This window comes from Periophthalmus magnuspinnatus, chromosome 20 (assembly GCF_009829125.3).
Source record: "Periophthalmus magnuspinnatus isolate fPerMag1 chromosome 20, fPerMag1.2.pri, whole genome shotgun sequence".
Classification (NCBI taxonomy): Eukaryota; Metazoa; Chordata; class Actinopteri; order Gobiiformes; family Gobiidae; genus Periophthalmus; species Periophthalmus magnuspinnatus.
In genome coordinates, this window is record NC_047145.1 from 13,834,712 (window position 1) to 13,885,820 (window position 51,109).

A 51,109-nucleotide genomic window follows, 5' to 3' on the forward strand; every position below is an offset into this window, starting at 1 on the left:
TGGTTGTTTGCCTTTACCTGTTCAAATTTATAATAAAAGTATGTTAGTGTTGTAAGAAGTCTATTGGCAACCTCATTAGCTCCTAACAAGCTCCCGGGTAAATTTCAAAGTAACGACCTCATTGAACTATAATTGACAATTTATCTTATGCAACCGGGGCATTTTTTTTCTTGATAGCATTTTTTTTTTTTTTTTTTGAGATATTGTTTACAACTTTGAAATGCGAATAGTCAAGACCTAAGTAGAGTTGAATGTGTTTTAGTCCATACATCACCGCTACAACTCCTTTAATGTTGTAGAATAAAGACTTATAAGAAGAGGCTTGAGGCAGGAGTTGTAACGTAGGAGAAGTTTATTTACCATCAGTACAAGACCCGGGACTTAGAGATATGAACTCTCAAGACATTGTGATAATATTCTCATTCTATGCCCATTCCAGTCTGGTGCAGTCTGACTATGCTTCCATTGTAGGGAATATTATACCTCTGATGATGTGGTACTGAGGTGTCAGTGTGGAGCTTTATTCATCAATTATATTTACCCCAAAAATCTACATGGGAATTATGAGTTCACCATTAGACAGCCTTTTATTTATACTCCAAAAACAGCATAATTTAAAATTTTAATTTGGGGTCGTTTTAGCCAGTCATTTATAAGAAAACAGCTCTGGTATATTGGTATATGGTAATATTCTTAATTATATGAGCACCCAGTTATTTTTTTCTATACATTGGTCCAAAACTAGTGATGTTTCTTCACTGCATATAGCATACACAATCAATATGATAATTTGAACATCAAGGCTTGTAGCATCGAGGAGAGAAGATTTCACCATGCATACAGCCTTCCCTTTCTTAGTAGCTTATTTTCCTCCATGAGCACTCTAGGTCATTTAGCGCTTTCAGCACAGTTTCACATGGTGCCAAAAACTCTCGCCGTCACAGTGGAAACAGCTGATAGTGGCACTGCAGCATGTTTAGATCTAATTATATGCAGCTGGCCCTAACATTTTCAGCAATAGTATCAAAAAGTCAAGCATCTCGAAAGATTTGGAAGTTTTGAGTAAAAAAAATGACTTTACTGTTTTTCATTCCTTACAGTTACACCTTCATTAACCCTCTCGCGGGGGCCAAAATTAGCTTAAAAACCTGGAGGCAGGAGTTATAATAAAAACAGCCTTTCTGAGATGTGGAAGATGTGAGCTACATAAATGTGAAAGGACAGTGCAGGAGGGTCCCAGAGGGCTTCAAACTTCAAAAACATTTCACTGGGGATTGATAACAAGGCTGTTTGGGTGGATCACTACTCTATTCCGCAGCTGTGCATTACTTTTATGAGCTGCTGTATTGATCCGGACAGCTATTCTTTCAGTTTATTACACAAAAAGGCATTGGCTGTCAGAAATACACAATAAGCATGGTGTAATCAAATGTAGGAAGCTGATTACTTGTTATTTGATTTTTAATTAAACAGATTCATCCAATTCTCCACTATAACTGACCAAAACATCAGTGTTCGTCAGCCAGTCACAAATCAGAAAGCTTAAGTTTCGGCATCTGGCATACAACCAAAATTTTATGTAAATCACTGCTCAATAGGAGTTAGGCAGTTAATACGCAAATCCCAAAGAGAAAAGCCAGAAGGAAAGAATAATTGCAAATCTTTCTACCTGCAACATTAATTATTAATGTTATTTGAAATTTCTTCAGCCCAACATAGACATTAAATATTCTGTTTCACCAGTCTGCCCTCGAACTATTCAGCACATATGAAAAGTGCATTAGATAAATAATGAAGAATATCTCCTGTAAGCTGCACCTCCTGCTGTTTTTTTTCATCCCTGTCACTCCATCATTCCTCACACATGATGTTGTATGCTAATAACTCTATTTTAAAATGCACAGAAAGTTTTGATAAGAATTTGCTGAGAAGCACATAGAATATGTAGTTTTCCTCCAGAGGCCTTGGCACTGGTCATAAAGAGGTGAAGGAGATATTTTGATGCTGCGATGAAGTTGGGCTGTTATTTTCAGAATCATACATGGTAAAACAATTCAGGGCTAAACACGGTTGACAGTTCCATCATACACAGTGAATTAAAGGTGCTGCACCTGACTTTTACTGTCTTAAAAGCGCAAGTTGTTCCCATAGACTGTATAAAGAAGTGGACTAAGGGAATGCCATGTCAACCATAGTGTTGGCTCCAGTCAAATGAAGCTCATCAAAGTTAGCAGTGATAAGGGCGGATTTGGAGTTTCATATTTGGAATTCCGACCACGAGTGTCATAGTAACCAAAGAGCCAATCCAGAGCGAGGCTCTTCCTGCTCACACCGCTGGTTTAGCAGGGAGTGGGTGCTTAACAACTCTGTCAATCAAATCGGTTACTAATGCTAGTGGGAGGAACACCGGGGAAAAAAGGCACCTGATTTGTCTGTTATTGTTCATATCTTGATTTACAGACATAATCGTCAGGTAGTGTAGAGCAGGTTAATATGGACATTTTAAGACCAAAATGACGAGCCTGACTGCAGTTATGGATAGAGGGGCATCAAATTCTCAAAACAAAGTGAATTGGAGTTAGTGGAGTCGGAAGCACGTCCATGCTCACTTCCTATTTCGAACCCGGCAGTTAACAGGTTAGCTATGTCCAAATACATATACAGTCTATGGTTATACCTTACTTTCTTTGTGAATTCAGAGATCATTCACTGCGATGAGTGAAGTTTTGCCATCACAGCTAGCATACTAAGAGTGCACTTCCTGATTATTGGACAATAAAACACTTTATAATTAGATACAGAGACAGTATGCAGCAGACTTGTTTTGACCTCAAAAGCTGCTTACACAATATTTGTACTGGGGCAACACATGTTTTGCTCAAATAAAAAAATGGCACAGGCTCTTTAAGTCTACTTTATTAGACTGTAGCTGGCGATATGTATTTAATTAAGCCAACTGCGCTATGTAATATTTTCATGAACCCCGTTACTAGGAAGTGTTCCCCGTCTTCCATTTAAACTCAATGTTCTACACACTTCGATATGGTAATCAAATGGCCTTACATCTGGACTGATTTTCAAGCTTGTAGCTGAAAATGAATATATAGCTGTTGCATGTCAGACACCTCCCTCCATTGCCCTGCTTGCCTATCTTTATGTTCTGATAATTTAATGTGACTGTCAGGACGTAATAGAAATGCACTTCCTAGCTCATTTAGCATAGCTTTCTGCAGAGAACAGTTATTAATGTCTACCTATTACAATCCAGGGAGCAGTGTGGTAGTGAACGTAAAGGAATGACTTACAGTAGGTTATAAAAACTAGTAAAACTTGTTTTAATATTGCTGAATCTTAATTCTGCATGTAATATTAATTCCAAAATGATGCACTGTGTTCTCAGTATTACTGTTTTATTTTTTTGCTTTGCAAAGTTTCATTAAAGGTGCACTAAGTAGAGAGTAGACCCCTAGCTCCAGGGTGATGTTATTACTTTGCCCAGAATGTTCAATGGTATAGAATTGATCTTATATATCTTGCATTTGTTCAGTTGTTATAACAAATAAAGAGGGGGTATTTTACGTCTATGGGCTAACTGCCAACACATAACATATTTAGTTCACCATGTTACCTTTTATTGTTTTGAAAATGCTACATTCAACAACATATTAACATGTTTAATAAGTTTCACCTTTGTTTTTGATACTCTGAGTCCCCTCTGCTTTTGTTCTCCATGTTTAGTCACACCTCTCCAGAGCGCGATCACAACACAATCAGTGTGCATCCCAAAACTACTGCACATCGCATCAGGTTTGTCAAGTTCTTGTGTACAGTTCTGTATCCTGCTTTTGTATATTTATGGAACATTGAGGTGTGGGAGCATGGAGGATGTAGGCTTGTGGGCTGAGCATTGAACAGAATGTTACAGCTAATAATAAGGGAGGTTTGAATAGGGCCATAGAGAGATCGCTAAATTACTGAAACATACATGAATGACATTTACAACTACCTCAGGCACCTTTTTGATGATAGAACAATGTTAGAACAAGATAGAAAGATAAAAAATGTATTGTGCTTAATCTCCCCTCTTTGAAACATGTATTCTTGTGAGTGAGATCTGCTGTGTGACTTGGTCTGATGATGTCACCTGATTGTCTGCATAGATATAAATATCGTGTTAAATGCCATACTGTGGAACATTCCAGACAAAGCCACAACATCTCAAGGAGACAAACAGGTTTCTGACCCTCCACCAGAAAAAATATGCAGAGCATCTTTAAATATTGCATACATTTTTAATGTCCTTTGTCCTCCATCTATTAAACCAGGCTTGGGGTAAGCAAAAACAGGTACAACAGGTACACTGGTGAAGCTCTATGGCTGGACTCCAATAATGGATTTATTTGCCCATTAGCATCACCCACAAAAAGATACAACAAGCTAATAACAGCCTTGAATCTCTCTGTCAGATCTCTTCATTTTAAATGTATAAACTGATACGGCCATGTTAATAAGTTTTCCGAACAACCCATTTTCATTCATTTAGCTTAATGCGTTTCCACATTAGCCTCCCTACTTCAATTATAAATGTATACTTGAACGAGATGCTTGATATAAGGTGCCCATAAGGAAAACACTGCATTAAGACACCTTTTGATTAATTCCCAAGGCGAGGTGCTTCATCTTGGAACAAACAGAAGCTGACTCCTCACGTGAGCTGGATGTTAATACTTTCTTACAGATAGCAGTTCTCTATACAAGCTCCCAGAGATGCCATTATATTCTCATCAAGTGTTGCACAAATCTTTTTTTAAAGGTCAATGCGCAGTCTGCTTTGGCGGCTACACCTATCGCATATGTGGGATATGTGGGCGCCACTAAACAGCGAGTGATTCACTTGAGTGCATCATTGTCTCCTTCTGTGGCTATGTGTACCCATCTGAAGGCGAGCGAGGTCCATGCACTCCGACACCACTCATAAAATGTACACAACCAATTGCGGTCTGTTATCTGGAGAAAACAAGTGACTATCTGTGGTTTTTCGATTTAAATTAAGTCAATATCAAAACTGCTTTGTTTAGTCACACATCAAAGTTTGGTTACTGAAAGATATCTGGGAGTATGGAGGAATTAACTAGCCCATACAAAATGTACATCTAAACATTCTTTCATGGTTTACAATCAAAAAGCACCTATGACATACTTACACATATATTAAAGGAAACCTACCATTGTTCCTGATTTACAGATATAAAACAAAATGCATTCATGGGTTCCAGCTTCCTTTTGTATGTGACATTTTAAGGGCTTTCACCATGCAAAAAATATAATATTTAGTTTTAAATTGTTAATTGCTATGTCAACAGTCTTAATTTATCATTCTGAAAGCCACATATAGTTAATCTGCAATAATGCGTATTTATTTAACAGATAAATGAGTCTAGTAAAGGTTTGAACTTCATGGTTTGTACAAAATCACTGACAATTTGACAATATGGGATGCTACAGTGATACATATTGACATCTTGGTTGATTGCAAAAAAGCCTTATTGCCCTGTGCTGATAGGACAGGTAGAAGAGCTGGACCCATGGCTCATAAGTTCAACACACTGACAGTGAGTGTAACCACCTTTTCTATTACAGTTTGATAAATGACATAAACAAAATGCTAAATACACTTGTAAAGCCTCTGTGAGTTAATCACTTTTACTGTGGCCTCTGATCATTACACTGTTATAGTCCGTCTACTCTAGGTAACAACTGGTACTTAGTTGCAAATCATAACGATACTTGAGAAAATATAAAATGATTATTATTTTTTTCATGGTAGGTGGTAAACATGGTAAAATATCAGAATCAAACAACTACTTCCCCATTTTAAACTGGCATGCCTTGATAAAAATCTAGAACCAAAATGTGATGTCACATTCAGATCCCCTCTTTTACCAGTCACAAAAGGAGTTATGCAAGGTTCAAAACTAGGACCAGTTTTGTTTTCCATTTACATAAATGACATTACATCTTCCACCCATCTGTATGCTGAGGGTACAATTTTAGCCATGGAAAATCTTCTGTCTTTTTCTTTCTCTTTCTTTTGATCTCAAATCAACTCTCAGCCCAAATTATATCGTTTTTTGGATTTTAGAATTTGACAAATAATTATTTCAAGAATTCAACACTCTCTGGACACAACTTGGAATAACCCACAGCATTCCTTTAGACTGCGTGAAATGCTGAGTGACAATTACAAATATTTTAACTATTATTTCATTGTGTTAATCAATTCATGCTGCGGCTTCCCACTTTACCTATGAATATGCTACTAAATGTGAATGTAAGGAGTCATTCTTACTGTTGGTGAGCCCAACAGGTTATTTGTCATTTAAATCCATACATTATGATTCTTAGCTTGAGCCCGACATGTGAAAGGTTTGGGTCTATGTTGCAAGGCCACTGTGCGCAGGTGTTTCCCTGCACTGAAACAGGACTCTATCTGGATAAGTCCCTTTTTACCTCCCTGTCTTGAGTGGACTTTGGCTCTACAGACTTGAATCGATGCATCTACAGCGCGCTTGTCTATGGGAGTAGACCTCTCTTCAGGGGATGCTCTGAGACAACCATCCATTTGCTTTCCTGTCAATTGTTGGTCAATTTGCTTGACTTTTATTAACTGAAGGCTGTTTCATTGTTTGATTTCTCTTGGTCAAATCCAAAATTTTGTGAAACTCTTTGTGATGACTACTGTTGGGATTTGGGGCTATAGAAAAATAAATTAATTTCAAAGGCCATAGGTGCACATTGGCAACTGCCTAACTGTCATTCATCATCACACAATATGATCAATGTTCTTTGTATCTAACTGCGCATATAGTACCTTGAGCGAAAAGATCAACACATAAGGTTATATAAACGTGCATAGGATTTTCATTCTTTTCAGTAAAGAGCGATGCATACAAATGTCATAGAGCAACTTTGCGTCAAGATGTATGTGATGTGTACAGAAATGTCACAAGAGTGTTCACTGATCAAACCATGTGTATGTGGAATAATTATAGACTGAAATAAATTACCATTAAACTATATATTATAAAGAAGAGAAATTGTATATAAACATCTGTGCATTTAATAATTCAGAACATGCTTTGATGGTGCTGTGTGCCATGACCAGCCCAGTGTTTTTCTTGGTAGTTGATGCTCATATTTTTGCCCTTTGTGATAAGTATAGTGACATTCCCATTGGCACAAATATAAATGATCGTCTAGAAAACATTTAATGAGAATACCATGGCATGTTGTATGCTGTGAATATAAAATTATTTGGATAATGTTTGTTGCTTGGGTAAATCAGTTTTACTTGGGGCTTCTATGGGGTATTTATTGCTAACACATAACATATTTAGATCGGCATGTTTTTAAAAAAGCTACATTCTCCAGAAACAACTTATTAAAATGTTTAACAAGTTTCATTTTAGGTTTTGATGTGCTGACACCCTTTCATGTGCATTCCACTAATTAAACTACTGCACACCGAATCAGGTTTGTGAAGTTGTAGTGTATTGTAATGTATCCTGCTGCTCTTATAAATTATGAAAATGGCCACACGTATCTCTTTTGCAAGTTGCCAATGAGAGAAATTGCCATCTATATGCATTCCAGCTCTACAGCTGAGCCACAAGTCAACCCACAATACAGGCTTATTTGTAAGACTGTGGATAAACATCCCATCTGAGGTGCTGTGATGTTGCTCTTTATCAAACTCCTGGAAATGTGTGGGCGCAGAGTTATCATCAACATGTCTTTTGTCATTACAGCATGACCAAGGTAAGAGGTCACCCGAGATGCTCCAATGCTTTGTGGTGTTCCGAACAGAAAGGTTAGGTGGCCTTAAACCACTTTGTGTACCAGTATAGATTGTGTGTTGAACAGTGTTAGATTGCGTGAGACTGAAGCTGATCATGCAGTGAGCTGGTGGTGCTGTGGAATATGGTTCATCACATATACATAACTTTAATTTGAGGTGCAAGACTAAGACATGATCAATCTACTGGGCAAAAAGTGATGGAGAGAGTCATAGTCAAGTCATTTTTGAAGTCTTTTTAAAGCACACATTTTACACTTGTTACACTAGGAGAATCTGTTTTTGCCAGTATTGATTTTTTCTTTTCACAATCTACTTCCTCCAACTGCTTTTCGTTTGCTGTATTTTTGGGTTGTTGCTCAAATAAATAAAACAAACAATGGTGCCAAAAAATAAAATAAAAATGTTGACTTTGATTAAGTATTTTAGTGTGGATTTGGAAAATAATTAGCATTTTTAAGATATACCTATAATTACCATATATATATATATATATATATATATATATATATATATATATATATATATATATATATATATATATATATATATATATATATATATATATATATATATATATATATATATATATATCTTGGGTTTTTTTTAAATTTTATTTTAATGAATAAGAGAAAATTTATTTTATCAAACAGCATATAACTGCAAGAAAAAAAAAAAAATTTACATAATTCCATGGTGGAGGTCTACAGTTGCTTGAGAGTGCACAACACGCATTGGGCAATAGATTGAGTGCCAAATCCATGGAGTCAATATATGGTCTGTATATAAAAATCTATAGTGCAGATATCTACATACATATAGAGTGTCTTCAATCATTAAAAGTGCCCCACAACTCTCCATCTCATTTCTGCACAAAGTTCTCCCTCCCTCCCCTCCATATATTCCATTCTAACTTTTTCACCTCTTCACCCCTAAATCTTGAGCCTTGCCTTCTGCAGGTTGATGTAGTGAGTGGCTGCTCTCCATACGATCCATTGGGCATTGATTGTACCCGGCCTGTGTTCCCCCACATTGCACATTCAGCATATTTGAAGATGATCAGCTGTCCCGCTGGGTGATAGATCAAAATCGCACCACCTATGCTGCACAATGGTATATCCCATGGTAGCTCCAACTTTAAGCAACTTTCCCAACATGTGCAATGCAACAAACATACTGAATTTTTAAACGCAGACTTTTTCAAATTCAATAAGGATACACATAATACACATAAATATTGTATACAGTATGTGGGTTGTGATTTCAAATGGGAAGAAGAGAGATAAGTTAGAACTGCTTTTATAACATGCTTTGCTACATCCACCAGGGAAAACCACTGTCCATGAATAGCTACTGTCCATTGAGAACCTACACATTTTCTATCTCAGAAAATCCTCTCCTTGTTGTGTTACAAAGTGAAAAGAGGTGCACGCTACAATGCACACTGAAGGTCTGAGCTCATTTATCCCCAGACACCAGGTCCTGATAAACTCTGGCTCGTCTAAGAAAGCCCGTTTGAGAAAAGGAAAAATACAACACCCTAACAGAATAGATATTTAAACCAAGAGACACGAGCTGTAACTGTTGAGTTGATAGTGTACAATTTATCAAAATATTGCACTTGTGAGTAGTTATTGTGTTTAAAAGTGCATATTAATAATTGTGTCCATGGTACTGTACACAATTTTACTATAAATCTATTGCCTGGGATCCAAAATACACACTTATTCAATACCTTACAAAAGGAAACACATGGTCTGTCCATATCAAAACCTATATGGCTGCTGATGAGGAAAAATTACTGGAAAAATATCACAGGGGCCTGAAAAACATTGTGGATTTCTGCCGCAGAATTCAGAATCAATGGGGGAAGTGCTAAACTGTTAAAAAAAAAAAAAAACAGTGGCTACCAGACTGATATCCCTCTGTATAAAAAATAAAGAGATATATTTCTGGACTTGCCAGGCAAATGAATATATCTAATTTCTAAAAACGTTTATCTGAAGATTAGTTTTATGCAGCCCTAATTTTAAGACCCCAAAGACATTTACACAGATAGGGAGGGGAGAATATACTTCACACAAAAGGTATACAATGTTTAGGATCAAACTCATGACCTTATTGCTGGGAGGTGAGTGTCTAAACCACTGTGCCACTATGCTGCTATAGTTGCAATGTATAGCAGACACAAAGTAAACTGGCTCGACAGAGACAAATGGGTGTCCCTGACTGGATTTTCAACCAAGTCACTTTTTAAATTAGGTGTATATGGCAATAATAAAAAGGTTATTTTTATGTGTTGCAGTTTGGATAAAGAAATGCATTGCAACTTACGCTTACAATAAATGTGATAACACAAGGACAAGTTTTTCACTCTGCCCATCCTCAGCAAGATGTATCAAGTAAGTGTCCTTTTCTGCAGAAAGAAGCTTTATATTTTGCTAACCTGGATCAAGAAACAAGCCCTGCCACTGTTAAAGTCATATGTTCACTCAATTATCACATCTAAAATAAGAAAAGAAGACACCTCACAGATTGATTTAGTAAACAACTGCAGATAGGAAAACAGGCCAAAATATTCTTATCTTTAATTGGACCTGAGAGATTGAGATTCCTCTTTCTGCTTAGATAACTCTGAAGTTCAAAATTACAAGGAGCTAAAATGAGACACGATATGTCACGGGGTCCATCTGTGTGGCTGTGCTTTTGAGTCGTCCTGCCTCCCACACGTTAACAGATGATGACCAAACTGCCATCCTCACAAGCAGGAGCTGCCAGGGAGCATTTTGGGCTGGCGCATTATAAATACCCACAGAACGTCACACTGGCTAATTTCCTCATGCGTTATTAGGGGGTAATTACTCTGCCCACAGGGTTTCTCACCAACATAATGTGTGAACGTATTGTCAAGCTCAGAGGAGTGACCTAAAGGAGGAACACACTTCTTTTAGCTTTTTTTTGTTTGTTGTTTTAATACTGAAGTCTTTTGTTGCCAACTGAACAGGCAACATTTAACTCTAATTGATATATTTAACCCTTTAACCTCCAGGTGTGTTCAGAGTCAGTGGTATTACATTCTAAATTACATAGTCACTACTAAAAATATATTTTTATTTCATGACTATTATGTTAAATTGACGTTGTAGATTTCATTGTACAATGTTGTTTTCCATCAAGAAATGCTTGATTTGCCACAGTGACTTTACCTTATGGTAATCCATGAAGTGCTTTTCCTAGTTTTTAAAGTGTATACACCTTCATCACCAGACTTTTCACCCATTATTCTTCAGTATGCATTGTGCCCCCTGTTGGTGTTTTGGTATATACGGTCTTCCATACACATTCATTATTTTCAGTTCAACAGCATGACCAGCTTATAGGGGCTGTGGAAAGTAAAATTTGCTTAGTCCCAGTACAGATGCTGCAATTGAATTCAAAATGAGACCGTGGATGCTGTTTGAATAACACAGGTGTGGACTTGCAAGTCGTGACTTAGTCTCGAATCACACTTCAAAACATCACAATAAATAGTGTACCGTGAGATTTGAATATTGTTACATCCCTATTTGTTACCATGACTTTTTTATGTAGTACAATTTTGTTTAAAAAGCATATAAATTGCAAAAATAGAGCACTTGGACTCGACTTGGCCTTGCCTTTGGAGACTTGACTCTGACTTGAGGCCTCTGGATGTTGTGAAACACATTTTAAGACTGTTTTAAGATTGATCAATCAAGTTGCTATGGTGCCTTAAAGTGGGTTTAGCAGTAGCTTGATCCCTGCCTAGAGCCTGTGCAGAATGCTCTGCTTTAGGCAGTTCAGCCTAAACATCTACCATGCACAGTAGCTGGCTTTTTTTTAATCAGTTTTATGCAGCTAAAACTTGGAACAGTCTTCCTGAAGATGTGAGACAGGCCTCTACTTTGACAATATTTAAATGCAGGCTCAAAACGGTTCTGTTTAGCTGTGCATACGACTGAAAGGTTTTTATTCTGCACTCTTCTTTTTTAATGGTAAATTTATGATGACAAAAGAAACATGGACTGATGGACTTTATTAGACATAGTAAAGTGACAGGAAAGTATTTGAGAAGTGACAGGAAAGTTTTTTGTAAAGTAATGGGAAAGTTCTTAAACTGAGCAAGACAGTGTTTAAAGAGTGCGAGAGAGAGTTTTAAAGGGTGCAAACGAGTGGGTGAGAGAGTTGCAGATTGGGTTATTATTTATGTTTTGATTTGTGTGATTTTAATGTCTTTCTTATTCTGTAAAGCACTTTGAATTACCTTGTGTATGAATTGTGCTATACAAATAAACTTGCCTTGCCTTGATTTTAGTAGTGTGATTTTTTATATTGATTTCTTTAGGGTGGAGAGAGAGGGCTTGGACTCAAAGGTCAGTGCAGCAGGGCCACATTGTGAAACCATGACCCCAAAGTGTGAAGTGTTCTGCTTCACTAGCATGTCAGCTCATCTTTTTTGCGCTTCCAGCTCAATGTGTCTGAATACATTTTTCATATATGTGCATGGCTGCTCTGCAATAAAAAGATTATGTTAAAGCGCATATGACAGGTTAGACTATTCATTTCATAAAAACTTAGTTAACATAATTATTTGTTAGACTTAGACTGATAGAAATAAATGGCAACACCTTTATGTTATTAAATTGAGCTTTAGATCACTAGAAAGATGCCTTGCTTGTATATAAGTATTCCCTGTATTTTGGATGTAATTTTTGGTGTTGAAGAAATTCTGTATTCTGTCATAGAACTATTTGTCTCATTTGTCTCGTTTCTGTTTTTTTTTTCCACAAATTGCCACTGAACTGAGGTAAAACTATGATACATATTTATCACAGGCACTATCCCACCAAAGCAAGTAATAATGAAAACATGAAAAGCCGTCATATACATTTTAACCAGTTGCTACATTATAAAGCAAGATATGCATTGCTGTATATTTTTACTCTGCACCTTTTACATTCCTCTTGAAGCTTGTGTGTGCTGGGAGAAATTTAAAAACAGCCTTCTCTCAGACAAATCTTATCCATGCTCTTAGCCTCAGGGCAGGCTCTACATTTTCTCAAGCTGAGCCGGGAACCTGCGTAAGTGACCAATGCTCTAATTACATTGTGGAGTGCAAGGATTGTACATTTCAGCTGTGAAGGAAGGAGAAATAGTTGTTTAAAAAACTATAATCAGTCATTTTTTTATTTCTTTTTTTAATCTTTTGCTTTTGTTAAATATCACTTTTATCAGGAGTGCAATATAAACCCATATTCCAAAATCCTGTTAAGGAGTTTTTCCACATTCCAAATAAGCACAGTTTTATTGTACTCCTGCAATGAAGCTATTTAAAATCCTTTTTTCTTCTTCTTGTCCTTCTTTTTTTGTAATGAGTTTTGAATATCAATGGTTTCCTTTACACAAAACATTCAAATATAAAACTTCTGGTGAGCCCGGGGTATAATAAACATTTCTCCAGATATTACCTGAGCACTGGCTGGTCTGGTCTAATGCAGATGCTACTATGCTGTGTCCACTGCTTCCACCAGCCTCCACAACAGCTAAACATTTAGTAGCAATGTTTTTGTTTGTGGCTGATGAGAATTTAAAGACCAAAAATGCAGCAAGAAAACGACCGTAAACAAAAGCCAGACAGCTGCAGTTAACACTTTCATGCAAATGTGCCATCCAGCATGGTTCATAATTCTCCCACTGTGTGAGAGAGAAAAGTGATTCATCTCCAACATTGTCAATCTAAGCTGTATAGAGGATATAGTAACACTGATTACAAATGAAACATTGTGCTACAATCTGATATTTTTGATACACAACAATTTGCAATTACACTCTTCAACTAATAGTGACCTAATTTGATTCATTAACATAGTAAATGCAATTTGAGGAGAGTGAATGGTGCTGCTTTGAACAATGGCTACAATGGCCATGGTTTTGATGCTATGCTAATTAACAGTATATATAAGAGTATATAAATTATGTACATTCATAATATTCCCTTTCATAAGACAAACTGAGTCAAGGCTGAAAAATATTGAACACTTCCTCCTGTATACATAATCAATGAATCTCCTTTGTGTTTTTAAAGTCCATCCGCCTAAACAACAGATTTGTTATGATTGTGTAGTGTTCAATTTGCCTCTGCTGCACTTTATATCATTTGAGGCACTTCTGTGGCATTTAGATATAGTCAGATATAGGTGCATTTAACCAAATACTGTTGTCTCCAATATGCTGCTTTTGTCTCCAGTGAAACTACAGTTCCTGAGAGACTGTGGCTGAATGACACTAAAAGGATGTGCAAAGCTTTCAAGACGTCTGACTCCTTTTACACAGACTATGTCCAGCTCTGGGCTCTGAACTCTGCGCTGCTCCGTGCGCCACATCCATCAAACCTCAGTGGCCTTACACAGTGTGCTTCACTTAGACTCCTGAGCTCTGACTGTAATGATGATGGCCCCACAACATGATCAGGCTGAACAAGTTAAGATTGACCTGTGCTGATTGGGTTTGTTGTGTCCTTTTGTTTTGTCTCCTGTTTTGGTTGTGCAATTTCAGAGCACATAAGCAGAGCCCCCACCCCCACCCCTCCCCCCCAGGACAAGTGCACGTTGTCCATGTCATTACAAAGAAGATGCATATTTATATGTATTTAATGTACGACGGTTAAGTTAAAATAGGACTGTGCATTCAAAGCCTAATTTTAAAAGCGTAAATTGATATTAAAAACATTTCCATGGAGACAGCACTCTTTGGACCCTCCACCAAAAAGTTACATAGCACACCTTTAAGGAAAATACCTCTTAACATCAACTATGTTACACATAGACGACTGAGGGATTACACAGACATACACATGTCAACAACATCTGTTTTCAGTAAAATTTCGCCTGCACGTGGCTGTGATTTTGCCCGTAGGTTGTTGTCATCGCCCTGTCATCTCATATTCTGATTTGTGTGTTCGTGTGTTGGTGTTGAGTCCGTAGCTTCTCTGCGCGCCATCGCTGCGCGTGCACGTCAGTCCGCAAAGCCGCTGTCACCGCGCACCGGGCGCACAGAACCGTCTCCAAACTTTGCTGAGCTGGTAGCTGGGAGACAAGCAAAACGGCTCCAGTTCCAGATAAAAAGGACCCCCTGTACTCCACTCCACTTTAATCTTTAATTGAAGCGGGCTTTAGTTTGGCTTATTCAGGTGAGTGACCCGACAGATGTGTGCATGTGCTTACTGTGCGCGTTTTGCTTTGAAGAATACAGGTGAGACTTTCTGTACAAGAGCTAAAAGTAATAGCCTAGATTTCTCTTTTGAAATCTGTGTTGATTTATTTCATATCTTGTCTTTGAGGCGCACGGTTTTGTCTTTATTTGCGTTTATTTGTGTGCGTAAACAGCCTATATCTCCCCGCAGCCATTTCAAACCTAGGTGTTTTGCATTGGCACGGTGAGGTATCAGGGATGGAAGTTGAAATCTACAAAGAGGACAGTAAGTGCGTCTTCGGACTTCTGGAGAACTGTCCGGTGAACGCGTCGTCATCCTGGACATCTGGATACACGGACAGCCGGAACGTGACGCCGAATGAGAGCATGTCCCCCATCATCCCTATCATCACCGCTGTGTACTCCGTGGTTTTTGTGGTTGGGCTCTTTGGCAACTGTCTCGTCATGTACGTCATCGTTAGGTGAGGATAAGCGTAATATCCACATGGTCAATTACCTTTAGGTTAAAGCACAATAAAGTATTGATGATTCCATGAAAGCTTTTTGTTTATAGTTTTCATATTGACCTTGTATGTGCCATCTGCTCTAACTGGATTTTGTTCCTGGATACAGTCAACAGTCACAAATGCATTCACGTTGCTTGGTCAGCGCCTCACTTCATTTGGATGATAAAATATGACAAGCACATTGTTTCATATATGTTTAAATTTAATGTTAAAATATTGTAACACCTATGAGCTCTGATGACTGCATTTGGTTCTAAAAGGTTTGATTTCTGTAGTTTTAACAATGCAATAGCCCTACATGTTTGTTAGATGTTCGATAAATCCTTACTGATCTGACTGGGCATGTTATCAGTTACTCCTAAACTGGAGAGGCTGCCTGCAGCTCATTGGCTGTTATTTATGAAGTTTAGAGGAGCCATCTTGTTGATATATAGTGAGGAGCAGCAGTGGCATCCTGAATGCTCTGGTCCACAGACAGCCATTACTCCAGATCAATCGCATTGACTGTGGCCAGACACACTTTTATCACTTTACAAGTGAAAAGGACTGCATTATGTGGTTTAGTGCTCCACAGAGGGTCATTCAGCTGACTACTCAAATGGGTTTGGAGGATTAAGTGTAAACAAGATCACAGAGATGCGCTCTCAGTGGCAGATTGTGCATTTCATACTTTTCTTAAAATCTTAATTAACTTAATGTGGTTTGTCAAACTTTCAATGATAAACACATCTGGAATAGACTAATATACAGCTTGCCAACTGAGATCCTCGGAATGTTGGCTCAAAATAACTTTATTAATCATTAATCATCATGGATGGCCTTATCTGTCATCAACTTTACCTGTCATCAACTTTTGTAAGGTCAATTAATACAAACAATATGTTAAGTGAAGACATTTCTTGCATGTACCATAACATTTTATATTATGCAGAACCCCCCCCCCCCCCCACGCACCCCCCCATATATATATATATATATATATATATATATATATATATATATACACACACAACAGTGAACCCAAGTCAGAAGAATTACATTACAAATTCTAAGACATAGCCCAGCCGTAGCCCTAGAGCTAGTGTAATTCATAATAGGATTAGATGTGAAGTCATACAAAGCTGTGCACAACACTCACAAAATGAATTAATGTTGGTAATCTGTTTATCTAGGTATACCAAAATGAAGACTGCTACAAACATTTACATCTTTAACTTAGCCCTGGCTGACGCTCTGGTGACCACCGCAATGCCTTTCCAGAGCACAGACTACATGCTAAACTCGTGGCCATTTGGAGAGGTGGTGTGCAAAGTGTTTATTGCCATTGACTACTACAACATGTTCACCAGTATTTTCACCCTCACCATGATGAGTGTGGATCGCTACGTTGCAGTGTGCCATCCGGTCAAAGCCTTGGACTTCCGCACCCCAGTTAAGGCCAAAATGATAAATGTTTGCATCTGGATCTTGTCCTCAGCTGCCGGGATACCTGCATTTGTTCTGGGAGGAACGCAAACAAATAGTGGTGAGATTGCAGTCAACATTATTTTTGTATTTAAGTGAACTTGGCAATGAAAAGGCTAATATTTTAAAAGCAAAAATATATTTAATCAAATCCACCTCAGACCCTTCCATTAGCCCTGCTTCTTCATCCTTATGAATTATGAATAAAATCTTCATTTGAAGGCAAAATGTTCACTTTGGAGTGCATATTAGCCCAACTCTAGGAGCTAGCAGAGTGCCATTTAATTGCCTTTTGCTAAAAGTTCTTTGTAATTTGACTTGTCTTGCAGGCATTACGGAGTGTGCCTTACAGTTTCCTGAGCCGTATGTGTACTGGGACACACTGATGAAAGTGTGTGTGTTTGTTTTTGCCTTTGTGGTGCCAGTCCTCATCATCACCGTGTGTTACTCCCTCATGGTGCTGCGGCTGAAGAGTGTGCGTATGCTGTCTGGTTCTCGAGAGAAGGACCGCAACCTTCGCCGCATCACCAGACTCGTGGTGGTTGTGGTGGCTGTGTTTGTGGTGTGCTGGACTCCCATTCACATCTTTATCCTGGTGAAGGCGCTAGTGAGCATCCCAGAGTCCATTGCCATCACAGCTGCTTACTTCTTCTGTGTGGCACTGGGCTACACCAACAGCAGCCTGAACCCCATACTCTACGCCTTTTTGGACGAGAACTTTAAGCGCTGCTTCAAAGACTTCTGCCTCTCTGCACGGCTGAAGGGAGACAAAGTGTCTGGAAGTAAGAAGGCCCTGAGTGCTGTGCGAGAGATGGCCGTGCCCCTGGAGAACCCTGATGGGACTAAGCCCACATGACTAGCAGTGGAACTGTCGTCCATTTCCCACATAGGAAAAGAAGACTCCAATGATCTAGGCCTGACCCATGTCACATCAGCAATGTGACGATTAAGGATTTACTGGAAATAGGACACGCACAACCAACATGGCCATCTTCTCAATCATCAAATCTTCATCAAATAAGTATTGCTTTCATCATTCAACTATCTTGATCAGATGGCAGTGACAATAATCTTGATCAGACGGCAGTGACAATTGAAAAATAAACACATAGTTTTTAATAAATACATAGTTTCCTCAGCCTAAAGTCATTTTACATTTTAAAAATAATAATCATCAATTTTAAAGCTTGTGCCAAATAATCCTTAAGTACTACTAAATTAAGCATTTAGTGTTTAAGTCTGCTTCATAGCTCCCATCCATGAAACTGTACTGAATACTTGCCAAACAAATGTGCCTTTTACAGTCCAGGATGTCAAGATAGAGGATTTTAAGAGGCTGTGGTCAAGCAGCACCTTCAGCCTGTTATATTTACATCTCAGGGGAGATATTTTATATGTTTAAATTATGATCTGAGATGAGATGTGTTGGGATTGTGCTGCTGGACCACAATGCCGTACAACTGACTGACTCACCCTGAGTTTTACTGTAATTAATTTGAAGATCCTGGACTCAGATGTGCATTTAAATTTGTCAGAGGGCTCTATCAGCTTTGAATCTGGAGTTCTGTCCAGTTTGAAAAGTTGTGTAACAATGACATACATAATATATCATTGTATATTGTAACTACATTTAAAATTAAATATGTGTGCTTTGTTGTAGAGGAAAAGTGCAACCTTAAACCACAACTACATGTCTGAACACAGAGTGTGCTGTAAATATGATGTAAGTACAAAATTGTATGTAAAAAATAAAGTTTCATACATGCATAGCACAGAATGCATTAAGCATGTCAGTAGACCTAAATGCAACAGTAAAGAAACATACGCAACCTATGGTTCATGGTTTGTGTTGTTGCAAACAATGTTGAATGTATAATGCATATCTATTTGATCAGTTTGAATAAATCTGTTTGTCTCTTCTATCCCTTCAATAATAATACAATAAGAGAGAAAATGTGTTCTGTGGTTATTCATTAGGGATACTTGTGTATTTGCTGTGTTTATCTGTGGTCAGATAATTGCCTGTCAAATAAGAGACGGTCAGGTGAAGAAAGCTGACGAGATTAAACAATGAGCGAAACCAAAATATATTAACTCTATTTATTGTAAAACAGCTTCCTCTTGTGGTCAATTATTTACACACAGTTTCAGGTACATTTGATGTTTCAGTGTTTTTTTTTGTTTTTATATCATCCACCACTGGATCATATTAATTAGATATCATGAAATTATAAATACAAAACAAAAATAAAATAGCACAATCCCGATAAAGCATTTAAAAGTGTGTGTTTGTGTGTGTTTTTTGTTTTTTTTAGCTGAGTCACGTGTCTCCTGTGACGTCAATAAAACACTTTTTCCGGGTGCTGGATTTTAGCTCGGGACGGATTGTGTTCAGCAAGATTTAGGTTTTGTCCTGTCTTTTTCGTTTTAAATCTCATAATGAATCGTATTTTCGGCAGTGGGAAGCCTAAGGCCCCCCCACCAAACCTCAGCGACTGTATCGGAAACGTAAGTAGTGATTTGAAACAACTTTTGAGGGCTATTTAAGGGAGTAAACAACTATGGAAGTTAGACACCCAGCACTCACTTTGTCAAACTTTATGAAACAAAACTCAAATACTGCCAAAGCTAAACTACGAATGGTATTACATTATGTCAAATCTAATCTATGTCACTGATGTCTGTTACGATTTCATGTAAGATGACTTGATTAACAAAACAATGGGTTTGGTTGGCATGTCAGAAATCTGCATTATGTCATATTGAGCTGAGTTTTTACTCCTGAGTCCACACTTAGTTAAACGACTGTCATCAACCGGTTTAACTAGTTGTTTTCATCGTATTGGCCCCATCTATTGTTAACTCAAATGACGGACAGAAGCACATACATTAACTTTAGTTGTGTATTGTATAGTTCGTCCTGAAAATGTCTTATTGTTTTTCTTTTAGGTCGACTCTAGAGCAGAATCAGTTGACAAGAAAATAGCCAGACTAGATGTTGAACTTGCGAAGTATAAGGACCAGATGAAGAAAATGAGAGATGGACCTTCAAAGGTAATTGAAAGCATTTTGGAAAGAAATATTAAAGCATCTGTAGAATAACTGAGACTGATAACTTGTTATTTTATAGAATATGGTGAAACAGAAGGCTATGAGAGTTCTAAAGCAGAAAAGAATGTAAGTAGTAAATCTGAGTTGCTATATCACAAATATTGACTTCTTAATTTTAAATTCAATGTTTTTTTTTCCTTTAGGTATGAAAACCAACGGGACAATTTAATGCAGCAATCGTTTAACATGGAACAAACAAACTACACAATTCAGTCACTAAAAGACACTAAAACTACTGTAAGATATGGAAATACTGTAATCTCACCATTATCAATCATATGTTTTATACTAATGTGTGTTTCTGGCAGGTTGACGCTATGAAAGTTGGCCTCAAAGACATGAAGAAAGCATATAAGAATGTGAAAATTGATAAAATTGAGGTAAGTTATATCTTGTAACAGTCAGTTTGTTGCAGAAATTTTTTTTATGCCTGTCTGTTTTAAGGATCTTCAAGACCAACTAGAGGACATGATGGAAGATGCCAGTGAGATTCAGGATGCTCTGGGCAGAAGCTATGGCACCCCTGACATTGATGAAGATGATCTGGAAGCAGGTCAGTTAATAACACACTGGTCTAGTGCTTTACTGTTAGGTCTTTGCTCAGTGCAGTTCTTTGCACACAGAACTGGATGCTTTAGGAGATGAGCTCTTGCTGGACGATGACAGCTCCTACCTTGATGAGGCCTCAACAGCACCCACAATCCCAGAAGGTCTTCCTGGTGACAGGGCCAACAACAGGGTAATGCTTGCTTGTATTACTGTATGGTGAAGGCTTGTTTTAAAGCAACTCTAAATCGATTGCTTTCCATTTTCCAGGATGGTGTTCTTGTGGATGAGTTCGGCCTGCCCCAGATCCCAGCTTAGTTCAGCAAATGTATGATAGCCTCTTATTTGTATTTATCTAACCGCACTCCAAGCCTTAAATCATAAGACTGATATCAGTTGCTTTGCAGGTTAGAGATAGTGGTAACTTTTTAAAATTAATCATGCTTTGGGGGTTTACCATTTTATAAATATTTTATATATACACACTATAGTTGGAGTTGGGCTCTTTGCTTTGTACATTTTGTCCATCATGAAAGTTGCCAACAACAAATAAAATATATTTTTCAAATGGAATCTGTGTCATATATGATTATGCACATGAAAACAATTTTCCAGTGCAGCTTTGTACATTCATTCTTATTTTTTGGCAGTTGAGCACAAATGGATGTCTGGATCTAAATAGTTAAATCACCAGCTGAGTCTGTAGCTGTGGGGGAAGATCTTCTGGTGCAGATACTCCACAACACTGGTCTTGTTTCGGAGTTTATCAAATTCATAAAATGGAATCTGAACAAAACATGCATCAGTCATTATCAGGACTTGATTAAAAATGAGTGTAATTTTAAACTGTCCTACCTGGATAATATCATATCCCAGAAGCCTTAGGTGCCGTTGTTTTGTAGCTTCTTTACCCAATAGCTGCCTTTTATTAGAAGTATACCTCTTTTGTCCGTCAATGCAAAGTGCTATTCTGCAAACAAAAGGAATCAGGAAGAACTCAAACTAATTCACAAGTCACACTATGACGTCCGGGAAAAACCCCTTGAAAATACCTCTTAAAAACTTCATCATTATGAGAGGCAGGCAAGACAAAACCTTCTTCATCAAGTTTGATCTCCACATCTGTGGGTTACAACAGACTTATTGTGTTTTGAAAAAACGATTGACAAATGTTTTACTCATAATCTTACCTAGTGTGTAGCAGTATGGTGTCAGAACTTTAGAGCCAAAATATGAACGAGCACCAAGCAAATCCACCAATCCAGTTTTGACAGAATTGTACAAATGAACGTCAACTGGAGTCTCCAACGAATGACCAGGCATGAGGAAAGACTTGACACGGTATTGTGGAAGAAGCTGTGGTCCCTAAAAAAACAATGTAGAATATTGTTGATAATGCCATTGAAAAGAATATTATAGGTTGCAATGTTTTAAATAAATACAAAAATGTTTAATGCAGTACCTCATAGAAAGGACACTCCAGTTTCATAGTCATGTAAAGCTGAGTTAGCTGAGCAAGAACATATCGATCTATTCCTGTACCTTGCTCTGAATAAAACAATAACACAAATATTTAATGCATGCCATTCAGACATGACAATGCTAAAGATCTATATGACATAATATTTACCTTGCAGTTGTTGGAGAAAGTAACTGCTGAAAACTTTAGAGACAAAGTTCACAGGAAATCTCTCCACCAAGATGCAGGAATGAAGCACATTGAGCAAAGTGCGAGGTTGGAAGTGTGAAAAACGAGTGTGCAAAATGGTCTCAACTTTTCTGAACACATTGGCTGCATTTGGAGGGAGGTAGCCAAGCTTTCCAAATGGCATGATTTGCCTGGCCACCTGACTGGGAGTGTACTCATCTGCCCTATACACAAAACTCTCAGCTACAGCATCAAACACCACTGGGGAAAGGATGTTTCTTCTCCCAAAGAACTGCATCACCTTGGTAACTGTCTCTGGGTGGGAAATGAAGGCCATCGTGGGGACATATTTTTCCATGGCATCCACAAAGTAATGATCACTGTGACCAAAGTGCATAAGTGCTCCTAGAACAAGAGTGAGCTCCTCATCACTAAAATGAGGCACATGGCGGACAGCCCGTTTACACAAACTGATCACCAAAGGCATGGCCTGAGTTTGATTCAGACTTGTGAGGACACCGAGCAGCTCACTGACAGTGGCAGGGTTCATGTGAGAAGTGACAGTAACTGCATGAGTGTGCATTGCATTCAGTAGGTCACAGTATTTCCCATCAAAACCGGCACCACTTTGTAACAGTTTATACATCGCTCTAAGATCTGCCAAGCTCCACTGTGCTGGCTCCTGCTTTTGAATTTGAGACATGACCTGCTCCAACATGACAGACCCAGGACCCTCCAGCGCCAACATGGCCTGACCCAAGTCACACAGATGCCCTACTTTTAGGTATCCCCGGTCTAGTCTCTCCTGGCTCTCAGACACCAGGCGCACCATCAGAGTACTCCAGGGATCCAGGTAGAGCCGTGTGCAGGCTAGAAGCGCAGATATCAGGCCACCATCCGTTAGCCGCCCAGAGTCTTCCTCCAGCTGCTTGCATAGAACTCTGATGGTGTGCTCTTCCAGCACTGAAGGGTCTTTTAAACAATTTACCCCTTGCTCCAATTCAGCTACACGATGGAGGGATGCTGCTGCCATGCTGTCTGTCATAACCTCCACAGAGCGCAGGAATCTGAAGACTTGCCGAGATGAAGTGCACTTGTTCAGACGTGTGTAGAAAGTCTGTTCTTCTGCTGGAGTCGCATGGTGCATTTGAATCAGACAGAATCGAGAAAATGAATCTTTATGGAGTCCCACAGAACTGCTGCCCGCGAATGACGGCTCACGGACTATAGTGGTCAGCCCCCTCCTTGTCCCGTCCAGTTGTCGTTTTCGACAGCCGTGGTTTTGGATGCAGTTTGGAGATAAGGTGCACAAGCAGGCCACACACAGGTGCAGGTCAGACTGGCACCTGAAGAGGAGCCCTGAGTTGGTACAAGCATAGCGGTGAATGACGATCTGTCCCACCTGCTTAGGAAGTCTTTGGAGTAACTTCAGAGCCATGACTCTCGGACAACTGCTAAAAGAAAAAGAGTAACATTACTAACATTGATCTTCATAAATAGAGTTTATAATAAAATACACATATTTAATTTAATTTGATTTTAGTTTCGCTTACATACATAGGATCCAGGACACTGTATCAACCTTCAGGGTTATCTAAACTGTTAGCATAGCTGTTAGCCTACAAGAAATAATCTCCACACAACAATGCACCGAACACTAAATGCCCCCCAGAAACCAGTAATTAAACCATAATCTTGTTAAATTATTTCGTACTGGTACCATGAGGCAGACGTCCTCAAGTTGATGTTATAACGCGACGAAGAGAAGGATGTTGGAACAAACGTGGATCCAGTCCATTCCGTAACACAGGACTGTGGTACGTTCAAGGTGCCTCGGACGTCTCCCATATTTCACAAGTAACCTAGTTTGAAAATAAAATAATTTTCAATTATTTGGTTTTTTAGGTATTATTTTGAATTTTATATATATATATATATATATATATATATATATATATATATATATATATATATATATATATATATATATATATTTTACTTAATTATGCATGCCTCATGTACTCTGTAACTCCACACCGCATCCATAAGATGGCGTTTTCCAATAAAAGTCCGCTGTCCACAACTTTTATTGTACCAAAAATACCAATAACCAATAAAAAGCCCTCATTATGTAAATATAATTCCAACTTTTAACGTGAACGGTAAGAATTGTTTTCTTTAGTGTCCTTATCCTACGTCCCTACTCAATCACGGCTATTTATGGTGCCTTGTAAAATTCTGTTCATGTGCAATATTCTGCACTTACAGCTGCTTTATTGGTGGTTTTCAGATCCTAGAATACAATGATGTCATCGCCCACCTGGGGGCAAGAGCCAGTTTCCCCTATTGATTATACTGTACTTTGCCATGAAACTGCACAACTGTTGAACCTGATAATTTCTATTAATGACTAGACCCAAGACCTGTATTACAACTAAAATGCATTTGAACACTATTTGTTTTAGCTGTCCCCATCTGTTTTAAATATTATTGGCCTATAGAATGTTGTAATGTAATTTGAAACCCAGCAATAGCAATTTTTATAGCTAACAATTTTAGCAATCATTTTACAAGAGTGTTAACATCTCAGTGTTTTGGCCAATGTTTTTGTAATATAAAAAAATGTAATAGAATGTTTATGGCAGTAGCAACAGTAGATCAATGTGTGCCTGCAACCTAAGACAAGACAAGGTCTTGAGATCTGTGGATGTCAAGTCCATCCACAGATCCTTCAGCACATCTATCACCTCTCCTTCCATCACATCCATCAATAGTTACCTTAACTCCTAGTCTTTCACAGAAACTCTAACTCATCTGTCTTTCTACGGGGGGCAGAGGGTATCTGGCTTCATCGGGGCTCCTGATCCTGTGCACGGAGTCTGTCTGTCCATGGTTCATTCATACTTCTACACACCTACACCTCTCCACTCAGGTTGGTGTTTGATAGTATTCTATTTGGGATGAAACTGGGACTTATTTCAGAATTTGCTTGGCCTAGAATCGGACTAATCCAGGACTACAGCAGGACCAAACAGGACCTAACAGAGACATGTGAAAGTGATGAAGTTTAGGCACAGGGATATGATTAAGGTTAGAGTTTGTTTAAGTTTAGGAGCAGGGTTAGATAGTCGGCTCCGTACCTCCAGAGCTGACTATCTAGCACCAACCCTCTCTCACAAACACCCTCTCATTCTCTCTTGGTAGAGTTGCGCAGCTTAAGCTTTGCTCTAGCATAGTTTTTCCTCTGCCTCTTTCCCCAGAACTAGTTCAGGTTATCCTTCCTGGTAATTCTATAGCCAGTGATGGAAAGTCACTACGTAAACTGGTACCAAAAATAGGCCACATATTCACAAGGCAAATTCTGAGTAACTGTATTCCGCTATAGTAACACCTTCATTTGGTGGTATTCAGAACAGTTACTTTTCTTAAATCATAGGAATACACGGTATATGACCACTCAATCTAGGCTTCAAACTGCCTGTAATTAATGAGAAAAATGGAAAAATCAGCAGAGTACATGTGCAATATTTCCATCTCTCATTGGTGATAAATAAATGAATTACAAACAACAAACATTAGGCTGTTTTAATCCTCTATTGCATTACTCTATAATATAATGCAGTATTCAGAATATAGTAATTTGTCACTGGGCCCTGTAACAGAATACCCCACAGATCAAATTTTAAATGCAGGTATTCACTATTCTGTATCACAAAACAGACTTGTAAGTATTCTTTCTGTCATTGTCAAGAGGTCTAGCTTTCTTTCCTCCCCATCATTCTCCCTTGTTTTGTGATGAGAGGCTCCATGGTTTAACTTTCAACTCTCCATCCTGTACCTTTAGAGACTACAATATGCTTCATTTGATTGTATGCTTTTAGAAATTGGCAAATATTAATTACCCTCAGAAAATTGTGTAGGGCAGATGTCCAGTTGCATATCATGGGAGCTTCGCATGTGATTTATTTACAGTTGAAACCAAAAGTTTACATATACTATATAAAAAAAACTATTTTTTCCTCACTGGTGTTGTCAGGCTTGCAAGTTTTCCCCTTTTTTCTTGTAATGATGCTCGTTATAGCCAAACAGTTAGATTTTTGTTTTGTCAGACCACAGAACATGTCTCTCTTTGTCCCTGTGTACATTTGCAAACTGTAATCTGGCTTTTTTTATGTTTCTTTTGAAGTAATGGCTTCTTCCTGGCAGAGTGGGGATATAGTACTCGTTTCACTGTGGATGATGACACATTCTAGCTTCAGCCAGCATCTTCAGAAGGTGTTTTGCTTTTGTTCTTGGGTTGATATGCACATTTTGGACCAAAGCACGTTCATCTCTGGAACACAGAACCCATCTCCTGCCTAAGCAGTATGATGGCTGGACATTCCCATGGTGTTTATACTTGTGTATAACTGTTTGAACAGATGAACATGGCACCTCCAAGCATCTGGAAATTGCACCCAAGGATGAACAAGACTTGTGCAAGTCTCCAATTTTCTTCCTGATATATTGGCTGATTTCTTTTGACTTTCTCATGTTACACAAAGAAGCGATGCTTTCAGATACATCCACATGTGTCTCTAATTAACTCAGATGCTAATAAACCTATCAAAAGCTTCCAAAGATATGACATCGTCATCTGGGTTTTCCCAAATTGTTTAAAGTCATAGTAATCTTACTGTATGTAAACTTCTGACTTTGAAGAAAGTAATGAAAAATCATCTAAAAAATGTATTATTCTGGCATTTAGCAAATAGAAATAACTTTGGTAATCCCACCTGACCCAAAACAGGAAAAAAATAGTCTGATTTCATGTCAGACAGTGAGGAAAAAAAGGGTATGTCTTTTTATATAGTGTATGTAAACTTCTGGTTTAAACTGTATATACGTCTAACATATTTTTACAGATTAACTCTTCTTGAGTTATAGTTCAGAGGTGGGATTGATCCATCTTCCAAACACTGTCCAAAACTCTGCAAAAGACTGAAAATGTAAGTTCTGCAGCAAATGTGGTAATGAGTTATGTCTCTATCAGCTGCACTCGCAAGTGGAACAATTAAATAAATTTTGGCTGAAATGTAAATGCCACCCTAAGAAAACACACCGTACTATGTATTTAGGTTTTAAGGCTCAGTGAAGTGGTTGCTTTTTCAGCTGCCCCAAACCCCAATATAAGAATAATGCCTCAAACTAAAGGACAACATCCACCTCACATTAAAAATGGTACATACCGAAACATTCCTGGAAGATACATCACCTGTAACATTTATTTTTATTATTTTGTGAAAATAATATATATAAATGTACTGTAAATAAGCCTGCTTCACACACTTGTACAATTTGAATCATTAAAGTTTAAAATGGGAGTAAGAACATGTATTCTGTTCAAAGAGCAGCTCCTGTGTGAACATGCTAAACTTGTGGTGTAGAAGACGTGTCATGACTTGTCAATGCAGCTCCAGTATTTGTCTCAATGGCATTTCAATTTAGTGAGAAAAACAAAAACTGTAGAAACAACTTGATAAAGGGCTTTATTCAAAAAGTTTATATTATAAAATGTATAAATTCAACTAAATCCAATCACATGAATTGTGAATTACTTCACGCCTAGTATAACAAACCTTTGACACATTATTTTTTAATAGTTACAGTTAATTTCCCCACTAGCAAATGCAAAGTGATACTTATTGCTTTGGTTTGTTTAAAATTTAGTTGTTTATCAGTTGAGACATGCAGCACTGAAAACTAGCTGATGGAAGAGAAGAGGGTGGAAAGAAAAATCTTGGCATTGTCTCTAATCGTCCTTATCCTTGGCACCATGTTTTAGGATGCGTGTGAACTCCACATAGTTGAAGTTATTCTTCTTATCGATGGGGGCTTCCCTGAAGAGCTCATCTACATCCTCATCCGTAAAGCGGTCACCCATGGTTGTCAGCAGCTCTCTGAGGTAATCTTCCTGGATAACTCCTAACAAATACAAGTACTGATTAGATTTTGTTTCAGAGATAACAAAAACGTATTTCATTGACTGTCATACATACCTGTCCCCTCTTCATCAAAGCAAGCAAAGGCATTTCTGATAACATCCTCAGGGTCTGTGCCATTGAGCTTCTCACCAAACATTGTGAGAAACATAGTGAAGTTAATGGGCCCAGGGGCCTCATTCATCATAGCTTCTAGGTAATCGTCATTTGGGTTCTTTCCTTTAGAACAGACATAACATGTTATTCTAACAATTTACAGAAGAGCAAACAGGATTAAGTAGCTTGTTTGGCAAAAAGGCTGTGCTTACAAAAGGCAAATACAATACACAGAATGCAGCATCCACAAACATGTTTCAGCAGCACTCACCAAGAGATGCAAGCATATCATGAAGGTCCTCTTTGTCAACAAAGCCGTCACGGTTCTGGTCAATCATGTTAAATGCCTCTTTGAATTCCTGAATTTGGGACTGATCAAACATGGCAAAAACATTTGAAGTGGCCCGCTGAGGGCGCTTCTTCGTGGTCTTCCCCTTTGCTCTTTTGCTAGACATTTTGATGGTTTATTTCTGCAAAGAAATAGAACAATTATACATTAAATCACTATATCACAGAGAAATAAACCACATCAGAGAACAGAAAAGACATTAGTACAATTTTTAGATCAGATTAGCAACAGTGTCATTTTCAAACACACAAGATTTATTACAATACACCACAGTCAAAAATAAAGTCATGTTGAAATTATGATGTCATTGCAACATTTATCAGCTGAGCTAATACCCAGGCAGAGTATTATGGGTCATAATTTTCTCCAGTGCCAGCCACCCTCAGGAGTGTTGTCCTCACTGTGCTATAAATGGAAATATTTCTAGTCTTTCTAGGTTGATGAGCTCTGCGGTTTTACTCAGGACAGGAAACAACTGATGCGAGTACATATGCCCAAATCAGGCAATTCCTTACGTAACTAGATTACCCAGCATTCCAATAGGCCATTTATCTTTTAGCTTTAGGATATTATAGAAATTTGATCCCTGTTGCAGCAGTTCTATCCGCTTGAACGAGCTGTCTTATAATTGCAAATAGGTTATACGATCAGATTTGAATTGAACGATTATTACATTTGAATACCAAATGATGTGCGAAAATAAAAAATACAGCCAATATGTGTCTCCGGGTTCATCTCTATTCTGTGTAACAGCTGGGCGTTTATATGACTACATTAGATACAGCGTTTGTTAGCGCTTAGCGGCCAGACTGTGCAGACATAATAAAGTAATACTCGGGCCCAGATACGCACTTTACAGATATTTACTTTGAATTAGAGGGGGAAAAAATTACAAAAGATATAAACAGTCTGGGATGAGACACTATATTCATCACACGACAGAATGCTATGTAGAACGGTTAAGCTAGGTTTCGTAGAGTTAGCATCAAGGCTAACAACTGGCCGTGTTTTCAACGATATTCTAATTTGCTTCTCATGTTCTAAAGTTTGGAAAGCACACATCGATACTAAAAGAGTATTATTTCTCATTCATAACCAAGACTGTAACTCAAAGTACATTAAAGTGATAGTAAAAGCGTTTTACCTGTCAACAACCCAAGTCTCGTCCGCTAGTTCAATGCTCTTTTCTCAACCACCGCCCTTCACTTCCTGATAAAACTGTTGTTCCGCAAGACAACACTGGGACAAACCAAGTCAACAAAGGGGTCCTCATCAGCAAAAACAGTTATATTTAATATTTACATCATGTCAGTTATATATGTGATCAACAATACAGCTAAATATATAATTATTTATATATTTTGTGGCAAGAAATAACCTTTAATTTAATAAAATAATTTACATAACTGAAAATGAAACAATGGAGCACACCCGCCAGAGACAATGGTGCGTCCGCAAAACACTCCCTTTGCCTGCGTCGACATTCCTGCAAATTTCCTTTTATGGATAGAATAACACACATCCCATTTTCTCTCTTTTCCAATTTACTTTTTTCCTGGGCAATTAAGGCCATAATAAAAAGGTCAATTACACGAATAGGCCTGTATTATTTTACCCATATCGGCCTATATGTCTGTTCCCTTCTTGCATTTGTGATGTTTGACCTGAGAAAAAATATTAGGCCTACACACATTTATTAGTCCTTTTATTTTATGTTGTCAGACATAGTTATTGGCAGTTGATTAGATGTGCATTCATGTTTATGTCAGCAGCAAATGAGTAAATGAGAAAGACAGCTTTTGATTGAACAGATTTAAAACATGGTCCAAAAGCAACTGTTGGAAAGTGAAGCTGCAAGGATGAGCAGCATGTGGAACTACTGAGTCACAGGTTAAATCAAGTCACATTGTTCTCTAAGGGTCACATTACAATGTTAGTAACAGAGTCCTGAGTTCAGTCATGCAAGTTATTTTGGATAATTCTTCCCTAGTTATGATATATCCAATGGTGGAACATATACTTTTTACTTTTACCTCACTACTTTTGAGAGCAGGTAACTGTGCTTTCCACAACATTTTTAACTGGACTGAAAAATAGAAAGTATTTTTCATATGTTTTGATGTTTGTTTGTTTTTGGTAACATCCTAAAATTTTCAAGTTTTTGAGCAAACTAAGTAAATAGACAAAATTCACATGAAAAATTTAGAAATGAATTTGTATTGCTACTGTTGACCAAAATATGTATCATTCTTTAATCTGTAACACTACATTTACACTTTAACAAATTAAACACTTTTAAACAGATACTTTTACTAAAATAGATTTTTTCATGTGATACTTTTACTTTTACTTGAGTAACTTTTACCTCTGTATCTGTACTTTTAATTATGCAACAAAACTTAACTACAACTACTTCACCCACCACTGGATATAGCCTCGTCCATTTGCAAAATAAATGTCATTATTTATTATTTACATGGGACAGTCCCAGTTTTGAGCCCTGTGTCCCCTGTCCAGTAGATTTAACCAAAACCATTAATTGCAGTTTTATACAAAAATAAATAAATAAAATGTCTCAGGGGTCCATATTTTTGACCAATTTTACACCAATTTTTATTTGTTTAGCCAAAATACAGAAACACACGCTTGAAAATCACCAGAAAACAAAGAAAATGTTCAGTTGCACTGACTGAAGTCTCTGAGATAGGCCATATAGCCTACTGACTCACAAGTGAGTCGTGACAGAGGTGTTAACAAGTCATGAATGAACCGACTTCATAGTAATATTCTTAAGATATTTTTTAACCTCCTGAGACCTGAGCTCTTGCATGACATGCTTTATTAATTTATCTTTGTTATTTGGGCTTATTGGGACCTGATGAGTCTAAATACAAAGAATTATCTTTTTACATTATGTAGTTTCTGAGAAAAAAAAATATGTAAATCAAATGTCCTCATATGTGGACATTTTAGTCGTTTTGATAAAACATTTGAATAATGATTTGTAAAAACTATTTATGATGACCCTGAACACAGCAACATTTGTCCTGAATGTAAAAACAAAATGAGAAACAATTGTGCCTCCTGGAAAAATGTGCCTCGTGTGACGAGCTGCTGACAGGAGCAGGAAGAAAATAGAAAAATAAAAAATAAAAAAAAATATTCTAAACATTCTAAACCGTTAAAAATGAATATATACAATATATTTACATTGTTGCTGTTCTTGTATGCTGTTATTCGTCTTCTAAAAATTTGCACTGTGGCCTAGACAACCCAAAATGTGTTGTCCACATATGAGGACGCTGGGTCTCAGTTTAACTCTGTCAACTGGACAAAAACTTTAGAGTGAAACGTTTCGCCGCTCATCCAGACGCTTCTTCAATTCTGGTCAGATTTCTGACACTGCCTTATATCGATCTGAAGGAAGAAGCAAACTACACTGAAATTACTAGTTTCCTACACTAAACTCGTTTTCACAGTGCCACTAGTTAGGACGACATAAAAGAGCATTCACCTCACTGTGGACCGCACTGAACGGGACCTTGGGCCCATTACGCAGTCTGCTGTGACAGTTAAAGTGCTTTATAATTGAGCAAAAAAATCTCATATATTTCTATTGGATCCACTTACTCTCCAGAAGGACACTGGACTCCTCCTGCCTCTGTCTGCGCAGCCTGGTTCTGTCTGTGTCGTCCCCTCCGCCACCGTCATCACGGTGTATTTAGTCACAGGTGAAAGAAAAGACCCCCGCCTATAGAAGAAGTGTATGTGCGTTTTCACGGGCTCTGTCTGCTTGAAGGGCGATGTTATAGAAATAAGTTTGTCGATCAGCTGATGGACTCTCACGTCTCTCGTGGCGAGGTGTTTGAGGTGAATGATGCGGGGTGTATGTGAACAAGGTCGACACAAAAGTGAAGTAAACAGATCTAAATTATTACTAAGTTATTGAATTTAGTAATAATTTACTAAATTTAATTTACAGTACTAGTCCGGAGCTCTGGCTACACTATGTCTATTTAAGGTGTAGTATCTTCTAATATAAAGCATGTTTCTTTTTTTTTTTTTTACTATATACAGGTGACTTATTAAATGATGTCTCCTTGTCATTGTATTTCTGTCTGTCTTCTGGGTGTGGTCATACCTTTGTGTAGCAGACCTATATGACTGTAGATCTTGTTACTAATGCATAGGTATTTTCTATACTATGCCACATCGCAACATTGAGGTTTCACCTTAAAAGTCATGGATATGGATGTAAAAAAGAATATGCTCAAGACTGAGGATGCCACTGAAATTTACATGTTGGACCCCGTATTGTCACATTGCACCACCAGAGGTCACCATACACTCATACACTCAGAGCACTCAGAGCAAAAATACGTCTCTCCCTCTCTCTACATATGTATATATGTAGATATGTATGTATGTATGTATGTATGTATGTATGTGCGTGTGTGTGTGTGTGTGTGTGTGTGTGTATGTATGTATATATATATATATATATATATATATATATATATATATATATATATATATATATATATATATATATATATATATATATATATATATATATATATATATATATATATATATATATATATATATATATATATATATATATATATATATATATATATATAAAATCTGTTAGCATGTTTATAAATGAAAGCTTAACTATTTGCTATCTAACAATTATCACTTTATTATAGCCTCATTTATAAAGAACCATAAGAGTATAGGAATGATTCATATTCATCCACATACCAGCCTAGTCTCTTAAGTAGTGTTATGTTTAATAAGTTGACTGAAAGTATTAGTAAAAGATCTGTATGTGGACCAGTCATAAAAGCGGAGGGGAACCGGATACACAGTGGTGATTGAAGGCCCAAAGCCAGAAGGCCCAGTATTCAACACAGAAGCCTCATGAGAGACAACATTTACACCAGCACCTAAATACATGGCTGCTTAATATCTAGGGCCTTCCATCTGAAAAGAATTTTTGCATACTGATCTAAAAATGTTAGTTGGAGAAATAATAACCACTCAAATTATCTACAAAACATCTCTTAAACTGGACATAGTACTTTATTTTAGCAAAAAGCCTAAAACTATACTAAATACAAATGTACATTTTATATTACAATTAACTAACAATGTTTACCTGCATTACAGGGATTGAAGCCTGCACCTATAAATGTGTTGCATGGGACTTGACTTGCCCCCCAGCTCTCTCTGCTATATTTATCTCCACCCTCTCCATAAAAGGATGGGACTGCTGCTTGGACATTCTGTCAAGGGCCAACAGTATTTTTGTTGTGTAGACCACACCACTGCCCGTTACCTGTGGCTTTGCTGGGATATCAAGTGTGGTGTCTTTTTCATTAACCTTTGGAGTGAATCGCCCAGGTAAGTATCACTACAAATTTGCCACTTTTGCATAAATCTATTTGTGCATGACGAATCAAAGCCTGTTAGCCTGAAGTTGAGTACATGTCTCTCAGCTGTCTTGCTAGATTGAATTTGCAGTTTGAATGTCAATATATATAGATTTTTTATAGCACTATGTGTGCCATATATATGTAGATTATGTACATGTTTTAATAGTAAACGTTAGATTCCCTCTCTATACTAACAAACCAAACAGAATAATACACAGACAATAGGCTGGCACAGAAGTCGCCTGCACCATGTCTGGATCCATACCGTTCTACCAGAAGCGCCATCACCACTATGACCGCGGCTACCGCAGCTCGGAGTTGGAGTCCACCATGAGCCGCTACCAGTCCAGCAGCAGGTTCACTGCTGGCAGCAGCAGATCTGCTCTGAGCAGCAGCAGGGGGTAAGGTGGTTTGAAGAAGAAGAGAGGAAGATACGTCTATCATCCCACTTCTTTGTGACAGTAAAGCCCCACTGCCCCTAACACTATCACATACCCCTTCTGCACTGATCAAGGCCTTCACCACCACCTCTCTGCTGGATCACCTTTCCTGGACCATACTGTATTTCATGCTTGGCTGACAAACCCAAGTTTACTTCATCTCAAACACTCCTTCAGCCTGGTTTTCCATTGTAACACTAACAACCACAATCATCTGTACATGCATGTTGATGGACCCTCTTACCTTATGCTTGCTCTTCATGCCTGCCTCACAATGAAATAATCTCTCCTTCTGTGGGATCTGTTCTCATTCACCTGTGAGCTAGAAAACAGTTATGTAATACTTAGACATGGAACTTAAACTCTGCTTTGCAGAAAGAAAAAAAAATGCTGCTACTTGTATTTTTTTGGTGTTGCTATAATTGATTCAGAAGGTTATTCATTTTGAGATTCTATTCTTTTTTAAAGAATATATAGTATATGGTATATAGACAGCCAGACAGTCTATCAAAAGGTCATTGGAAGATTATGCTGTTTTGTTAGGTTATTATGTGTTTAATGACCTATGTAAATTTCCTTTTACAATGATGTTAGAAATTTAAGGGTTTTATTTAAATGTGACACTGTGCTTTTGCAGCGTCTCAAAGAATGCTCAAAGAGTGTGAACAGATCTGATGGCTTAGGCTTTTTTAATCTCATGTGATCTTCATCTTCGCACATATACAATTCAAAACCACAGCAAGTGTATTGAGGTGCTTTATATGTTATCTGTTATACACACACACATCCATTTTAGAGTTAAAAAGAGAGTGACCGAGAACGATAGTGAAAAAATGCCGACAGTTGCCCTGTCAGCCCTCAGCCTCCAGCCCTGTGTTATCTCACACCCGCACTTTTAAGTGCCACAGATAGTATTTCCATTCCAGCAAAAGCCACTTGTATCCTGAAAGGCCCTGGGAATTAAGTGTAGGATGTAAACATTTCTACACTGCAAAGGAAACAAAAAAGGCCAAATTAATAAAAACTGACATTTTGGTTACTATTTTAATGATAGTTTGTGATGAATTGAATGACAAGTATCCCATAATGAAAACACCACCTCACCTCGATTTCCCAATCCCTCTTATCCTCAACATTTGACTTCTCAGTGTTGTTATCATTTATGTCTGGCCTCGAGCCAGGCTTATGGTTTCCTCTATATCTCAGGCTGTCTGTGTCTTCCCTCTCTGGGCTGGAGGAGAGCAGACTGAGCCCTTTGCCCAAGAGACCTAAGTCGACTTACTTAGCAGTGGACAGAGACAACCACGTCATTGGATATGTAGTGCCTATCTTCAGGGGCAGGTAACCGTCTCATTACCTCATGGACGTGGAACCCCAGAAATGTCCTAAACATTGAACATGTCTTGTGCCCTGCTTTACACTCCTGACTAGGGGAGAATTTGCCTCAGGATTTTCTGATACAGAGGAGGCCAGGGAGAGAGACACTGCTCAGATGAGCCGCAGGGAATTGTTTTCCACGAGCCTGGAGACGGAGCAAATCTCCAGGAAGGAGGCCATGCGTGAGACGGCCAATCGCATCTCTCTCAACAAAAGGGTTAGTTTTCTCAGGGTCAATTAAGAAGCAATGACAAACTCACCTTTATTTAACCTTTTGTCCATTCTATCCATTGTGCTGGATCAGCTTTTGGATATGATCTTCTTTCAGATTCAAGAATGTCATAGTTTTATCTCTGATGGAGTATAGGAGCCAGTTTTCTAGTACTGAGACCCTTGATCTCTTCATACTGACCAGAAATCTACTCATGAGTAATATTAATTCATTGTTACAGGTCCCCCATCTTTACAAAAAAATAAAAATTAAAAAATACAAACCTGCAGAATGTTGTGATGAAATCAGAAACCCAGCAATACAAAAATAAACAAAAAAGTCAATTCCTCCTCATGGTGGATAGCAAGATTTACAGGAAACATTCTCCCACTCAGCCTCTGCATATTTCTTGGTTGTTGTTTGTAGACTACACATGCTCTTGGTTTGAATACTGGATAGTTATAGCTAAGATGCTTCTTTTTATGAGGCTGTTATTTTTCTCTGGGTGATTACAAGACCTAGTTATCTTTGCTGGACATCACCAACCACAGTAACCCCTTTCCTCAATGGATTATGTCTCCCCTCAGTCCTTTACTACTGAGTGATAATTTCACCAGACGATCATGTTTCTTCAGACACACAAGTGTGATGTCCCAAGAGCCATGTCATACTAAGAGTGGTGTGGCCAAGTTTCATCACCACTTTATTAAAAGACATACTGTACTGTTATTACAAATGCAAACTGTGAAATTCTGTTTGAGCATTGCATGTAATGGTTTTGCTACTTTGCAACAGGCATGTACTGCATATGCCTGATACTGTATATACTGTTTATATTATATATTTAAAAACAGTAAAAATGCGTATTTTAACAATTATGTTGTATTTGAAAGATCCATGAGCAAGGAGAGCACTTTAAGCGTATGAACGAAGACAGCCTGATGCACTCTCCAGAGTTTGTGATTAAGCCTCGCTCCCACACAGTGTGGGAGAAGCAGTGTGTGCGCCTGCACTGCACTGTCAGCGGCTGGCCTGACCCCAGGGTCGTATGGTAAGATCACAGCACATCTACATACATGCTTTACTTGGAATTTAATCATATTTATGGACATTTATTAATTCATTCATTATTTTATAAGGTACAAAAACAATGTGGCTATTGACCCCCTTGGCAACCCAGGAAAATATAAACTTGAAAGCAAATACAATGTCCACTCACTGGAAATCAACAGGTGGGTACTTTAATGTTAATGAACTATGTATAACTCATGAACAAAGCCTGTACATTAAGTATATAGCATAAGGAAGTCTCTGCGAGTTCGGAACACTTGGTCTGAATGACATCAGCAGTCACCAGCGTCTATTTATTGCTTGAGTATTTCTGGCTCTCAGGCTGTTATGGAATGCATCACAGTGGGCGCCATCATAGTTTATATGAATAAAATGGCCAGAGCAGTGAGGTTTACATGGGGAAGGGCCCTGTACATGTGAATGTATATAGCACTGATCACCTGATGCTTCTCTGTTTCAGGTGTGATTTTGATGATACTGCACAGTATCGTGTTTCTGCCATGAACTCCAAGGGGGAGCTGTCTGCCTTTGCCTCTGTCGTTGTAAAGAGTAGGTTTAGGTTTAGCTTCATCTCCTCATAGCACCAGTACTATATACAACCATTCAAGCCCAAATGTGATGTGCATTAAACACAGATCTGCTGTGCTCTTCTATTTGGCAGGGTTTAAAGGTGAAGTTGATGAGTTTCTGCCTGCCCCCAGGCGTAAGTACATACAGTTGCACTATATATATATATATATATATATATATATATATATATATATATATATATATATATATATATATATATATATATATATATATATATATATATATATATATATATATATATATATATATATATATATATATATATATATATATATATATATATATATATATATATATATATATATATATATACATACATACATACATATATAATTATCTATAAAGTTATCTTGGTCCTGTTGTCTGCTGTCAATCTTTCAATACAGGGTCAAATTGCAGTTGGTTCACTGTGTTGATAGACCCACTATAATATTTATCTTTTTTAAAATATATTTTAACCTATGCATCGTCTTGTTTGAATATTCAATATTAATACAATTTGACACTAAATACTGGTCAGTACTTTTTAGCAGGGTCTGAGAGTATATCAGGTTAGATTAATTTGCTCAACTGCTTGCTGCTGCCATCCTTTTAGATTGATGTCTTATGTTGTGTGATGGGGTGGGTTTGGGAGACTGGGTGCTACTGCACTAACACTTTCTTATCTCTTTGATGCTGCACTGCCTTTGCAGGGGCCATTACTCGAGGTAACGGGTCACTTTGGGTTTTAAAGGTTTTGGAGTAGTTATTTTTTTAATTGCATGGTCACATCTTACTTCACAGTCTTCTTTAGAAACTGTGGAACAAACATGTAAAGTGTTGTGAGAATGCCTTTTGTCAGCTTTGCTACAGCAATATAATGTTGTTTTTAAATTTATATAGTTCACTTTGTATAGGCACTAGCTCACATTGTGGCTTTGCTGTGAACATTGTCTTTTGCATCATAAAATGTTCATCTTAAATTCTCTTTCTCTCTCTTTTGCCTGTGGGCTTTCATCCACATCTTTCTACACTATTTTCCATCTGTTGTGTGAATGTCGTTCCACTCTATCTTTTTTGGTGGATTTGTAATATACTACATGTATTCTTGCAGTGTTGTGCCCTCACTGTTGGTTTGATGCCTGTCATTCTACCACCTAACATTTCTCTTAATTTTGTTTTGTCTATAGAGGGCCCTGTGTCTGAGTATGGCATTAACTTCCAGATACACATCGTTGATAAGTTTGTAGTTTCATTTGGAAGAGAGGGCGAAACTATGAGCCTGGGATGCACCGCCGTCATTTATCCAACTTTAAACAGATACCAGCCTGAGATCCAGTGGTACAGAGATGGTTGGTCTATGAATTATTCTTTGTTAGTTTAGTACCTACTATAATAAGCCACTTATAACTGCTATTGTTTAATATTAACATTGCTTTCCATGTTTCTAGATGTTTTGCTGTCTCCTTCTAAATGGCACCAGATGCAATGGAGTGGAGACAGAGCCACGCTGACGCTCGCACACCTGAACAAAGAGGACGAGGGACTCTATACTTTACGTGTCACCACTAAGTCTGGATATGAGACACACTCAGCCTACGTATTTGTGAGAGGTATTTTTAATCAACATGTCAATATCTAAAATCTATCTTTTTTCTTTTTACTTTATACTGTTTACTTTTTATTCAAATGTTTCTACTTTTGGGATAAAGCAGGAATAGTGTAACTTTATTATAAAGCTGAATACTTGAATTCTCTGAGGAACTTCTAAAAACTCTCTGCCTCCTCCCCATAATTAAATCCAGGCTTGATTCCATCAGTTGTGTTTGTCAGTATGACAGTTAAAGACACCATTTCTGGCCTTTAAAAGCAAAGCCTCAGTTGGCAACACTAGATAAAGTGTTTTTTAAATAGCACACCTCTGTTTGAACACCATGAAAAGTGGTCAGCATGGCTTATGTCCTGTGTCTTCCGAGACTGAGTGACCTCTGAAGCTTGTGTCTGACTGAACATGGAAGTCCCTGTATAAACCCGTTTGTCCCTCGGCCACAGCTGATAGTCCCACTTTAAAGAGGAGTCTCCCGGGTTTCCATAACAATAAGCTATATGATCCTTTGTGCAGCTGAGCTATTCTAAGGAAGCTCAGCACTGGAATCTCTGGTCTGGCTCTCAACCCAAATAAAATACTGTAAATAACAACTGGAAGGCAAAACAGGCTTTAAATTCAGCCTCCATATTTTTATGTTTTACATACTTCAAAAATATTGTCTCTTACATATTGTATGCAACAGTTGTTTGGTTGGCCTTTGTTCGTCTGTTCAATGTATTCTGAGGCACGTCCCTTATCTTCTTCATTTTGGCCAAGGCTACTGCTAATTCTGTCTTCCTGCCACTGATTACTTTGAACTTGGGCTATTCCTAGCAGAGGCCAGGATATCACTGTTACACTGTATGACCACAAATTTGGCTGTAGTATTTACAAACAGCTGGTGTTATTGTGCGTATCAGATGCTGAGGCTGAGGTGGAAGGAGCCCCAGCTGCACCTCTGGATGTTCGTTGTCTTGATGCCAATAAGGACTACATCATTGTCACCTGGAAGCAGCCAGCAGTCGATGGTGGCAACTCTATTCTTGGCTACTTTGTGGACAGGTCAGTATGGTAACACATTCAGTAAGATTCTCCAATTGCATAATTACTGAATGAATTATTGTCATTCTATTAATTTACCTTTTTTCCCTGATGCTGAGAGCGTATCTCTCTTTCTTTGGACACATAACATACATGCAGTAAGAATCTACTACTCTCTATTGTTAAGTATTAACTTAACAATACAAAAGTAAAGGTGTCAGGGAAGTGTTTGTTCATCACCCATTGTTCCCCTAATACATATTCCTCCAAGAGAACAAGATGACTTCAAATCTTACAAAGTTCAAATAAAAATGAGTTCAAATCTTACATGTATCTTAATGTATTATAATATGTGAAGATGTGAGGTTGGAACAAACCACTGGGTCCAATGCAATGATACTCCTGTGAAGTTTGCCCGTTTCCCCGTCACTGGTCTGGTTGAAGGCCGCTCCTATGTGTTCCGCGTCCGCGCTGTGAACAGCTGTGGTATGAGCTACCCATCCCGAGTGTCTGAGCCTGTCGCTGCTATGGACCCGGCAGACCGCGCACGTATGCGAGGTATGGTATCGACTGTAAACAGGTCATTATTTTAGAGTTTGAGAGAATTTACTAAGGACTTTATGGGGCTTCCCTGGTCATGAACAGGCACTTCTGCTCCCTGGACCGGGCAAATCATTGTGACAGAGGAGGAACCTGCAGGTATAAACTTACCATTTGTATTTTTAACACCAAAAAAGTGTGGGTTATGTTTTCATCTGTGTGTTATTATACAGAAAGTGTTGTTCCTGGAAGGCCTCGTGAACTGCAAGTGACAGAGGCCACCAAAAACTATGTTGTGCTGAGCTGGAAGCCCCCCGGGGAGAAGAGCCTTGAAGGTCTCATGTATTATGTAGAAAAGGTACTTGTAAAAAGTACATATGTAGTATAATATCAGCAATAACTGCCAGTGAAACGTCTTCTTCTTCTTGTCTCTAGTGTGTCTCTGGCACAGACAATTGGCAGAGAGTGAACACAGATATCCCAGTCAAATCTCCACGCTTTGCACTGTTCGATCTGGCTGAAGGGAAATCCTACAGTTTTCGTGTTCGCTGCTGCAACTCTGCTGGAGTGGGTGAACCATCTGATCCAACTGAGGCCACTACAGTCGGAGACAAACTTGGTCAGAATTTAAAAAAATATTTCAATAATTTTAATAATTTAATATCATATAGTATTATTAAAAGTATAGTATTTTAAGACTCAAACATATTGTTATGTACAGATATCCCAGCGGCTCCAGGGAAAGTGGTCCCCACTAGAAATACAGACACCTCAGTGGTAGTGTCCTGGGAAGCCTCCCAGAATGCAAAGGAATTAGTGGGATACTACATAGAATGTAGCATTGAGGGCAGCAATGTGTGGGAACCTTGCAACAACAAGCCTGTGAATGTCACCAGGTAAAATAGATGGGAATATGTTTATGTCTCATTTATAGCCTGAGTTTGAATGTCCATGTGCTCTACAGGTTCATTTGCCATGGCCTGATGACAGGGGAAAGGTACATCTTTAGAGTGAGGGCTGTCAATGCAGCAGGACTCAGCAGCTTCTCTCCAGAATCTGAGGCTGTTGAAGTGAAGGCTGCTATTGGTGAGTAAGATGATAGATCAAAAAGTAATTTGACAGTCAGTGTATACAGCCTCTCATAGCACAATATGTGCAATACAGAAAATGTTTCATGTTTCATGTACAAATGTTCCCAATGGTTTCACTGAATCACTTTGTCACTGTATTCTGCACTTTCATGTGGCCACCACCTCCCTGTCTTGCTACTCCCTTACTCTCCCCTCTACTCCCTGCACAGCCTGAGGCAGGGTCGGGACTTGTAGACTTCCTCTTATTTGGGTCACAGTGATCCAATTCAGTGGTTGTTACAAACCAGCAAGTATCACACACCACCATTTCCATTTTCCCTTCCTATATTGGGCACGAGACTTGTCAACAACCCCACCTGGTGTTTAAAGGTAGCATTTACACTCCTTCCCCAATGGACATGGTTAACTGCATGAAGGTATCTTTCTTAAACTCTCGCCTGGCTCCTTGAACCTTGATTCCTTTACTTTCATGCATGTGTAGACAAAGCAGTTTGTCATCTGTATGTAAGTCAGTCTCTTATAACCATATTAAAGCTTTTAATGAAATAGCATACTTAGGGCATGCCTTTAAAAAAAAAAGAAAAAAAAAAAGATTGCAGATATCAGGGCACTGGTCCGCATACTGCATGCTTTCCTCTCTCACCCTCACTCACCTCGTCATTTGCTGGATGTTGATCGTCTTCATTATGTCTTCTAAAATGAAGACATTTAAACTTAAATTACAATAGATACATTTTTTGTTTAGTATTTTTGCTTTATGATTTTGTGATTGCGTAGTTAAAATTGCCTGTTTTATCCATGCTTTTTCTGCTAACCCCTTTAGGAGGCGGCATTCCTCATGGTGTGTTGGAGATGGGGCCAGGGGGTAACTTGGGCCAACTAACTGAGCACAGACCACCCTGGATGGGCACGCATGAGACTGTCCAGTCCCCTCCTGACACTGTGCCAAAGGGCAAAGCTCAAACTCGTAATGATCCTAGGCAGGGGCCCGGGGCCCATCAAGAGTCTGTGAGCACAGGCTGCAAGCCCCGGACCCCTAACCTGGGCACAGAGCAGTCCACAGACTGTGTTTCAGCTGTAGATGTAGACTCACTCACTCACACTGCTGCACATGTAAAGCCTGTCACACTCGCTCTCTGTGAGCCTGCCTCAGCTCAGTCAAAGGTTTCTGTAGAGGGGCTCACCGACCCTGAGCCCACAAAGTCATGTAAGTTCTCTGTAGATGCTTCTGCTTTTCAAGACACTACAAGGCCAAGGAGAAAGTCCGCAGGTGAGCAGCAAAGGAAAAACACAGATAACTTTGTGTCATCAAGTCATGGCTTTTTTTTTTTGCATTTTCAAATTAACTTTTGCTGGCATTCTCTTCCCCAAGGTAAGTAGTCACCCACCAGTGAAATTCCCTCTGCCTGTCTCACGTCCTGTCATGTGTTAGTCTGTCACCACCACCTCCTCTGTACCAAGGACACTTAACAGACAAATAACAGCAGCTAATCACACCTCATACAATGTGACATCCAAGTCTCACATGGTTTCTAGTACACTCTGAGCTCTGAGAAGTGGGGGCACGTCTAATGATTTCCTTCTGGTATCAGATTTGTGTAAGTAGTCTTACATTTGAGATGACAGAACATCCTTTTACTTATGGTTTAAGTAAAAGGATGTTCTTTGTACAAAAAGCATTGCTCAGTTTGTTCAAATCTGTCAATTTTAGTCACAGAGTCAACACTACATATTACATGCATACAGTATATGATTATCATTTTCACCACTTTGCTGAGGTTAACTGCAATACTTTGTCATTTCAGCATCCCCCACTCCACCCTATGGGATCACTGTTTTAGAGTGTGTGCGTGACTCCATGGTGCTTGCATGGAAACAGCCCAAATCTATTGGTGGCGCTGATATCACAGGCTACTTTGTGGATTACCGGGAGGTCATTGATGGAGTGCCAGGACAGTGGCATGAAGCCAACATTAAGGCAGTCAGTGAGAGAGCATACAGAGTAGGTTTATACGGAATATACTATATTTAATATACATTTAAAAATACACTATACACTGTTACTGTACTTGAAACAGTAATACTGAAGAAGTGTGTTATTAATCTTTCTACTTGGTGCAGGTGTCTGACCTGCTGGAGAATAGAAAGTATCAGTTCCAGGTGAGGGCCGCAAACATGGCGGGTGTGGGGATCCCATCTCTGCCTAGTGACACTTTTCTGTGTGAGGAGTGGACCATTGCAGTCCCAGGTGAGCAGTGGAAAGACAAATGTCCTCTTAGATAGCTCCATTGAGTTGTTATGTCCATAGTCCATAGAAATATTAGGTGTTTGGTCTTTGTGTTGTTAGGTCCACCTCATGACCTGGAGATCAGAGAGGTGCGTAGTGACTCCATGGTGCTGCTATGGAAACCACCTGTATATCAGGGTCGTGACCCCATCAATGGATTTTACATTGATGTCAAGGAAGCAGAGGCTTCGGATGAGGCATGGAGAGGTGTGAACACTAAGGCCACCGACAAGACATTTTATAAGGTACATCTCTTCACTTGGGCTTGTCTATGATACACTGTATCATTTTCATTTTCTTTTCTGATCTTTTTTAACAGGTCAAAAACTTAAGTGAAGGACAGACTTATGTGTTCCGTGTCCGCGCTCAAAACCAGGCGGGTGTGGGAAAATCCTCTGAAGTCACAGAGGCCGTTGAAGCTGTCACCAAACCAGGCACGTCTCTCACACCTTCAGTCACTTTCTATAGAGATATTTACAACACTTAGAAATACATATTTGTCTTTTAGGCACCAAGGAGATTGTTGTGGATGTTGATGACGATGGTATCATCTCCCTAAACTTTGAATGTGGCGAAATTACACAGGACTCCAAGTTTGTGTGGTCCAAAAACTATGAAGAAATCTCTGACTCAACTCGGGTAGCTGTAGAGACCAAGGGAAACAAGTATGTATATCGGTGAACTTGCACTGTTTTGTCCTCAGTCTTATATTTCATGAGTGCATATGCAGGTCCAAGGCTGTGTTCAGCAGTCCTGCAGAGGAAGACATTGGGATTTACTCATGTCATGTCACTCACACGGACGGTGCTTCCTCCAGCTACACTTTGTCTGCTGAAGGTACAATATAACAAGAAGAATGATTACGGCATGTCACTTTCTGATGCATTTTCTCCTTTTGGACAGAGCTGAAAAGACTGCTGCAGATTAGCCACGACCATAAGTTCCCCAGTGAGTATGTTATGCCTCACACAGCTGGTTGTTACTATGTCATGTTTTGTTACTTCCTTAACTCGTTCCTACCCTCTTTACACATTAGTTATTCCACTGAAGTCAGAGTTGGCAGTAGAGATGTTGGAGAAGGGCAGAGTCCGCTTTTGGCTGCAGGCAGAGATGTCGGGAAATGGCAAAATTGATTACGTGTTCAATGATAATGGCATATCTCAGGGGGAGGTCAGGTTTTTCCTTTTTCCCTTCAAGTACTCAAGTGGTAAAATTATTTGAAATTGACTGTGAGGTTTACTCTCTTGTGCAGAAATACAAGATGAATTTTGACAAAAACACAGGAGTTATTGAGATGACCATGGAGTCTTTAACTCCTGCTGACGAGGGGACCTACACCTTCCAGCTTCAGGATGGAAAAGCTAAAAACCAGTCTAGTTTGGTGCTGATTGGGGATGGTAAGTTCATTGTCCCTGCCACTGAGTGGCAGTACAGTTCATTTAAACTCAACTTCTTATTACATGTTTCATTCATGACCCAATCCAACAGTATTTAAAGAGCTGCAAAAGGAGTCTGAGTTCCAAAGAAAAGAATGGTTCCGAAAACAAGGTAAAAAAATACTGTAGGGGGTAAATATAATATATGGTCCTACATATATAATACATAAGACTTTGTGTTGTGTAGGTCCTCACTTTATTGAGTACTTGGGCTATGAGGTGACACCAGAATGCTGTGTGATACTCAAGTGCAAGGCAAGATTTGAAGAGCTATAACAGAAGATATTATTACGTGATATACAATTAGCCAAACAATGTTTTGGACCCCTCAGGTTGGAAACATGAAGAAAGAAACCACTGCTATTTGGTACAAAGACGGTAAAGAGATCAAATCAGATAACAACCTGGGCTTCACAGAGGGAGTGCTAAAGCTAGAAATTGCACAGGTGAGAAATATGTACTGTGCATCAATGTGTATGCTGTGTAATATCTATGTATATTTGTGTTTTCAATACAAGCCACTCAATTCTCTTTCATATATAAATGTAAACAGTGAAATCTGGATCTGTCAACTGTTTGTTGAGGTCAAGTAAGTTAAAGTTTTTACGTGCCACATATCAAATGCCAAACTTTCCTTTTTAGTCACCTTTTATCCTGTTTTAGGGTCTCTCTGTCACTGTTTGGTGGTATAGAACTCATGTTAATATTTATAATAGTTTAAACCAGTCAAGTGGCAGTTTGTGAAAAAAAAAACGTTTTAAACAGGATTTTAACTTTTATTGTTCATCACTTGCGGCCACAGTGTTGTCCCTAAATGTTGAGTGGCATATATAATGCTTAGAGTGTCTATTATATAAACGTGTTACCTTGTTCCATTTCAGCGTGACTCCCCAGCAGAAACAGCAGAGTATGCCGACAGCCTTCTCTGGAGAAAACTCAAAGTTGGAAACATTTATTTTGCCATTACTATAAGTGATAATTGTGGATTTGCAGTTCTGCTTGAGAGTGCTCTTTTTCTTATCAATGTTTGTCCCTTGGCTTTTTTGCCTTTGTCTCTGTTTGTTTTCTGCAGCATCCTTAGCAGAAGAGAAAAGCTTTGCCTTTTCAGATGGTGTCAAAGTCTGTTCCTGTTTTGTCTTTGTAGTGTGTGGTTTATGTTAAATGTGATGCTTATGTTGTCTCCGATAGATTTCCAAGAAAGATTCCGGTGTGTATGAAGTTGTTCTGAAGGATGACAGAGGAAAGGACACTTCTAAATTGAATTTGACAGAACAAGGTAGAGTAGTTAGCAAATCAAAAACATAATACATGCCCCTAAAAATGTTCATGTATCTGCTATAATAACAATGTATCTTTTCAAGGTTTTAAAGACTTGATGAACGAGGTTTTCAGCTTTATTGGTAAGACTGTGAAAATCCAGCCACACAAATCATTTTACAGTATCCACTGGAAATACATGTATACATTATTCTTTGTCTGCCAGCCAATTCCTCCACTCCACTGAAGATCACAAGTACAGAAAATGGCATCCGTCTCTACACATTTGTCAGCTACTACAACGACTTACTCCAAGTGACATGGCATTACAAGTGAGTTCAGACTGCGTTAAGGACAGAAATACATGTACTGCTCCCTGACAGATATTGTAGCTATGGTGACATGTGAACTGTGTTTTTAGGGATTCGGCCATAGCCTTCTCTGACCGTATAAAGAGTGGAGTTGTGGGTGAGCAACTCTGGCTGCAGATCACAGAGCCCACAGAAAAAGACATGGGCACATATGCCATTGAGTTTAATGATGGAAAAGGCGGCTTGAGGAGAACCGTGGAGCTGAGCGGACAAGGTGAGACAGCAACAAATGAAGCGCCCATTCTGTGTCACTCAAGCTAATAAGTCTGACACTGGCATTTTATATAAGGAGTACTGATGAGATGAAAATTTTCATGCTTCTGCTTCTTCTTTCATTTTCCTATTCTGCAGCGTATGATGATGCTTATGCAGAATTCCAGAGACTCAAGTATGTATGAAGTAAATGCATTATTTTTACTGATAGGCACTTAAAAGTGCACTTCTAATGTGGTCGTTTCTCTCTCCTTAGAGCTGCTGCTATTGCAGAGAGAAGTAAGTCATTGTTAATGTTTGTGATGTTTTTTATATAATAGTTCACTTTCAGATTTTTATAGTTTCAATGTATGTTTTTTTCTAAGGTCGTGCTCGAGTAGCAGGAGGTCTGCCTGATGTGGTCACTATCCAGGAGGGCAAGGTGATGCCTCAGAGAGAACTCTATCCTCTATAAAACTCTGTAATAACACATTCGCTTTTTGTCCCTTAGGCCCTGAATTTGACCTGTAATATTTCTGGTGACCCCGTGCCCGTGGTTACCTGGCTAAAGAACGACAAAGAGATCACGTCAGATGAGCACTGCATCCTTAAATTTGCGTCGGGCAAGTTTGCCAGCTTCACGATCACGGGTGTGAATATTTCAGACTCTGGCAAGTACAGCATCCTGGTGAAGAACAAGTACGGCACCGAGAGCGGAGACTTCACTGTAAGTGTGTTCATCCCAGACCAGGCCAGTAAGAGCAAGTAACATGCTCACTGCAAACATGTACAAATGAATGTACTGCAAGAGGCTAAACAGCGAATAAATGTTGAAGTTGTTTGTGTAGAGAGTAAGCAAGTGATTCATTTATGTGAAACCACAGTAAAATTCAGATAACAAAGAAGATAATGTAAAAGAATCTATCAAACACACATTACATGTACCCGTAACCAGTTAGCCTTCTGTTATAAGACATATCAGTTGCTCTAAGTAAATAATCAAGTTACTGTATGTATTATAATTCGATAATTGTTCTAAAGCTTAATCATGTGATTTTATGTTTCCTGTTTTCACTGTGAATGTTGTCACCACACGTTGTTTCCCACCCATCACTTTATGGTCTTTCACTACGATCATGACACTCCCTCATCATTAGATCATTTATTTGTAATGACACTGTTTCAAAGGCCCTGTATTACTGTTCATGCAAGTGTATCACTGTATCCTTGTTGGTGAAACTAATAAATAAGCATGTGCCTTCCTGACACCTCCTCCCTCTCCTGAGTATTTTGTGTGCTCACCCCTTCCTTCATTCACTATTGTCTCTTTATGTTTTAGTCATCTCTCACTTCCTCTTTCCCTCCCAGTCACTGCACACTTGGACTTCTTGAAGACCAAGGACCATCACAAGGAATGCCCTCACTTATTTGTGTAATCCCAAAATGCCACATTTGCAATTACAGATGGTGGGCTTAATTTTTTATTCTCTAAGCTCACTGCCGGTAATTGCATGAAGACTAATACAATTCCCTATGTATAGTCATGTGTTAATGAGTATAAGACAGAATAAAAATTGTTCAGCTTGGTTTGAATAGATAATGCTAAAGTTATAGAATGCAAATGTAAATTAGTAGGACTGTCTGCCTAACACACATGGTAAGTATTATTTGTAATGTGTTGGCTGTTGTGAGTTTTAATGAAAAATGTGATCTAACTGTTTAATTTGCTGTCAGTTGGAGGTTGTGGAGGGGACCCCTGATTTAGGCATTACTTCATATTGGACGGATCCAGATGGAAATGTGGTGTTTGGTCCAAATACACCAAAGGAAAGGATGAAAACTTCCTACACTGGAGCCAAAACACAAGAGGCAGAGAGTATGTTTAAACAAATTGTTGGGTTTTCATTTCATGTTATAATAGTCAATTATTTGTCTTTGGCATGTCGTGGATGTAATGCTGTGAACAAACCTTTTAAAGAAGGCTATAGAGCAGCTTTAACTCTAATTTGATTTACTTACTTGTTGTTACTGATTAGTTTTGAAAATAATGTGTGTTTTGTTTCTAGTGGATATCATTCGTGTTGACAATATACGCTAAAGAAAAGCAAAGTAGAAACTAGTAAGGGCAAGAGAAATTACTGAATAAATCTGGATGTAAGAAGAACATTAGTCAAAAATGACATTATTGGTCCAGTAGATTCCCATATTGAGTGAATGTTTGAACACTAATCTTTTCCATTGCCTCATACAGAGGGCACCACTTTATTTGGTCATCATAACACAACTATGTATCATGACTGTTCTCCTTTTTTCCAGACTGTGAAACATTGGCTGAAAAAAAAATGAAAGAGGAAGGAAAGAAAGACATGCTGGAGTTTACAGGGAATGCCACAGGGGAACCAAAAATATTTAATTTAGAAGAGGCAGAAGATGCTACAGAAGAAGACCAGGGGGTGACAGTTGATCAGACCGAGCAAACTGTATACGAAGTGGAGGAGCCAGAGGAGCAAGAGGATGGGCCTGAAAACACAGAATAAAAACAATTATTTACCAAAATATTATAATCAAAAGGTTTGCCTGTGTGATAATTACATTACATTTTAGACCAGTTCCTGTTTTACACTATTATCACATGTGTTCTTAACTATTTGAAATACTTTTTATACAGTCAAATAGCACTTGGAATTGTAATTGACACAGCCTTAACTAACTACTCCTAATAAATTTAAGTTTTCTCTTACGTCTACTACATCTTCTTTGTGCCTTCATTGTTTGGGCAGGGACAGAAAGGACAGCCCACCCGAGAAATTCTTGGGAACAAACTAAGCAGAATTAATTGAGTTGAATCAGTGCAAAGGTGAGGGAGGTCATGTTGAGACAATCTTTGAACAATGTAAATTAAATCTCATAATGATTAAACTATTTAGGTTGCTGTTTTACAAGGTGGCATATGGCATTATAATTTGAATGCCACTGGCAGAGGATCACAAAGAGAATACAAGAAAACAAGAATATAAAATGCACAATTAGCTACACAGAGCACAACGAGCACAAATCTTAAATGGGCTCAAATAGTTTATATAGGATTAATATAAGATTAATTAATGTCTGATTACAGTTTTATAATACATTGAATGCGTAATCATCACCACTAGGGGGCAGCCACACTAGCATCTTTTCTGTTTACAATTGAAACGATCATTCAGGCAAGTTAAATTGGAAATCTGATTATTTGTGTGTGTGTTTTATTATTATTATTATTATTATTATTATTATTATTATTATTATTATTATTATTATTATTATTATTATTATTATTATTATTATTATTATTATTTTAAGGGAGGTTTTCTGCCAAACCCCAAAAACTTACGTATCCATGTGAGATGCAATTTGGTATCTTGGTAACA

General features: G+C 38.4%; 5 protein-coding genes across 10 annotated transcripts; 3 read left to right on the forward strand and 2 right to left on the reverse strand.

The window, feature by feature from the left end:
• The first annotated feature begins 15,461 nt into the window (after positions 1 to 15,461).
• On the forward strand, positions 15,462 to 18,771 carry LOC117388191 (kappa-type opioid receptor-like). Its single transcript, XM_033985680.2, has 3 exons — positions 15,462 to 15,546; positions 16,764 to 17,116; positions 17,385 to 18,771. The coding sequence occupies exons 1-3, from the start codon at positions 15,530 to 15,532 to the stop codon at positions 17,909 to 17,911; spliced, it is 897 nt and encodes a 298-aa protein (XP_033841571.2). The 5' UTR covers positions 15,462 to 15,529; the 3' UTR covers positions 17,912 to 18,771.
• Positions 18,772 to 19,404: 633 nt separating this feature from the next.
• Positions 19,405 to 21,100, forward strand: chmp5b (charged multivesicular body protein 5b). Its single transcript, XM_033985681.2, has 8 exons — positions 19,405 to 19,563; positions 20,005 to 20,109; positions 20,186 to 20,232; positions 20,310 to 20,403; positions 20,475 to 20,546; positions 20,611 to 20,719; positions 20,790 to 20,905; positions 20,983 to 21,100. Exons 1-8 carry the CDS (start codon positions 19,495 to 19,497, stop codon positions 21,028 to 21,030), a joined length of 660 nt encoding a protein of 219 aa, XP_033841572.1. The 5' UTR covers positions 19,405 to 19,494; the 3' UTR covers positions 21,031 to 21,100.
• Positions 21,101 to 21,350: 250 nt separating this feature from the next.
• fastkd3 (FAST kinase domains 3) lies at positions 21,351 to 24,181 on the reverse strand. 4 transcript variants are annotated; one of them, XM_055229981.1, is made up of 7 exons: positions 23,914 to 24,181; positions 22,343 to 23,814; positions 22,175 to 22,260; positions 21,903 to 22,077; positions 21,765 to 21,834; positions 21,568 to 21,682; positions 21,351 to 21,498 (listed from the first exon to the last, which is right to left on the reverse strand). In XM_055229981.1, the coding sequence occupies exons 2-7, from the start codon at positions 23,796 to 23,798 to the stop codon at positions 21,400 to 21,402; spliced, it is 2,001 nt and encodes a 666-aa protein (XP_055085956.1). In that variant the 5' UTR covers positions 23,799 to 23,814; positions 23,914 to 24,181; the 3' UTR covers positions 21,351 to 21,399. The 4 variants fall into 4 exon arrangements, with proteins under 4 accessions (XP_055085956.1, XP_055085954.1, XP_055085955.1 ...); XM_055229979.1 differs by having other exon boundaries at positions 24,081 to 24,179; XM_055229980.1 differs by having other exon boundaries at positions 24,075 to 24,173.
• A 3,682-nt stretch (positions 24,182 to 27,863) lies between these two features.
• Positions 27,864 to 30,025, reverse strand: myl12.1 (myosin, light chain 12, genome duplicate 1). Its single transcript, XM_033986126.2, has 4 exons — positions 29,931 to 30,025; positions 28,709 to 28,907; positions 28,399 to 28,560; positions 27,864 to 28,324 (listed from the first exon to the last, which is right to left on the reverse strand). Exons 2-4 carry the CDS (start codon positions 28,890 to 28,892, stop codon positions 28,152 to 28,154), a joined length of 519 nt encoding a protein of 172 aa, XP_033842017.1. The 5' UTR covers positions 28,893 to 28,907; positions 29,931 to 30,025; the 3' UTR covers positions 27,864 to 28,151.
• Positions 30,026 to 34,114: 4,089 nt separating this feature from the next.
• On the forward strand, positions 34,115 to 48,967 carry myom1b (myomesin 1b). Of its 3 annotated transcripts, XM_055230240.1 has the most exons (38): positions 34,116 to 34,195; positions 34,434 to 34,628; positions 35,874 to 36,008; positions 36,099 to 36,261; positions 37,149 to 37,306; positions 37,395 to 37,487; positions 37,787 to 37,875; positions 37,988 to 38,029; positions 38,610 to 38,624; positions 39,087 to 39,248; positions 39,348 to 39,509; positions 40,405 to 40,546; positions 40,884 to 41,083; positions 41,171 to 41,224; positions 41,299 to 41,423; positions 41,501 to 41,684; positions 41,787 to 41,961; positions 42,030 to 42,151; positions 43,962 to 44,158; positions 44,278 to 44,404; positions 44,504 to 44,688; positions 44,763 to 44,877; positions 44,952 to 45,108; positions 45,174 to 45,280; positions 45,347 to 45,391; positions 45,480 to 45,613; positions 45,696 to 45,840; positions 45,932 to 45,991; positions 46,067 to 46,134; positions 46,212 to 46,325; positions 47,068 to 47,155; positions 47,241 to 47,279; positions 47,363 to 47,468; positions 47,558 to 47,721; positions 47,859 to 47,895; positions 47,977 to 47,999; positions 48,086 to 48,141; positions 48,211 to 48,967. In XM_055230240.1, exons 2-38 carry the CDS (start codon positions 34,477 to 34,479, stop codon positions 48,466 to 48,468), a joined length of 4,398 nt encoding a protein of 1,465 aa, XP_055086215.1. In that variant the 5' UTR covers positions 34,116 to 34,195; positions 34,434 to 34,476; the 3' UTR covers positions 48,469 to 48,967. The 3 variants fall into 3 exon arrangements, with proteins under 3 accessions (XP_055086216.1, XP_055086215.1, XP_033842019.1); XM_033986128.2 differs by lacking the exon at positions 38,610 to 38,624; XM_055230241.1 differs by lacking the exons at positions 34,434 to 34,628; positions 35,874 to 36,008; positions 36,099 to 36,261 and having other exon boundaries at positions 34,115 to 34,195.
• The last annotated feature ends 2,142 nt before the right edge of the window (positions 48,968 to 51,109 follow it).

Coding starts and splice junctions, on each gene's coding strand:
- LOC117388191 (XM_033985680.2), top strand. Junction 17,117..17,384: donor AGGAACGCAAACAAATAGTG/GTGAGATTGCAG, acceptor CTTGTCTTGCAG/GCATTACGGAGTGTGCCTTA.
- chmp5b (XM_033985681.2), top strand. CDS start 19,495: ATGAATCGTATTTTCGGCAGTGGGAAGCCTAAGGCCCCCCCACCAAAC. Junction 20,233..20,309: donor GTTCTAAAGCAGAAAAGAAT/GTAAGTAGTAAA, acceptor TTTTTCCTTTAG/GTATGAAAACCAACGGGACA. Junction 20,906..20,982: donor GTGACAGGGCCAACAACAGG/GTAATGCTTGCT, acceptor TCCATTTTCCAG/GATGGTGTTCTTGTGGATGA.
- fastkd3 (XM_055229981.1), bottom strand. CDS start 23,798: ATGGCTCTGAAGTTACTCCAAAGACTTCCTAAGCAGGTGGGACAGATC. Junction 22,261..22,342: donor CTTTCTCCAACAACTGCAAG/GTAAATATTATG, acceptor TGTTTTATTCAG/AGCAAGGTACAGGAATAGAT. Junction 21,835..21,902: donor ACCATACTGCTACACACTAG/GTAAGATTATGA, acceptor TGTAACCCACAG/ATGTGGAGATCAAACTTGAT.
- myl12.1 (XM_033986126.2), bottom strand. CDS start 28,892: ATGTCTAGCAAAAGAGCAAAGGGGAAGACCACGAAGAAGCGCCCTCAG. Junction 28,561..28,708: donor TGATATGCTTGCATCTCTTG/GTGAGTGCTGCT, acceptor TCTGTTCTAAAG/GAAAGAACCCAAATGACGAT. Junction 28,325..28,398: donor CTTTGATGAAGAGGGGACAG/GTATGTATGACA, acceptor TGTATTTGTTAG/GAGTTATCCAGGAAGATTAC.
- myom1b (XM_055230240.1), top strand. CDS start 34,477: ATGTCTGGATCCATACCGTTCTACCAGAAGCGCCATCACCACTATGAC. Junction 41,084..41,170: donor AGACCGCGCACGTATGCGAG/GTATGGTATCGA, acceptor GGTCATGAACAG/GCACTTCTGCTCCCTGGACC. Junction 47,280..47,362: donor CGAGGTTTTCAGCTTTATTG/GTAAGACTGTGA, acceptor TTTGTCTGCCAG/CCAATTCCTCCACTCCACTG.